This window comes from Balearica regulorum, chromosome 13 (assembly GCF_011004875.1).
Source record: "Balearica regulorum gibbericeps isolate bBalReg1 chromosome 13, bBalReg1.pri, whole genome shotgun sequence".
Taxonomy (NCBI): Eukaryota; Metazoa; Chordata; class Aves; order Gruiformes; family Gruidae; genus Balearica; species Balearica regulorum.
The window spans coordinates 3,846,491-3,902,116 of record NC_046196.1 but is presented as its reverse complement, the minus strand read 5'-3'; the positions used below and the strand labels follow the sequence as shown (position 1 = coordinate 3,902,116).

The 55,626-nt window shown below is 44.9% G+C and overlaps 1 protein-coding gene across 2 annotated transcripts; it reads left to right on the top strand.

Annotated features, from left to right (window-relative positions):
- The first annotated feature begins 3,570 nt into the window (after positions 1–3,570).
- Positions 3,571–36,010, top strand: CRISPLD2 (cysteine rich secretory protein LCCL domain containing 2). Of its 2 annotated transcripts, none has more exons than XM_075765383.1 (15): positions 3,571–3,678; positions 8,975–9,297; positions 14,721–14,839; positions 16,876–17,008; positions 17,133–17,248; positions 19,278–19,378; positions 20,859–20,999; positions 21,864–21,924; positions 22,528–22,594; positions 23,564–23,694; positions 23,845–23,888; positions 24,807–24,879; positions 25,562–25,637; positions 30,369–30,502; positions 32,560–36,010. In XM_075765383.1, exons 2-15 carry the CDS (start codon positions 9,055–9,057, stop codon positions 32,612–32,614), a joined length of 1,494 nt encoding a protein of 497 aa, XP_075621498.1. In that variant the 5' UTR covers positions 3,571–3,678; positions 8,975–9,054; the 3' UTR covers positions 32,615–36,010. The 2 variants fall into 2 exon arrangements, with proteins under 2 accessions (XP_075621498.1, XP_075621499.1); XM_075765384.1 differs by lacking the exon at positions 3,571–3,678 and adding an exon at positions 3,730–4,742.
- Positions 36,011–55,626: the final 19,616 nt, after the last annotated feature.

Here is a 55,626-nt window from a genome sequence, read left to right as displayed (position 1 = left end):
AGAAAAATCTTAAGCTATAAGCCAGGTCTGGGGGGGGGGGGGGATGATTTGATGGGGTGGGGGGAAAGATTATCAAAAGCCCAAGGTATCTGGGGGTGGGGGGGATGTTGTGTGGGTTTTAATTAAGAAACTGTTATGTTTTCCACCATATCCCCCCGAGGTGCGGCGAGGCGAGGCGGGAGGGCCCCGGGGCCGCGCTGCAGCAGAGGGCAGTGGTGGCACATCTGGCTTTCCTGGTGCTGCAGCTCCAACGCTGCTGCCAAAAATCACTGCCTGGACTTCGGGGAGCTCCCGGGCTGTCGGCAAGGGGTTTATCTTCATAAATCTGCTATAAATCTCTCTTGTTTTGAATATTACTGAAGAGTGTACCTTTGATGTGCCGTAGATGTTCCCAGGATGTTGGGGATTTGTAACTGTGGGGTTTATTCCAGGCTATTTCTAATGACCCAGAGGATTTTTTGAAAGAATTTGTATTAGCAAATAACCAGATGTAATGGCTCCAGATCTTGTGATTGCAATTCACCTTCTCCCTTTCGGGCTGAAATCTCCAAAGATGAATGTGTTGGGTTAATGTTTCTGAACTGTTTCAGTCTGCAGATCTGTACCCGTTACTTTATTATTTTAAAAATGTGTTTCAACATCTCACTGCAGATGTAAGCAGGAGATGTGGTGAGCTGCAGTAACAAGGTGAGGGGGTTTGTAGTTTTCAGTTCACGTTTCACTTATGCTTAGAGTGGTCAGCAGCGCCCCCAAAATTCAGCAATTAATTTCTGAAATTGCTGCTTGTGTGCTTATTTCCTTGTCTTACTGACCTCATTTTTTTTTTTTTTTTTTTTACCTGAGCACTGACAGAACAGCAGAGGCTTTGGGAAGTTATGTGGGGAGTTTTTTTCCTTGTATATCATCAGCAGATTAAATGCTTGGGGGAATGTTCTTTACTATGAGAAGGAGGAAAAGAAGCTGGACATGAACCCGGGTAGCTGCAGTCCGGGCTGCCCCATAACAGGAGAGTAGCGAGAAAGAATAAATAGGGGTTCACAATGCCAAATATTAGTTATATTTGGGAGTATATCTTACAAATGCCTGGCTTTCACTCCAGTGATTCAGGATCCTCATGCTGTTAATTCATCTGCTGGAGCAGCCTCCGGATAATGCCAAGTCAGCACCGTGCCGCAGGGTCAGGAGTCTGGAGCATCTTCAGCTCGTCCCCTGCGGGGGGGCAGGACGGCCACAGCAGGGTTTTTGGCCATCTCTACCCTACTGCATCATCCTCCAGTAGGGACAAAGCCCAGACAGGAGGGGAAATATTAGTAGACAGCGCAGCCGAGGATGCGGTTCCCCAAACACGAGCACGGCCGTGCCGCTGCCTGCGGTGCCCGTCGGGAGCAGCTCACGGGCTGCTGGTCTTCTCCGTGACGCTCTCGTCGTGTGTGATTACAGCCACGCTTCTGCACGTTTCCCGTTGCCACCGGGTTTGTTCATGCCCATTACTGCCCTGGTACTCCCTCTGCTCTGGAGCAGGAGCCAAAACCAGCCGGTAACAGGGGTGAGTACCACGACTCTGAGCCTCTCGCCCCTTCTTCCCTCTGCCCCCGCGCATACTCGGTGCTGTTACTACTGAGCTACTATTTGACTAGGAAATAAAGGGGAATTTAGTTGAAGCTGAAAATCAAGACATGCTGTCTGCATGTTCAATTAGGAGGGCATAGTGAAATCTGTGTTTCTTCCTATTCATTGGCTATTACATTAAAACCCTTCTCTCCTAATATATACTTACATATGCAGCCTGCTTTATGTGGCTTTTACCACATATGAAATGGAGACGTTATAATCAAGGCGGTAATAACGCTGAATGATTAAAAGTAACTTCTGATTGTTTTGGCTTTGGTCAAATGTATGACCTGAAACTGCTGACTCGAGACAAAATGAGGTGGATAAAGAGTCTCGTTCCGGGCTGTGCTCATCCCTAAGCACAACCGTGTGCCATGTATGACTGGTACAGTGAAACCATACTGGTGCATATTAACAAATACATAAAAAAATCAAATCTTTGTAAAGCAGCAGGGTTGATGGAGAAGTCAGACAGCCCTCACCACCCTGCAGGGATTAGTTTCCCATAGGAACATTTGCGGAGATTACAAAATACTGGATTTCTCTGAGATCTGGAAGTCATTTGTATGTCGGTATGTGAGATTTAAAATGAGTTAATGAGAACTTTCTGGTAACTGGAGCGAATAGCACCTTCTGCGGGCCGTGAGTCAGGGCTGTGGAGCTGCGTGGTTTCAGGGTGGCAGCCTGTGCGGGGGATTCACCGCTGTTGGCCCTCGTTATTTGGGGAAATTAGGAAACTGGGGGCTGCAGCATCTTTCAGTTGATGAAATAAGCCTTCTGCAAATACAGCAAACTCATCGATCCAGAGGGAATCAGAGGAGCAAGAGAAAAAGAGAGAAGGATACAGGGATTTTAAAGGAAACCCAGATCTGTGTGGTCTTTGAATTGCCCGTGTTGGTGGCAGCACCTGAGCTGTTTTGGGACTGAGCTGCCCAAATTGCACCGAATCACTCTTAGCAGGGTAGAAGTGCCAGGTCCAAATGATGGACCATATGTTGTCGGTTCACATACACAGTTTGTTTTGAAGTAAATAGAAACTCTTTGTAAATACAGCTGGGAGAATGTGGCCAGTGAGGAAGAGCAGCCAGAAAGGGTGTCGTGGCCGTACTGGGCTACAGGACTGGAACTGACTGGGGAGGACTGGCTCCCCCACGTCCCAGCAGCAACTTGGCTGCAGACCAGAAACAAAGCTGAAGATACACCCCAAAGTGATAAGAATCTGCTACTTCTCAAAAAATTGTCATGAAAATAGTGGAAGAGATTAAATCAGTAGATACGTCTTGGAGCTGGTTTCGGGGGTTTGTTTGCTCAGTGGCGTTGCTCCCTCGGCTGCCAATATTTGCCGCTTTGCTCACGCGCTGTTGAACAAGTTTGATAAATGTCATTCTGCTTTTTGAGCGCTGCTGGGGTTTAAACAAGCGGCTGAGTATCTTGTAAGCTTCCTTCTTGTAAACAGTAAATTAACTGGGTTGGTGTTTTGCTCAAAGAAATAAATATTGACTGTTTAGAAGAATGGAAGGATTATTCAAGAACTTGATTATACAAGAACTTTGGAGAGAGGACTAGACAGTGGACTTGGAAAAACTATAGCTGTTTCACCTGGATATGCCAAAGCCGGGAGATGGGTGCCCCTCTGCTTCTGTGCTGGTGCCCCCTCCGCAGGGGAACACCCCGGGGGGGGGGCTGGGTCACCCCAGGTGTGTGCCAGCAGATGTGCCGACCCATCAGTGCTGCCGGATGGGGACCCCAAGGGCCACCCGTGGGTGGTGATGCCTGGACCCGCTCACTCCGGGCGCTCGGGCACCGCAGCATCCCGCCGCGGGCTGGCACCGGGGCAGCAGAGGTGCTGTAATACATTCATGTTGTTACTTATGACACTGGTTTATTTTTTCCTGTTTACTTAAAAAATAAAGAAGGAACTCTCAGCTTGTCTTTTGCTCAATCGTTTCCTTTCACAGTGAATAAAATCGTGTTTCAGCAGTGCACGTAGAATTGCAAGCGCAGGCACGGAGCTCGATGTGAAAGCAGCGCTGGAGCTTTTTGGGCATCAGCCGCGCAGAGGAAGAGGTGAGCCTTGCCTAGATGTTTCACTAACTTTTTATTTCCCTTATTCTCTGTAATTCCCGCTGTCGCGCCGGAGCAGCAGGACTGAACCGCGGGTGTGCGTGGGGAATGTCAGCGCTGGGCGATTTTGGGAACATAAATCTCCCGTTTCCTAGCAAACGCCCAGCTCTGGAAAAAAAGGGGGGGGTGCCCTGGGGTTTGCCGGGGGCTGGCCGCCAGCTCGGCCCCCCCTGCCAGACCTGGGGACCCCGCTTTGCCGTGGGACCCAGCGGAGCTGGCTCAGCCCCGGAGCAGCGGGACCCGCGGTGGGATTTTCCCGTGGGAGCGGGAAGTGGCCATCCTGGCAGCCGAGAGGAGACAGCCGGCTTCGGTCCCTCGCACAAACCCCCCCTTGAATTCCCCCTCCCTCATCACCGGAGCGGTCCGTCCCCCCCCCCCCCCCGGCAGCAGGGAGGAGGATGCTCCCGGGAACCCGCCGGGCTGCGAGCTCTGCCGGAGAGCTGCCTGCGGGGCAAAGCACAGAAAACCCTTTTCTGTGACCGTCTGGCTGCACTCCTCCTCCTCCTCCTCCTCCTCCTCCTCCTCCTCCTCCTCCTCCTCCTGCTCCCCCCCCTCCCCCCGGGTGTTGTGTTACAGCCTGTCAGAGGATGGTCCTGACTCGCCGAGCCCCAAGGACTATCTGCAAACTGCTGAGATCCCAAGCGACACCCCTCTGCTGCTCCCTCCTGCCTCCTCTTCGTGGTTTTTCACCTCCCCTCTTTTTTTTTTTTTTTTTTTTCCCTTTTTTCCCCTCCTCCTTTTCGTTATTAGTACAGGCCCATTGCCAAACAGGATGATCCAGGGTTGTCCTCTTTGCCTGGAGAGCATAAATACCACTGGGAAGCTCTGGGAGACTGCAGTTGGTATGAGCTGCTGAGCTGCAAACCTTGCGTTCCTCACACCTCCTAAGGCTTACTTCATCCTTTTCCCCTTCCTCCTAGTTTATATAGTTCAGATCTATAATTTATTTTCCACAAGCAGGCTTGGAGGAGCTACAATTTCCTGGGCACTTGGAAGTACTCAGCGAGGTAAGTGTAAGCTTTGATCCCTGCTTCTGAAGTGTGGTTTGGGGATGTGCGTGTGTGTGTGCGAGAAATGTCTCTATTAAGAAGGCACAATTTTAGTAACTTCTCCAAAGAGTTGCCTGCATGGTATAAAATAACACAATTCTGTCTGAGCTGCCCTTATGTATGCCTTGCAGAGGTAATGAATGTTAATCTTGAATGAATGGGAGGAGTTTGCAAGTACAGGAGTGGATTTCTACACAAATGGAAAATACCTAAGGGATGCTGTAGCAGTCTCACAGCTGACTACCTATGAGCACATCTAGTCTGCTCCAGGAAGCCTGTGTTTATGCAACTCTGCTCTGAAGTCCTGTCTAAAAGGAATTTCACAGTGTTGCCACATGTTGTGTCTGTTAGCAGTGGGTTTTCCATGTGGTTTTGCATAGAAACTAACCCACTTCAGTTCTGTGGGAGTGGATTGTAATGGAAGATCCAGATGTTTTGGCCTGTGGCCTTGAAGATGCTGAATGCATAGTGTGTTCTGTGCAAGGCAATGTTACGTCCTGTGTCAAGGAATTTGTCATCCCGCTTTTCTTTTGAAGCCGACCCAATTCTTCAAAGCTCAAAATGCGTACATCTCGGTTAAATAGATGACCTGGGGTTTAATGTATTAAGTGTGTTGTGGCTTTATCACTGGATTTCTTTGTGCAGGTTAGAAGCTGATCCCAGGCTAACTCCCGTCTGCTTTGCTGTTTTAGCAGGGGATACCAGCAAAGCATCTAACTCTTGCATTTCCCTGCCTCGTCAGCTCATTCCATGTATAACTCCGCAGGTCCCGGGATGTTTTGGCTGTAAATGTCATCCATAACCAAGGAGTAGTAGAGACCCGCTCGTATACTTCACCAGTGAGGCAGTTAAAGATCAGTAGCTGCAAGGAATAAGGTGAAGCGAGGACATAATGAAGTACAGAAGTCAGCCTGCATGTGGCTTTAGTAGGCAGAGCTGCGTGCCAGGCTTCAAATGCTACCAAATCTTCTGCTTTCTGTGAAATGCAGACACTATCCATTAGCTGGGGAAATAGCTTTCTAAAAATAATCTTTTCCAAAGTCCGGTGCTGCTTTTTAACTTCCTCAGACCCCAGAAGAAGGCCTCCCCTTTGTCCCTAGTTTGGACAGGCTTTACAGCATATGAAGGAGTCGGTTTCTGCTGACTCACTCGTTTCTGATCGCTCCCAGATGTTTACCTGGCACCAGTATCAAGGGCCTGGTGTGTTTAAAGGGAGGCTGTGCTAATGCATCTCTTGAACCCTTGAAAACAACAGCAGAGACTTCCTCAGCTGACTGTCAGCTGATAATTTTCTCCAAATAATGTCAAATCCCAACTCAAAGGCAATATGATTTCAATCTTCCCTGATGAGGAGCTCCTGATGCAGCCCGGAGGCATTGCCCCAGCTCTGCAGGGCACTTGGGCGAGCTGAGCTTTAACGCATGGCCGAGGGTTTCGTCGCACCTGGGCACGAGGATATTAAGAGAGGCGGATGGATGGACATCTGACATCGATGAGAGCTTGCTGAAATGTGAGCATCTTTCTGCTGCTTTCCATTAATCTGGCCAGGGAGCAATTTGCTCCCTGTCCCTCTCTGATCACTTCATCCTTCCTTTGGATGCTCAGCGCTCCCACCTCAAACCAAAGCAGAGGAAAAGACCTGCACACCCCAAGTGAAAAAGAAGATAGTGCCAAAGTGACCTAATTTAAGAGAGGTGCTAGTATCCCCTTGCTTGCAAATAAGATACAGGGAAAAACATCCTGAGGAATAATGCACCATCTATTGCAAGGTTTTGGCTGGATCGCGAAACCAGACACGTTGGCTTCGTTGCGGAGCCGTGAGTGGGGCAGCTCCTCTGGGCTGTCAGATGTTACAGCTGATTTTTTTTATTTATTTTTTTTTTCAGGTTGCCCTTTCTGTAAATTCAGTGTTTGCCTTAAATGTGTGGTGGATACGGGCTCCTATTTAGCAAAGGGCACCCAGCCAAATGAGGGGGTACAACTGCAGCGTATATTAGCTGTCTGTTCCTGCCTGCGCTACCTACAGGGCAGGCTGCAGTTAAAATTGCTTGTGCTAAATGGCCGCATTGTAAACGGCTGTGGCAGAGCATCTATTTTTAAACTCTTAGGGAAGTGCCTCAAAGTAGGAATTGTTCCCTGAATTTGGGTCAGACAGTCTACAAAAGCAACAGCTCGTTTTGCCTCCCCTACCCCTCTGTAGCCAGGTTAGAAAGTTGGGCTCCTGCTTGAAGGGGGGGAAGCAAATGCCAACAAACAGGGCTGAGGTTAAAGCAATATTTGTCCCGACGCCACCGAATGTCCTGTCTTTCAGGTGTGCCTGGAGCGGGGGACAAGGCGTGTGTGTTCGACTTGCTCTGCAGAGCAGGAAATAATGAGAAGCCGTTACCTAAACCGAGCAAATTACATTCCTGCATTGTTCTACTGAGGCAAAGGCTTAATGCTCTGCCTGGAGAGAGACTGAGGGCAGCTGGTTTTCATCTGCCTTAATACACTACAAGGAAGAAGCCTTAAAAAGGGAATTCGTCTATTTTGTGTAGACAACCAACAAGTTTTCAGGGGTTCTCAATAGCCTTAGAGTTTTTTGGGGGGTTCCTACCTGTGCAAAGCACCTCTGTGCTTGCCACTGTCCTCCACAGATATGGTTGTACCTCTGGGGAACAGAAGTTTGGGACTTTGTCCTCAAGTGTCACTTTTCCAGCTGGAAGGCACTCCCCTGCCTTGGATGGTTTCCAACTCATCCCATCTCAGTGTGTCCAAATCCCATGAAACTGGGCTGAAACTTTTCAAATAATTCCTGCTAATCTGGGGTTTATTTCCTGATGTTGCGTAGGAACGCTTTCAATGTGTCTTTTACAAGTGCTGTCAAAACCAGGTCCTCAGCTAGTGTTGAAGACAGTAATCTTCTTCCCATCCCTGGAAGTGTTCAAGGCCAGGTTGGATGAGGCTTTGGGCAGCCTGGTCTGGTGGAGGGTGTCCCTGCCCATGGCAGGGGGGTGGGAACTAGATGGGCTTTGAGGTCCCTTCCAACCCAAACCATTCTGTGATTCTATGAATGGGGAAGCTTTCTTCCAAAATTTAGCCGTAAGGAGAGAGATGCTGTGCTTGCACCTTCTGTACAGATGTGTACTGCCCCAAAGGATTGATTCTGCGCTGGTGGCTCCTAGATCTCACCTAAAGAGCACTAGGTGCTACAGAGCCATGCAGCAGCACATATCTCCTTCCCCAAATAGCTCATCATCTAAATAAAACCAGATGAGATGCACAAGGCTCATTAGATGGACAAGTCAGGGCCGGGGGGGAGAGGAAGGGAGGAAGAGTTTGGAAATGGTGAGAGGAGTGGGAGCACAGTGGAGCAAGGGGTAGGATGGGGATTAAATGAAGCCATTTGAGCCTGGCAGTGACCAAACTGAGACCATCTCTTCAGGCCCTCAGTGCTCACTGTTACGGAGCATGCTTTGGAACACCTAATCTTCTGGCCAGGGGAGGACGGGTGCTCCGGCTTCTCTCCTAATCTGCCATAATTCATATTGTTGGCCGCGCTCCCACCCGACATGAAGCGACGCGTCAGCGAGAAGTCCCTGGTGCGTCATTTGCCAGCAGGGATTTTGGTTGTTCGATGTTACAGTGACATTTCACATAAACAGCCGCTTTCAGGGAGTCTGGCAGCTGCTCTGCTGGACTCTATTGGCAAAGTGGGACCTCTCCGAAATAACTCTTGCTGATGTCTGACCTCTGCGATCTGGCTTGCTGGGAATTTTACTTTCCCTTTTATTCATATCCGTTTTCCACTTTAACAGCTGCTCTTTGGGCAAATAGCTTCAAATGTCTCCCCTTCCTGCCTGTGAAGGGATGGAGCTGGGATTATTCGGAGCTGCTGGGCACTGCTGGGTGATGCCTGCACCCCTGGCATCGTTGGTGGAGAAGGCATCTGCTGCCGTGCCTGGGTGCTGCCTGGCTAGTGCTCGCTCCCAGCATGTCAGTGGATTTCCCCAACGTAATAAACCGAGTTCCCGTCACTTCTGGTGGTGTTCGGGTCTTCCTGTCACTGGGGTGAACGATAACTGCTCAGACTGTAGGCATCGCTCTTTTTCAAGCAAAAATCTGGGTTGCGTGTCTTCCTCGCTGGGGGTCGTGTGCACTGAGAGCTTCTCTGGCACTGCTCTGACTGACTGTTTCTCCCTAAAATTCAGATCTGTGCTGAGCCACCGGAGTCCCTGCAAGGAAATCTATCATCGTCTTCATCTCTGCTTCTGCTGGCTGCAGAGGAGGCATGAATCCTGCCCTGCCTTGGATCCTTCCTCTTGGATGTGTACTCCTCCTGACAAAGGCAGCCGAATGCTTTATCTTGCCCAACTCGAGTCACCTGGAGAGCATTTTGAGTAAATATCAGGATGGGGAAACTCACTCCAGATCCAAGAGAGCCATTTTATTCTCAGACAGACAGGAGATATTGATGCTCCACAATAAATTGAGAGGTCAAGTGTACCCAGTGGCCTCTAATATGGAATACATGGTGAGTCTAGTTCCTGATACCTAACTTTATTATTACTTTTTTTTAAAACTTTATTTTAATTTTCCTTATTACGGTGCAAGAGGTGTAGCAAATTTCCTTTAAAGTTTTTTCTCAAGAGGTTTCCTGGAGCAGTTTCATTCCAGAGTGAACGATGCTTTAGATCATGGACTGTTTTGGTTGGAAAGGGCCACAAACGGGTCATCGAGTCCATCCGCTGCATAGTTTCAGGACTGGTTCCATTATTCATAAACTAGCGTCTGGCCCAGCCCTGGATGCATCTCCAGTGATGGCAATTCCACAGCCTGCCTCAGCAGGTTCTTCCATTACCTTAATGTCATAAAAGCATCAAATTTTCCCTAGTGTTTAACCCACGTTCTCCCTGTGAAAGCTTTCAGACCATTATGACTGGTGTTTTGGGATGATACAGTCTGCTCAGAGAAACCTCTGATGGTCTTTGGGTTGCCATTGGCTACCGCCCAACACTGGAGGTAGCATCTACCCTTTTGTCATACACTGATCACCAGAGATTATCGATGTGAGCCAAGCAGCTACGATGCTGCTGGGAATCTGCTCAGTGCCTTAGAGAAACAAGGCTCGAGGAATGTGGTTCCATCTGCAAAGAAGTTCAGTCCCTGGAATTAGCTGCAAAAACTCTGGGAGTTCATGGACGGATGGGTCAATGCTATTGGCTTTTCGTAGTTCAAGAAACCAAAATAAAAGTTTGGTCAATGTATTCTCCCACTTCAGAGGGAGAACTTAAAAGTATGAATATGAAATATGCCTTTACCATCAACAATTCAGATGAATAGTTTTGCTTCACCTGATGCCAGAGATCCTACTTTGAGCTATTTTTGACATGCCATCAAAATATTGCGGGGCCAGAAAATGATGTAGGCAAATAATTTTTTTTTTTTTTTTGGTGCCTTTTCCCAATGTGCAAATATAGTTATGACCAAAACTAGCCTGACTTCAACTGCCTGCTCCTACTGACAGATTAAATGAGTAATGATTTGTTAAGACCATGTTTAAAAGGGTAAAAGAAATAGTACCACTAAATGTATATAAAATTGCTTGCCAGCAGTGCTGAAATGAGTGCTGCAAATGGAAAATCCTACCTTTTACGACTGTAGGGAAAAAGAAAAGAGAAGGGAGAGCAGAGGACAGTAAGGAAGGACAGCTGTCCATCAGCTGGTCCTTGTTAGCATTCGCACTGCTGGTCTTTCATCCCGGTTTTGTCAGAAATCTCATGCCTTTCTGAGAACCGGTGCTTTCCATCTCTCTTGCTCAGCGGGCTCTCGCGTTACAGTCCTGCAGGCTGACTCCAAGGTCCCGCCAGAGAAGAGGTGACCTGATTAATTCCCAGAAAGTAAACACAAAGCATGAGAAAGCCAAACGTGTTTTGGTTGGCGCTGAGGATCTGAGAGGGCTGCTGTTGCGGACTGTCCACTCGTCGACTGCTGTTTACGCTTGCAGCGTGGTTACGCTTTCATGTTTGCCTTTGCTCAGTGTGCTTTTCTAGTGGTTTTTATGGGCGACTGAGGGTAAATGAAAGGGCCTTATATGCTGTGAAGAAAGAAGCTGAGTATACGATGGTGCTACTTGGAAAGGCTATAATCAGTCTTTCATGTATTCGTGTTTACCCAATATTACTTGGAAATGCTGTGTATATTCTGAACGTGAATTTTACTTTAATCCTTTGTTCTGCATAGGACACTTCTCATTTGGACTCGTTTAAGAGGATGGTCTGTCTTTAGTACTGTAGATAAACTTTTCTCTTTCCCTTTGGTGCCGGTGCGGAGCATCACAGGCGACGTGTAGTGCTAATTTGTGGATAAGTAGGTAGAACTTGTTCTTACCCATCCACCTCCAAACGCTGCCCTGTGAAAGTCCTTTCTCCCAGCTCCGTATCTGACGTATTTAAGCGATCTGAAGTGGCAAGGGGAGCTAATGTATTCCAGGAAAGGGACATATTTATCTACTCCGGGATGAACTTTAGTCAGTGGAGGCCGTTAATAAGAAAGCATAGAATCGTTTAGGTTGGAAAAGACCTTTAAGATCATCAAGTCCAACCGTTAACCTAGCACTGCCAAGTCCGAGCAATAACACAGTCCCGTGACTTATCTGGAGATCAAAAGAATCATATACACGTGGGATAAAGGAAAAGGGGAGTGAAGAAATGCAGAAAGAAACCATTTTGCTGCTGGGTTTGTATAATTAATTGAAAGCTAGCACCGGTATTCAGCATTAATGGAAAATGAGTGAGCAGTGTACATCTTGGTCTGACAGTGAATGACTTTAACCCTATAATGGCTTTAGAATTGACCCTTCCACTGTGTGTTTGGACTTTATAATAGCAGTCGCGGAGGTGGATGGGCGCCAAGACCAAAACAAACTCCTTGTTAATGAACCCAGCGCAAAGAGGACGTAATAGTTCCTAAGACATCTTGACCTTTTAAGATGGCTTAGTCAGATGGCTTTCAGCGGTGATGAAAGGCAGAAATCTTTCCTCTTGCAGAAGCCTCAAAGACAGCTGGATAAAATGAAATTGTTCTCAGTACAGATTGCTGGAAGGAAAATAGTTTGTTTTCATGTATAACGTATCCATCCTTCCTCTGAACTGTAGGGTGGTGACTTTCCTTGTCAGGATGGGATAGTATTTCTGTTTGGGTTAGGGAAGCATGTCCAAACTTCTGCCAGTACATGTCAGCCCTGGACTCTTACGCCACTTTTAAAAGTAAATTGCCAATATTGCAAAAAGTCTAAGCTGGGGAGAAAAATGAGAGAGTAACCTGATTACTACAATTCGGGTGCCTAGGGTTAGGCTTACAAACTGGTTGGGCTGAATAAGTAGACTCCTTATGGGGTATATTCTTATTAAATCTGAACATACAAATTGTAGTATAGCGTATGTATGCCATGCAGGTATTTTACATATACAGTGTATACTGTACTTTGAAAGGCCATTACAGATTTGCAAGAGTAAAAAAAGAGAGTTCATTTGCTAAATTACGTGGAACCGCACATACCCAGAGGCTTCTCAACCTCTGCTTAAGAAGGAAACTGAGCGTAGATGTACGCGGCCCCTCTGGCTTCAGTAGTCTTCCTAGATCCTGCTTTGAGTTTTGGCATAAAAAATCCTTGCAAGCGTAGCTGGGAAAGTCTGAAATCTATTTTTTATTTTTTTAATATGTTTATTGCTCTGAAATAACTCCAGCCTCCTGACCGCATTCACATCTGAGAAGCAAGAGGCAAATAACTGCTCTAATTTAAATGGGAGGGCTTTGTAATCTGACGCCCGCAGAAATGAGCTTCTCTACTTATCAAGCACAAAGCCATGCAAAGATGTAGCTCGTTCCCAATTGCCCGTTGAGCGTCTTTTGTCCAAGCTCATTTATTTTATCCATAGGCATCAAAGGAAGATGTAACACGTACATTCACATCAATTTCCATTTAATGGCCTATTGCTCATAACGTCTCTGCATTAAATTAGGAGATTTGGAACGTCTCCGACTTTGAGGCTGCAGGGAATAATGCTCTGCTAGAAAGTCTGAAGTACTAGCAGCGTGTAACGTCTTGGGGAGAGTTTCTGTGGCTTATGTATTGGCTGGGAAGGTGGATTGTGGCTGGTCATTGCCTGGTGCAGAAAGTGGGAGACCACAAAAAGCTGTGTGTCTAGGCGCAATTGCAATAGTCTGCTTGAACAGAGGTTTGGAAATGTGCATGTGGTGGGTCAGATCCCATACACCTTCAAGGAGCTGGAGGGCTGAGACGGAAAACCGTTTCATTCCCTCTGTCAGAGCTGTGTCCGCATGGAGTTTTGCAGACTGACATGAATTTGCTTGGCCACTGGTCAGTTCAAAGCCAAGCTGATGAGCTCAGAGCAGCTCTGGGATGTTGTTGGAATTCGGGTTGCTGAGCATGCTTAATGATAAGCTGTTCTCAGAGGCCCGGGCCGGTAGCTCAGTCAGATGAGCTCATGTTTGCCTTACGAAGATAGTGTAGGCACACCAAGTTCCAGGAGACGCTGTGTTTTCCTGTTGTCTTAGCCAGAGACATGCGGTCCCTCCCCATCCCAGTTATAACTGCCCGAGACTGCGTTCAGATACTTACTCGGAATGAGCACTTGATGGTTTTTAAATGTGTTTGAGAGCCTAAATGCCCTCCAGTCCTCCAAACGGGCTCTGATGGGCCATTTGATATGTTTGAGATTCAGGAATTCCTTTTCTTCTGGAGATGACGGTATTTGGAAAGACCAGCTGGTTGTGATGGTAAATGTCCAAAGAGGACGTAATTTTGCGCTGGCACGTGAATGGGCTGGAGACAAACTACAAGACCTCTCTTCTCTTTGGTTTTATTAATAGGAATGTGCGGTAATATTTTAATCCCAACGAATTATCCTCTAAGGACTGTTCTGAATAGACCAGCTGTCAGTAATTACACAATGAATCCAGGGCACTGTCTGCTGGGTCCAGCAAGTCTGGCCTTTAAAACAATTCCACTCCTGGGCAGTGGAGCCAGTGAAGCCTGCTTTCCTATTTGCCTTTGTATTGTGTTTGAGTCTCGTTTGGCTTACAGCTGGTTGATATTCAATGAGGACTGATCTCACACCAACGTCCTTCCCTCAGTGGGAACATAAATGGGATTTGACACTTCTAACCTGGTGCCTGTTTCAGTGAGAGGGATTATTAGCTTAACAGCTCTGGGACTTTGCTACCTCTGATAAATTTGACTGGATCCGTCGGTGGACTCGGCAGTTATTCTGGAAGGAGAAGGAGAGATGGGACCGGGAGGCTCAGGCCCACACCCCTCGCACAAGATTTTGGGCCAAAAATCCCCACCTGTGTTGGTAGTGAAGGGCAAGAGTACATCCACTGTTGGAGTTCCCCTTGATGGGAAAGCCAGGAAATGTCCTGGTAGTAGGGACAATGGATGGAAAATCCTGCTGCAGCTACATCAGAACTGACTGCACGTTAGAAGTCTTGCAGATCTCAGAAACAGGTGTCACAAGGAAGCGCTGGGATCTCTGTCTGTGATGTTTTGGGCTGGTTTTTTAAACCAGATTAGAAAAACACCTGTCAAGAATGTCTTGCTATGTTTTAGGGTGGGTACTCTAGTTGGGTTCTTGAGGTCTGTTTTCTGCTAACTTATGCAAAGCATCTCCTAAGCAGCATGACATCAAGGAGGAAAAATAATAGACCCCTTAGTGCCCTGCACTTCTATGGCAGGGGCACGTCTTGAGAAACTTGCTTTGAGGTCAGGGTACATCATTAAAATGTGCTGGCTTCACAAGGACAGGCCAGACACCAGGGGCGAGCTGTAATTTAGTCTCTCTTTCTTCTCTAATTGCTGTGGGTTGAGTCTCTTGATCTAATAAGCTTAAGATGATAAATTGACTTGTTCTTTTCTCTCCCCACCCCCCGCAGACCTGGGATGATGAGCTGGAAAGATCAGCCCACGCTTGGGCTCAGCAGTGCATCTGGGACCATGGGCCTAGCACCCTCATCAGGTCAATTGGACAGAACTTGGCAGTTCACTGGGGCAGGTAAGAGTTGGGGTGCTACAAGCTCATTGCAAAGAGCAATTTATGGATCCTCCTTTAGAGCCAGTTGGAAACATTTGCCTTGTTGATACTTAGAGCATTGGGGAGACAGGAGAAAAGGTGAGGATCGATAATTGGTACTGCTGCAGCAAAATGATTGTAGCGATAACGTCTGCAGCCACCTTCAGCTGACTGTTCCCACCAAACCAACATTCATGTGGGTTAGTCCGTTTATCGGTATCTCCAGCTACTGCAGCTCGTACTCCTTAAAGAGAACAGCTACAGAAGCCATAACCCTTACTCCTAAATCTGCTGTTTCAGGGGAGTTGCTGGCACCATGCTGAGAACCAGCTGAAAGCTGAAGTTTCTCAGGAGCAATGTCTGAACTCAGCTACGAGTTGTTCAGAACTCATTGCTGTACACTTTTTAATTATATCTTGCTGTATTTCCCCTAAATATTTATCCAGTTCCTAATTTCTCTTTACTGAAACCACTTTGCAGATTTTTTTTTCCCCCCAACTTTCTGGGGAAGATTTTTAACCTAGAGTTGTTAACCTAGCTAGGAAAGCTGACGTTAAGGCTTCCAAATGGATTTGCCTCTCCATCTCATGGTGGAATTTGTTTGTTGTTAAGCCTGTTATAGGTTAAAGCTTGCTTTGTGCAGCAAACATTTTGTATGTGCTCGGGAGCCTTAATGGGTGGAAATGCTGTTACGCTTGTTGTAAATCAGGTAAAACTTGGTTGAAAGCAATGGAAATTTGCTGGTGTGAAATTGGCCCGATATATAAATCAGGCCCATTTTTGTTGGCAGAATTAAATAATGATTGGAAAGTAGAGTGGTTAATCCATTGGAAACAAAGTCAAAAGATTGGGCTGTTCTTGGCTCTCCTACAAGCGTTCAAGATGGCCACGGGTTACTGATGGAGGTAGATCCAATCTCCCTCCCTTTGCAGTCAGTGAGAGGAAAAAGAAATCAGATTTATCTCAGTTTTTTCAGGAACGGGCCATAACTTGATTGCCTCAATTTCCTCTCCTGTAAAATAGGATTCGGAAAGTATTCGCTTAATGACATCATGAGATTAATGTTTTTAAAATACTTCTAATGAATGATTTTTAATGAAGAGTTGGCTGAAAGAACAAACTCCAGTTGGTAATGATATCATTTGTGTTTCTGGCCGCTTGCTTCATGTGAGCTGTTGAAAGCAATAAAAAGTAGTGGGTTTGAAGTGCTGCTCCGCTTTGATACAGAGTTTGCAGGTTGCTCCGTTTGCTCACTGTGTACCTAGTGTGCAAAATGCACATGAGTTTCTATAGGCAGTTTTAACACCGTTTGCGTTCCCCCAAACAGCACAAGTCGCATCAGCGCTGCAAGGCCGCAATATCTTGCGCGAAGTTTGCACAAAGTACATGCAGCGTGCACGGGGGCTTCGTGCAGAGGGAAGTTGCTGCAATAAATGGTGGGGTAGGTGTAGTGCACCAACTAGTCTGCACTACTAACTGTTGGTGTGATGTGAGCGTGAAAAAGCTCACTCACTTTCAAAGGTCTTAGAGTATTAGCTGCTAGCGTACTTCCAGATTTAGCAAATTGCCTGGTGGTAAAATAGGTACTCGATAGCTTTCGGTTCAAGATCTTTGGCAAACCTTAACTTCTGTTTACTTTCAAAATACTGCTTTCCGCCAAACTAGAAGTTTTTTGTAGTTGTGTGGAAAAGTCAGGAGGACGTTTCAGGTCAGCGGGACTTGAAGAGCATGTCAAACCTATAAACAATACAGAAAGTCAGACTGGGCTGGGAATCTTGGGGAAAAAAATAATCTTTAACATATTCGATGAGATTTTTTTCCTGTTCATTAGAACATGCTACTGGGTTCTTTAAGCAACACCTTCTCAATAAATGGAACTTGCCTGAAGAAGCTTTTATATAAAAATTAGCAAAACTTGTGTTAAAAAATCTGAGCTTACAATATGGCAGGAGGCTACAGGTGTTGTTTGAAAACTTCTACCAGAACTTTGTGATTTTAAACCCTCTTTGCTCATACAGGTATCGGTCTCCAGCTTTCCATGTCCAGTCTTGGTATGATGAAGTTAAAGACTACACGTACCCGTATCCTCACGAGTGCAACCCGTGGTGCCCAGATAAATGCACTGGCTCTATGTGCACGCATTACACCCAGGTAAAGGAGACGAAGGGCTTTTGTACCTGTACTCTCTGCATCCCCCCGTGTCCCAGTTGTCACCGCGATGCGTGCCCACCGTGGGCTGGTTTGCTTATTTCCGATAACCGCGTTGCACTTGCAGATAGTCTGGGCCACGACGAACAAGATCGGCTGTGCCGTGAACGTCTGCAAGCAGATGAACGTCTGGGGAGAAATCTGGGAGAATGCTGTCTACCTGGTCTGCAACTACTCGCCGAAGTAAGGCGGATGAGCTGGGCTCTCTCCAGCTTTCCTAAAACTGGCATGTTGCTTAACTAGCCCGGGATCTGGGGAAGAGATTTCAGGCAGTCTAGACTGGTGGTTGTGGCTTTAAATTTTCTCTTTAGACGGCAGCACAGAGCTGGTTCAAGACTTCTGAGCATTGCCTGGAAAACTGAATGAGGGGCTGGGGCCAGGCTGGAGCTTTGATGTTCCTGCCATGGGAAGGAGGAGCAGGAGATGGCCGGGATGGAGCTGGTGTGTGCTGCCAAGCCAGGCTTGCTCGCGCTCTGCTGCTGGGAGGGGATGGGGTGGTGATTAACGCCGCTCCAGCAGCAGCCTCCGGACCCAGCCAGGTAGGCTGTGGTATCGTGACACATTTTTACCACCCCTCCTTGCAAAATCTGCTGGTTTAAAGACACCGCTGCTGCGGGCAAAGCCGGCCCTGCAGCGGTCGCTGGTGGAAGTGAAGCGAGCTGGGGCCCGCTGCAAGGAGCTGTGAAGAGAGAAATACCAGACCCGAGGAGCTGCCTGTGACTTGGAAAAAAAAAAAAGGAAAAAAAAAGAAAGAAAAAAAAAAGAGTGAAATAGCAAAATCTTGATTGATACCATTTACCCAATGGTTTGATTAAATTTCACAATGAAAATCACATTTCTTGACTACTACATCCAGGAGAAGTTTCCTCCGTGGCAATGGCAATTAATATTTTCTGTTTTAACAGCTAATAGGAGAATCATTCCCACTCCAAGTCCTTGGCGATCTAAATCTGAGCAACCAAATGAAATAGGGAAATCGCTGTATACAAACGGAGTGGCTTGGAGGGCATCTGACTTCTGGAGATCTTAAGGCAGAATAACGCAGTGAAATAAGATGTGCGGGTACGGAGCTGGCAGCTCATAGTGCGATCCAGGCAGAGCCTTATGGCTGGGTTGTCTAAGCCCCTCTCCCCACGCTGGCTACAGAGCACATCATGCTTTGTGGTTTGGTGGGATTTAATAACCCGCCCCTCGTACGGGATCGCACCGTCTCCCATGGAGCTCCCGCAGCAGGCTGGGCTATTCGCACATCATCCATTCAGGGCTGATGGATGGAAAAATACTCTATTTCTGCAGTTTCTGCTTAATCTTTTCTCTCTGGCATCAGTGCGCATTGTCCTCATCTAGCCTTATAGGTGGAGACAGCTGAAAGAGCAATAACCGAAGGGTTCGTAGCCGTGGGCTGAACTCCGGCTCCTTCAACCTTCTCAGCCCCTAAAGTCTGTAATACAGAGTGCCAAAAAGGGCTTTTTTTTTTTTTTTTTTCTCTGGGTAGTTTCTTGAGGAAAACGCAGTAATCCATTGATTTGTTTCTGTTTACATAAGATCGCAGTATTTATACTGGAGTTTAATGTAAAAGCGATATTGCACTCAATTTATTTAAGCAAAACCCTAAAAATGTCATCTTGGAGGTGAAATGAGGAGGAACGTTTTTCTTACAAGGCTTTCCTAGGCTGGTTGTTTAGTCTTTGCTTAGTTGCTCTGGACCAGGATGATGTTTCTGCCACCTCAGAGGCAAAACTGGGGACTTGAGGAGGTCAGGTTGGGTGAGGAGAGAGTGCAAAGTGCTGCTCTGCTTCCCAGATGATCTGGCGTGAGGGTCCGTGTATTTCTGGTGGTTTTCTGTTGGGAAATGGTTCCAGACGGGAAATGGAGCCGCTTTTAAATGGTAGGAGCTGCGCTCCAGCCTGTCCCGTGCAGCTGCCCCAGGGGTGTTCCAGAAAATGGTGGGAGATTTGTGGTTCTGATGAACAAGAGAGGTGAAGGCAAGTGTCAGGCAAACGGAGGCAGCAGGCAGGCAGCTGCCGAGCCATCGCTGGAGAACAACAGGCAGCACGGGGATGGCAAGAGTGGGGACAGGCCATCTTTTCACCATTTACAGCCCCCTATCTAAGGACGAGCACAGCAGAAACACCACTTTCCTCAGGTGGTTTCAGGGGCTTGGATGGGTATTTGGGTGTCTGACGGGTGTGCGTCGATCCTGCGCTTGCAGGGGCAACTGGATCGGAGAAGCCCCGTACAGGACTGGCCGGCCCTGCTCTGAGTGCCCGCCGAGCTATGGAGGAGGCTGCCAGAACAACCTCTGCTACAAAGGTACGTGGTGGGGGGCTTGGGGCACCCTCCGGGTTGGGGAAAAGGCCGGAGCAAACTTATGCCTGGAAACTTTTAATTAGAAGCAGCCGCAGCTTTATGCGCCTTTGAATTAGCCATCTTTAATATTTCAACATCATGACACGTGGTAAATCGGTGGCTGCTGCTGAAACCGAAAAGCCCTGAACTGCTTCAAACCTGGAGCTCGGACGAGGGGAAGCTGCTCTGAGCTTACATGGGTTTGGCTCGGGAGCTCCAGTGGGATTTTGAGCGCTGGCAGGAGCGATCCCGTCCTCGCAGGGTTTGTTTGGGAAGGGAATGTTCTCCGGTGCTTACCAGAGGCGATGTGGGTGGGCAAAGGCTGGCCGCCTGCCCCGCTCCTTCAGGGGCTGGGGACGGAGCGTTTCCCTCTCCTCCCCACTTTGGTTTTCACGGCGGCAAAATGAATATAGCGATTCGTGTCTCTTGGAGGAGAGGAGGGAAGCGTGGATGGTTTTTCCTGAAAAAAAAAAAAAAAAATCTAAAAAATATTCTTCACACTGAACTCTGCAGTGAAGCAGCGCTATCCCCACAGCACGCAGGATTTTCTGGAGTCATGCATTGAGGGCATTTTTCTTCTCCCATGTGTTTTGCTTCACAGAGAACTGGGGTCTTAGAAGCAGGCAGGTTCCCTGCAGACTTGCCCAAAGCAGAGGCTTATTTTGCTGCAATGTTGCATATGTCACATTTATCATTTTTTAGCCTGTGGGGTTTGGAGGAAGGTCCCTGGAGTGCAGGTGGGATGCAGCAGGGAGAGGTGAGGAGATGCCCGGGTGGTAGAAAGCTCCCTGGGAGCCACCATCCGTCATCCCTTAGTTTGCATCGTTCCTCTCCGCATTGCTGCTGACGAGAGCGGCGCAGGGTTTCGGGTAGGACCGGCCAAGCGGAATGAATTTTGCTGGCACCAAATCCCTTTGCCCGGCTGCAATAACAGGCGGCTGCTTCGCTGGCGGAGGCAAAGTGAGGAATAAACATGCCGCAGGTGCTAAAGCCAGGATCGCGCTGCAGCAGGACCCGTGCTTTACCAGAGCATCGGCTGAAGCCGTGCTTGTGGGCTGGTTTGAAGAAGCAAACCAGGTGGGAAAATACTAGGGCCCTCTTTTTTGCACGACTTGGAGCAAATTTGTGTTTTCCTCCAGAGAGAAAGAGCCGTATGGGAGACAGGAGAAGAAATATCAGCACTTTTTTCACTAATCGGTGGGGATCATTTCAAACCTTTATTGTAAGGTGCTCTAAATGCTGCTTTGTGTACAGATATCCCCTCCAGTGCTGTACCTGCCCTGGCAACAGCCCTGTGCTGCCTTTAAATGGCATTTTCGAGTTTCCAACCATTTAAAAGCAGATCTTCATCACACCGAACCACGTCCCTCAAAACACGAACCTGTCTGACTTCCCCTTCTACGCGAACACGCTGTAATTATTTTTAATCCCCTCTTCTAACAAGATTACCGTTACGAAGATCCCGTCATCTCTGAGGCAGACGAGACTAACGAAGTGGAGATTTCACAGGCCACGGACCAAAAGCCGATGTGGTTCTACCCTCCGGAAAGCAAGCCCAAGAAGACCATCCCAGACACCTACATGAGTAAGACAACCTCTTTCTTTTTCAGCTCCTATAAGTTTTAAAGTACCTTTATGGGAAAAGGTGTGGAAAGCGATAAGGATGCTCAGTAGAAAAATAACTGGGAGGATGTTTGAGTGGAGGAGGAGGTAATCTGTGTGAAAATTCTCTGTTAATTATAGCAGAAGCCTGGGAGAAGCGGGGAGCAAAGCTTTCAAAAGCCACTCGTGCCTTCTGCACGTCAGTCTGCAATAGTTATTTGTTCTTTTAAGCCATGTTAAGGAAGTATCAATGAACCAAATGTCCCCTGTCCACTAATCAATTTAGGAAATACCGGTTTTATTTCCCATTTAAAATGCTCCACACGCAGCAGTTACCTCCTTTGCAGCTTTTCTGGATTTTTTTCCTTTGTTTCCTTTTTATTTCTTGCTTGGGAAGATTTCTGAAGTTATTTGTGGAGCTGGTAGTACTTCCTCAGTTGTTTTCTAATCGCTGTTAATTAAAAGAGACTTATTGTGAAAGCAAGGTGAGGCAAGCCAATGCATCCTTTTCAAGTTTATCTGCCAGCATCTCAAGAGTCTGTAATTAAATGGAGAATGAGAGCTCTGGCTGCAGACCTCGGGCTGTAAATCAAAGCCTTCAACTGTCAGATGCTTCTTCCTTGCTAATATTTCCAAAGACACCTGTCTCAGGTGAACGGCTAAAGAGGCATGAACTTCTCCAGGCTGGGTTCATCTGAGATAAGATTTTATCTCGCTGAACCAAAGACCTCCAGGAAAGATGCATGGTGGTTGCTCATCTCTGTAGTTTGAGAGCAGGCTGTGGCAGTCTCTTTAATTTTTAAAATATTTATTTATTTTCTTTATTTTTTTTTTTTCTTCTCCCCAGCACAAGTCATTACCTGTGAAACCAAGATGAGAGACAAATGCAGAGGCTCAACATGCAACAGGTAGCGTTTTACTGATACCTCCTGGAGCACTGCGGGGAAAAAATGGCCTAAAAATTGTCCGGTTCTTGCAAATATAGGATAGGCTATAGTTTGTATTTTTTGTGACTATCTAGGTAGATCTCTTTTTTTTTAAAAAAACCTTAATTTCTCTTAAGACAAAGCCTTCAGCCAAGCCTAGCAATAAGGTCACTCAGTTTATTCTATTCAGCCATGATGACCCACAGTTTCAGGTGTCCAAAATCATTTAATAAATTTTGGCAGAGTCATATTTGAGCCTTTTTCCTGCATTCCACCACTGTCCAAGCCAGACCAATAATTCATGGCTTGTCCCCTCCCAGCCAGTCAAGAACTTCTGGTTAAGGTTTCTGCAAAGAATGGGACAGTTTATCACTTGGAGAAAACCCAAATCCACAGAATCTAAATATTGGTCAGGCTTTTAAGGAGGGTGGAGAAACTGTTTTAAAAACTAGCTATTTTGCAATCTTGTTTTTAAATGGAAGAGTTACGTGAAATGAATGGAATGACTATTAAATGAAATAGAGTCAAAGTCTGTTTTTCTTGAATTGTTTTTTTGCCACCCTCAAAGATATATATCTTCACTAGGTATTTGTGCCCAGCTGGCTGCTTGTACAGTAAGGGAAAGATCTTTGGAACATTTTATTATGAGAGTGTAAGTACCTTTTAATAGCTCATAGATGTAATTTGTGGGGAGTTAGCGGTAATAACAGAAATGGGAAAAGCCAACAATTCTAGTGTAATTTGGCTGTTGGTATTCTCCAGTTGTGGTGCTGTAAAATGGTGCTAATAAAGATTATCTGTATTTTCCTCATCTTAGTGATGAAAAAAGAAGCAGTCTGGAAAGGCAGAGTGATTCCAGACTTGATTTTGTCATGAATGCCCTAAATGTGCAATGAAACCCATGGAAAGTGAGGGATGGGGATCAACAGACAGTTCTTACAATGATCTCTTCTTTAGTGTGGGCAGCTGTCACGCTGAACAGAAACTTTATATGAAAACCGCTGTTCAATATTGTAACTAAATAATATTTTGGGCTGATTTTCTGAATCTTGAATTAGCAAGAGAGTCTGTAACTAAAGCGTGGCACAATTTTCCCATCAAAACTACTTTTGGGGTGAAGAAAGGTTGAAGATAAAAGGGGTTTTGTGTAAAACCATGTTTGCTTTCCCCGTTCTCACCGTTGGTGCGTGACTGCATCGCCCATGGTACGTTTTGCCCTGCAACTTCCGTGATTGCAGACAGCCGCCTCCTCCAAGTGGTTTCAGCAGAAGTATTTTGGGTTTGAATGTTTTGTTGAGAACTGGAAATATTTCATACTGGCCGTTGATTTCCAATGCTGCTTTTCTTCTAAATTGTATCTAAATGTATGGTCTTGTTATTTAAAAAAAGCTTGCCATTCAACCAGGCAGTGCTTAAAATAATAATAATAATAATAAAAGAATAAGGCTGTGTAAGAGTAAGATTTAACAACCAGATTCCAAAGGAGTGTACTCAGCTTATTTTCCATTTGGCGCTTTGGTGGTGGTTTCATTTCTCCTTCATTTTTTGCACAGCGGCTGGTCAGCGTCGCTCCGTGAATGAGATTTATTTCACATCCTATTTGTGTTTGTACTCTTGTCAGTCGTCAAGCATATGTCGTGCTGCAATTCATTACGGCATCCTGGACAACAAAGGAGGACTGGTTGATATCACGAGGAAGGGGAGGACACCGGCTTTTGTGAAGTCTACCAGGAATGGCGTGGAGTCTTTTAGGTGCTATTTTCATTAATAAGTTTTTGTATCTGTTATAAATATAAGCAGATGTTCAGTCATCTTTGTTACTCGTATGTAGACGTAGTGATTCAAGTAATTCTAGTATGCTTATCTTTTTTCAATAAATGTTTTTGTTTGCTTGTTTTGCAGGAAAAGTAAACCTTCAAATGCATTCATGGTTTCCAAAGTCACAAGTAAGTTTTAAAAGTTGAGAAGAAGCCGTTGTTGCTCATGTTTTATGGGATACTTGAAAACATCATTCCTTACAGTGGGCTTTTTCATTTTAAGTGGTCATGTCAAATGGTTCAGTACCACAACGACACCCTAGAGTGGTGATCCATCACCCACTACGGGCAATTCCACCATCAACCACCTCATTTTTCTGAGGGCTCTAAGAGGACGGTAGAGAAAAGGGTGATAACAGGCCATTTCCAGCAGCATCTCCCGGTGATGGATCATGGTCGGGTCCAAACATCAGGTGCAGTGTCACAAGGTGCTGACAGTAAAGTGATGGAAGATGAGCCATCCTTCTGTGAAAGTCTCAGTCTAGTGTGAAGGCTGTATAAAAGCTGAAAAAAGAATAGCACCTAATATAATAGCACAATAGTGTAATAAAACACATAGTACATACGAAATTAGTTTATAAGAGTGAGCCATCGTATTTCTGATAAACATATAAATAAATACTATGGAGTTCTACTTTTTAAACAATTCCCACTTTCTGAATATCTTTAAATAATTCCTCCCTCTCCATATAATCATCATTTTGATTAGATCCACTCGAGCCACTTTCAGGGAAAGCTACAGACGTCGGGTTATTTGGCCTCCACGTCTGGAGTTGTAGCAAAAATACACCATCTCGTGGGTCAGCCGCTTTTCTCTTTTGAAAGCTGTGACCTTTTTCAGGCCATTTTGTAGTATGGCAGCAGGATTTCTGCTGGGGAGCTGGTCAGCCCTCTCCTGGGTGCGTGCCGCTGGTAAAGGAGCGAGCAGCTTTCCTCCTGGTGCCTTCAGCTGGACGCGGCTCTCACCAGATGCCCTGCGTGACTGTGACTTGTGTTTTCTGCGGCTATTAGCTCTAGTAATTTGCCTTTCCATATTTATTTCCGCAGCACAGACGCTGGATTGCTATACTACAGTAGCTGAGCTGTGCCAGTTCAAAAAGCCGGCGACCCATTGCCCAAGGTAACGCAAGCCCAAGTACTTAGGTTCAGCTTAAACCCGCTCTGCTCTGAGGAGGAACAGCTCAGTGGAGGATGCTGAGATCCCCAGATCTGAGGGCTGGCGGGAATGAAGCTGGTTTTACCAGGTGAACTGGAGGGAAGGGGTTGGGAATGGTGTGTTTCCTCCTGCCACCACGCTGCTCTTGGCATCGCGATAGAAAATTCACGTTATTTTTCAGACCGTTTCAGTAATGTGCAAGTCAGGCTGTGCAATCCCATTTCAGCACACCCCTATGTATGAGTGTGCAACTTTGCACTCCGCCTTTATTCTCCTGCACTTGCTGGGTTCGGATGCAGCTTTCCTTTCCACCTTAACACACGGACGAAGGTTGTTCTAGAAAGCTGCTTTGTGCAGGTGCAGGGGGCACAAACACGTGCAAATAATTATGTGCACAGCATTGTGCAAAAATATAGGTACTCTGCTTTGAAAATGTCATAAAAGACTGATCCCTCTTTTAGTGGTATAAACCCCTCTATTTGCAGTTCTGCAGTAACTACCAAATGTCATCTGAGGGGAAGAAATAATTAAATTCACTGTTGCCACCTGCAGACCAGATGCAGGCACTTGAAATCTCCCAAGAATGCAGCTTGCTTTCCTGTTGAGCCTTGATATAGAGAATAAATATGAATAAATTGTTTTCTAGGATTTATTGTCCAGCCCACTGTAAAGACGAGCCATCGTACTGGGCACCGGTGTTTGGCACAAATGTTTATGCAGATGTGAGTACGCTCCTTTCCCCGATCACCCCGTGTATCGCGACGTCCGCGACGCGGAGCCTGGGTCGTACTCTGTGATTTAGGGAAGAGAGTCCAACTCTCCGTGATCGTTGCAATGTGGGGATGGGTAAATGGGGGTGAAGAAAGAAGGAAGAAGCAGCACCAACAGTTACGACACCGGGCTGGGGTCAAAATGGGTTTGGGGAGCCTTTCTGCTCTCCAGCACTGACTTATTCTTACGGACTTGGGCAGGTCACGTAACTGCCCCGTGCCGTACGGGCTGTGGCTGTGAAACCGTGGCAGTGCTTGTCCGCCTTTGCAAAGTGTTTTGGGATCTACGGAAAAGCACCAAAGGGCTTTGATTATGTACTATCACGCGATACAGCTGGCAAAAATCGGCCTTCTCCCCCCTCCCCGGTCACCCTCTTTCTGGAGCTGAGCAGTGTTTTTGAGCGCTTGGGATGCAGCGCAGAGCAGTGGAAAGAAAGCATGCGAGTTGGTTTTACTGGTTTGTTTTTCTAAACTCTGCTCATGGGGATAAGCAGAGACTTGATGCTAAAACTAGGCAAAGAGTCATTTTTTTGAAATCTCTTAATATTAGGCCTCTAAAAACTGGTTTTCAACATTTTTCCATTTGCGGGTACCTCTTTTTTTTCTTTTTTTCTTTTTTTTTTTTTTCCCCCTCTTGGAGGTTGTGTTTAGAGATGCCAGCTCACTGGCTGGTGTGCAGCCTGTAGGAACGTGCTTGCTGAAGGCCTGGGGGAAGCAGTCGGCAGGTTGTGGACCCCCAGCTTGGGGTCATGGAGGAGCTTTGCAGACTCCTGAGAAAAAAAAAAAATCCTTCAGAAATCATACAATAATTTGGGGCAAGCAATTGTGAAAGCAATTTAAAAAAATAAACAAAACAGACCTTTTTTTTTTTTTATTTTACTCCAGACCAATTTTTTTAAAGTCAGACCTGCACAAACAGGTTAGCCTGGACTAGCTCACATGCAAATTCATCGGGCAGCTGCCACCCCGCGGTACCTGCCTCTGTGCGTGCTCCAACCTGCAGGAAATGGGAAATAGTTTTCTTTTTTTACTGAGGACAAAACTACCTCAGATTACCCCCGAACGGGGCCTGCGATAACAAGGGTATTAGGCGAGGACCAGCATCCCGAGCTGGCATTGTTTCCTGATTTGTACTGACGCAAAAGGATTAGCGTGCTATAATGAATCTCAAGCTCCATTTCCTACCCTACCCCCTGGGTATTGTTTCATAAACGGGGGCATGGACTGTGATTTGGGAGGAAAATAAAATAGGGAGGGAAGAAAAAAGAGTATTTGGCCACTTCCTAGAGGGTTTGGTTAACCTTTGTCTGGGCTACTGTACTAGTAGCGTGATGCAGGCGTAATAAGGAAAGGATTTAGGGTTTACGACAGTGCGAGACTGGTAGCAAAGCAGGTGAAACCAGCTGGGAAAAAGGATTTGAGGCGGCTGTGGAACACGCTGCAAAGGGAGAGGTATTGATGCTGAGAAATGCTCTGGCTGGAGAGCCGACAAGAGAAACACGCTTGCCGTGCAGGGAGAGTTTGGGCAAAGGCTGTTCCCGGGGAGCATGGGCTGTGCAGGATGCTCTCCAGGAGGGGATGCTGTGATTTAACCCGACCCACGGCCCAGGAACGATTAAAGCAGGGAATAAACTGGATGAGACAAGTGCTAATCTTAAGGGAGGGCTCTTTGGCTTCACGTCTTCATGGCCCTGGAGGGACTTGTGCTCCAACTGTGTCTTCGTAAATAAGTTATCCAAAAGAAAAAGAAGCATCTTGCCCTGTTTCCAGTCTGTACACCCTGCAGAGTGCCCTCTGGCCTTTTAGCACCTTCTCCAAAACGTGGGTTTGCTCAGTGCTCTGGCAGATAAGGAGTCGATAGTCCAAGCTGTGATGACAAAAATACTTGGCTAGTCTGTGTAAGGACCTGATTCACGGTGCTTTTGGCCAGAGATAGCGTTCCCATTTGCACGATCCCAGGAAGGCATGTGAAAATTTGTTTTGCCATGAAGAACAAAGCTCTGCCATGAAGAATTGGCAGTTTTTATCAGATAAGTCTGATTTTTTTTTTCAAGGGTGATAGGCACCACTATCTCAGTTTGTGTTAAGCGATTTTTATCCACTTTCAATGCATTCTTTTTGGGTTTGTTTTTTTTTTTTACTCATCATTATAAAATTATCTTGGATTGCATGTTTATAAGATTATCTCCTGGGTACTCCTGGTGGCTTAAAGCATAAAGAGATATTGGCAGCTTTCGCTGTAAAAAGCAGCGCAGGAAATTGTTCATGGTGAAGGTAGTAAGACTGTGGAGCAGGGATGTAAAGGAGCCTTAAAATTTGGGGTAAATGAACAAAAAGCAAGAAAATATGCTACGGGGAAAGTTCATGCCCAAATCCCAGGTCTTCCCACTGAATAGCATTACTTCTTGGTGAGAACAGACTTGCTGCCTGCATGCAGGGTTTGCAGATTGCAGCAGGACGTGGAGGTGCGGGGGGATGTATCCAGCATCCTTCCAGCGCTGAAATCAGCAGTGAGCAGCAGCTGGCTGGGGAACAGAAAATTTGTTGCCTTTTTTCCCTGGTGGCACATTGCAGCAAAGTTCTTTACACTGCTGTGTGAATGGGGGGAGGAAACAAAAAAAAACCCCAATAATTCTATGAACACATGATTGTGCCTAGGAAATAAAACCCAGCTCTTGCTAACGCGGGCAGGACCGGTTCTGGGGTGATGCTGGAGCGGTGTGAACACCCGAGGGCTTTTATCAAGGCTCTAAAAGAGCTTTTAAGTTTCCTGAGACAATGTCATTTGTCACTCTGCCTGGCTCCTAGTGTGATGTAAGACTGCAAGGGAAACGCATCCCCATCCCTGCTTGGGAGCCCAGTCCAGCTAGGAGAGAAAACTGCTCTCTGCTCTTGAGATAAAGTCTTTTATCCACAGTTGTGTGGTAATTAGTTGGAGGAGGATAGATCACCTGCATAACGAGGCAGGGGTTTATCACCGGAGCAAACCAAGTTGGGTGGCTCAGCTCTCAGGAGACAGGAACTTAATGATTAAACCTAAGCTGGGCACACTAATGAGGAAATTATGGCTGATTTAAACTCATAGTCACGGAGCATTGCTAATAGTCCGCTATAAAAAGCATCGTCACGTGATGATGTATGTCTCAGAGTCCCCTTCGTCAGGAAACGCTCTCAGAGCATCCCAAGGGGGCATATGATGGAAAGCCGGTGCGTTGTCCATAGAGCTGTTGTACGTCTGAATCTGAGGGGAAGGCCTTAGTCTTGTAACGTCTCATCTTCCGAAAGCTCTGCAATCAGTTCATCAAAGCAGAGCCTGGCCTGGGATATGAGAGGGCTGTGATCCAACAGAGTGATAAGGGGAGGTTTGGGGTAAGGCAATAAAAAGCCTGTTGGTCAAAGCTTTGAGTAAGCATCAGAACAGCAAGTCCTGGAAAAAAAACAGGAATGCCTTGAAAAGAACATCGTTTAGGATGTGTCCCAGTGGAGACTGTTGCAAATTGATTCAGGAAAGTTTAATTTTACGAGCCAATTTTAGATTTACAGATTTCCCACCGCATACTAGGGTGAATTCACAGCATATCTTCCAAGCACAGCATTCTCTTGCTCCCTTGACCATTTATAGAAGCAAAATACCAAACTGGCACTCAAAAGTCAGAGAGCTGCCAAGAGATAGGCCATCCAAAGTGATAAATATATAGGGGACAAGGCAAACCTGCCTTTTATGGCTGTGAGAACGAAACAGCACGATCCGTATCGTACGTCCGTGACGGGAACGTTTGTCCTTGGCACCGGTTTTGTGATCAGGGAGTTTATGGGGTTGGGATTTTCACCTGCTGCCGTTCCCTGTGCAAAGCTGGTTTTTGCTTTTTGTTATTCCGGCTCACTGTATGTAAATCCTCTAGAGGGTTGATGGCCAAGTTTATGCTGTGCCTAAGCCTTCTTTGCTTTTACTCTCTTTTCTGGATGCTTGGGGAGCTTAGTCATCAGTTGGTAGTGTTTTGTCTTCCTCCAGCTCTTCTGACTCTGCACATCTCGGAGAGCAGGGGAACGGCGCGATGTGCAGTAGAGAAGCTTTAGTCTTTTCAGGAGTGTTAATCTCCCTCCGCACTTGGTGTTGTCTTATGGGGTAACGCCTGTCCAAAAACTACACTGCTTAATGGGTGCAGCCCTTCCGTTTTTCCTAGAAAGAAGGATTATTGGTGGTCATTTACCTTAATTCAGGAAAAGCTCCTGCTTTTCAAGCAACTGGGTGAATAAACTTTGCTGAGGTGGCTGGTCACTAGCAAAGTGTTTCGCCGCAGCGGTTTCTCTGGTGCAGACCCAAGAGGTACTGGCTGGAAAGTTGTCCTTGATTCAGCTTTGGCCCTGGATAATCTCCCAGGCGCAGCTCCACCGCAGGAGGGAGTGGTGGAAAGGCTGCTTGTTCTCCGCGGTGGTGGTGGATCTTCTTACAGCCGGGGCTTATGACATACCTGCAAGATCTGGTCCATGACATCTTTTATCCCTAGTCTGTCCATAAGACAGACAGAATTGTTTCAAAGAATTTTCACTCCACTCTTCCTTTTTTCTTTTTTTTTTTTTCTTATTATTCCCTGGTTTTCCTTGTTGCTAATGGAGACAGTATATCTCCAGGTATAAAATACATAGGCAGTTTGTAAGTAAAAATAATTAAATATGTTTCAGAGCTCCAGTATCTGCAAAAGTGCAGTGCACGCAGGAGTCATTCCAGATGAAAGAGGTGGTTTTGTGGACGTGATGCCTGTAGAAAAGAAGAAAAGTTATGTTGGGTCCCTAAAGAATGGAGTCCAGTCTGAGAGGTGGGCTTTTTTTCTTTGTTCTTTCCTCTTATTCTCGATTGTGTGTTCAGTGGTATGTCAAAGTCAGCAGGTATCAGCCAGAAAGGCTGGTGGATTGGAAATATGTGACTTAACAGTGTCACTGTGAATTCTGAGACCCAAACAAATAGAGCGTGTTGTCCTGCTCTTACCTTCCACAAGCGAGTAGCTGCTTTCAGATTGGTGTGAAAGGTACGAACAGTGTTAAGCCTTGTTTTATTTTTATTACAGTACGACCCATATGAATACATTTTGTTGCGTGTGTTTAACACATTAGAAGATAAGCGTTGGGTATTTCTGCAGCTTCCAGCCTGGGTCCTGCTTCGAGGCTTAGAATTGGGATTTACATTCAGTTCTGGCGTGTGGGATGCATTTTTATTTGTTAACTAATTTCCTCTGTTCTCTCTGAAAGAGCATGAGTAAATTAACCTCTTGAGAGATGGTGAAACAGTTTTTGAAGATGGCTTTGCCACTCTTGTAATTTTTTTGTAGTTTCTTTTGGTCCAACCTTGCTGGTTTCAGGGTACAGTTGCAAACCAGTGCTTCCAAAATCCTGCACCTCGGGATGACTGCAATGATAGAGTGGCAGCTCATTCACTCCTTTCTAATTTGAAACTCCTGTTTCATTCTGTGATGTATTTTTTGAGATATTGGTGCAATGGTACAGATTTCTCAGAGCTATCTTTGCAAACATAGAATTTCCCACCGTTGTGGGGGGTTTTGGTCACTACTCACATGGTTCTGTCTGCTCTATGTAGATCCTCTTCTATAATTATCATAAGAAATCCAAACAAGTTTGCTATTTTTATTCTAATATTGGGTATCCCAGAATGCTGTAGAGCATCTCAGAAAAGAAACTAAGACGGGAAAGCTCCCGGCATTAAATACGGGGTTCTTTAGTACAGATCCATCATGGTCAGCATTCTGCAGTTGTGTGATTTTCAATTCGGTAGATTGGATTTAGGTGACAAACCTCCTGTTCGTATGAGTTTTCTTCTATCTCTGTCTTGCTTTCACTTACCTCTTATGCTACCAGACAGCTTTTTACTTGGATGGCAAACTCTGTCCTAGCTAAGAATAAACTTTACTGCTAGCAGTGACATGCAATATGAGTGCCAGGTGCTGATCTAGGAGGTGAGGGAAACCAAAGACGTTCTCACAGCAGGGATGAGCATGAAGGTTCGGAAAGTGTTATTTACACTCAGCAATAAGGAGCACCTTCGTGCTGTGACATCCACTGGACGCTGAAATAGCTTTGCAAAGATCAAGGTGAAAACCTTACCCTTGAGGACACTGGAAATAACCTTTGGTAAAGGCACATACCCAAACAGGTACGGGAAAAGGTTGCCTTTAGGATTTACTGAGTCTTTACCCTTGTTGGAATGTGTTATTTTGCGGGAATATGAAATTTTGCCTTTTTCCTGGGGTTCTGCAGCCCAGCAGTGCTGAAGAAATGAGGGCTGGGAACAGAAACAACCCCTTACCCCCACGCACAGAGCCACGTCCAGCAGCTCGGAGCCGGAGCTGTTTGGGGCACCTCTGCAGATTGAAAATGAATATCCCTATTTATTGTCATTTAACGTGAGCTGATCTGGCTGCTCCCATTGCCAGCACCAGGAGATGGGCCAGAGAGGCCCTGGGAACCTGCCAGCCTATTTGACAACTGTTTTTAGGAAAACACGTTCCTCTCTATGCCTGAATCCCTGCACAAGGGAGCACAGTGTTCCTTGGATAAAAGCTAGCACTGTAAGAGAGGCTTTTGCTTCCCAGCTTCTTTTGTTGGCATTAGCACTGTAGATTTGGATTGAAAGCATAAAATAAAGGTGAAGTTGTGGATTTGTGCTTCTTCTTTTTCTTTCTTTATCTTTCTTCCTGCTCCTGGTAGGACCATATCAGCACAGAGCCAGCGTGCTGCAGCAGTGCACCCCAAAGAAATTCAGAGTTGCCTGTAGGTCTATCACGCCAGGGGTCCTGCAGTGCCTGCATTTGGTTCATTACATGTTTTTTTTCTTTTTTTTTTGTTTTGTTTTTCTCTCCAGCTTGAAGAATCCTTCAGATGGAAACGCTTTCCGAATTTTTGCTGTGAAGCAGTAAATTCCCAGGGAAGGTGCAGGTTTCTTTGGGAGAACGCTCTGTTGATCTCCAGAGACAGGAAGGCTCCTCTGACGACATCAGCTCTGACCGTACCCTCCTTGCCAATCTCTTTCAGGGAATTAAAAAAAAGGAAAAAAAAAAAAAAAAAAAAAAACACCAGGTTCCGACTCAGCTGTTTGCATCTCATCGCACCGGTTCAGCATTGTATCTTTTCGTTTCGTGTTTTTGTTTCTCTAGGGGCATTCAGCAATGATAAACTGTTCTAACTTTCAAATTACGAGAGAGGTGTGCTACACAGAATGGCGGTGGCTCAATGTACAGCAGATGTGGGGATCTCGGCCTGGCCCTGAATGGCATTTTTAAGGTGTGAAGCATCTTCTGCGATGGGTGTGAGGACGTGCACTGCCGAGCGGACTCAGAATTGAGCGACTGTCCAGGCGCTGGACCCTTTGAAACGAGAAACTGTTTTAAAAGTTGCATCTTTTGGGGAGAGGCTGGGCTTTGGTAGAGTGTCTTTGTGTATGTTTGATGTTTTCTGTGCAAAAGAAGAGAAAATTTGGTATTTTTCCCAACAAGGTGGCATGCATCAGCACTGCTGTGTAAGGCTGCTGGAGCATCGCACTAGGCTAAGTTGTACGATGGTGTCACGTTTGGGGAGAGGACGTTCTTGTCGGCTGGACATCAAGGTTTTTTGGGGACTGGAGTAGGGCGTGAAACGGTGGCAGAGATCCTCGCTGCAGAAAATGAGGCCACCAGATAATCAAAACAGCAGGTTTGGTGTTTGCTGGTCAAACATTTGCAGGTATTTTGCAAGTCTGGCGACCTAAGAGAAGTCAGTGAATCGGGGCTCCTGTGCTGGCACATCTCATCCTATACTACCCGCCATTTCAAATAAAATTTCAGTTAAATGCAGCATATTGTTTTATACAGCAGTGCTGGTTGTTTTATCTGTAGTAGTTAAGTAGTGATAAAGTTAATCTTATTTCTGCTAGGAATGGTTGCATACGTAGGAAGCATGTTCACCTTCGTGAAGCTCTTTGTGGTATGTGCAGTTCTGAGACTTTAAAGATACAGCATAGATTGGGGTAGATGAATTTTTCCTGTTCGATTTGTGACACCAAGAGATCCCCACTTTCAGTGTAAATGCTGTACCCGTGAGCATTTGATATCCAGGACAGTATGTTTTGCAAAACCCATAAGTGTTGTAATGATGTTGTTTAATATTTTTTTATTTATGTCTCAACATGCATCCAAATGCATTTCAAAGCCAAGAGAAGAGCCTAGCATGACCAGCTCTTTAAGGCAGGAGAATACTGTCTGCTTTATTTCGGAAGTAAATTTTTAGAATTGGTCTAAAACACAAATCCGTTTGTCTTTTGATGCACACACATCCAGTAACCTCATTACTCATGAGAAGGCAATGTAAACTTTAGTTCTTCAGCTCTTGTAAATGCATAGTCCTTCTGCTCATTAGCTTGGTTGTAATACTGTACAACAGATGGGGAAATATTTCCCTCTATTTGGCAGATGTCTCATAGCTGCTCTTACGCTGAGGCTGTTTGGTTTAATCTAGACGGATATAAAAGCCATCTCTTCAAGCTGTTTCAAAACACACACCAAAAATGTTTATATGATTAAGCACTTCTTTAATTCTGTAAACACCATGAAATCAGCAAGGAAATTACTTTTATCACTCAGTTTGTCTCACTGATGGGGTTTCTTTCTCTGTGAAATCTGAATTTGGTGAGACCTTTTGTAAAACAGGAGCTGCTTTGCAGGGTCTCTGAAAGTGCTGCACAGCAAACCTACCTTTGGGGTGGATAGAGAGAAATGACTCTACGTGTCGTCATTGTTTATATAGTATTGTCTTCCAAGGTGTACAGTATTTGCTTTAGATAGGAAAAATGATTTTTTTTTTTTTTCTTACTGGGTAAATTGATGTTAAAAACAGCTGGAACAAATCTTAGAAAAGCTGCTGGTTGGAAGCATTTGAGATCTTGGCAGTGAGATAAGGCTTCCCTGTTTCTGCCCACTGTGAATAATTATGCTATACATGGTCTGGTTCAAGCCCATTAAATACTGCAGCATGAATCTATGACCATCATGGGCCAAATAGTAGCCACAGTGGTATTTATTGAATTGGAAAGTGTAAGAGATGCAATCAGGTACGGGGACTGCAAGAGCACATAAATCGCCTCGATGCTAACGTAGGATCCCACCTCTAATATGCTGTCCGTGATAATTACGTTTGCTGTAAAATGATGGAAAGAAATGCGAGGGCTCTTGAAAAGTTCTGGGGATTATGGTGAGCACGTAAAAATCCAAACAGCTTGGGATGTATCTACCTGACAAAAAAAGGGGGCGAGGGAAGAATTATTATTCCAACAGAAATATCCTAAAATGCTTAATTCAAGTTACAATTGCGTATTTTTGTCTTCAGCCAACTGGTTTGGATTTTTAGAAACCGATGTTAATTTAAGACTGTATCTGTTTATTTTTATATTTGTTGTACAAAAGAGAAATTGTGACTTTACTACACAAATATTATTCGAGGTCCTGGGTGCTATTAATTTAAACATACCTCCACCAGATTTAGGGGCGATCAGGTCCTCCAAGGCGGTCATGATATATCAATTACTTGCAATCGTGTGTGCTAGCTATTCATATATAGGTGGGACAGTACCAGTTTTTAGCCAAATATTTCCTGATTTTATTTCTGATACCAAAACATTTCTCAGCCTAATATATTTCAATGCAGCTTAAAGATGCAGCGTATCTTTACATCACCAGATACGTTCCTCCTCAGACCCCAGCTCAGCAGATTAGTAAGCACGTGCCAACTTGAAGCACCCGGGTGTACCCTTACTGGACCATCTGGTTAAAGCCCTGGCAAAGCCGATGCTGCCTGGTTGTTCTTTTCCAAAAAATTTAGTTTTGAAACCAAAACTGCCAGTGCAGACACTGCCATTGCAAAGCATCCGGCTCAGCATCGCCAAATCTCCAGAAAACGCAACTGGAGCGAAAGCCGAAGCACGGCGTTTCCCCAGCTGCTGGTGTGCTGTCAGGTCCGTGGGCTCCGTTCATGTCTTCATCTTAAGATGTTCAGCCAACAGCTGACTGTGGAGTCTCCCGTTGGTCGGTTGTGCAGTCTAAATATTTAGGGCCAGTTCATAGAGTTGCTTTTTTTTTTTTCTATGAAAAATGATGTATTTTACTTCCTATGTATAAAAGTTTCTTGTAAATGTTTGGTGTGCCTTTGCATGTTTTTCAAGGGGCCACGTGTTTGTTTATAAACTGCAATTTTTTTCTAAATACAGAATTGTAAAATATCTTCCTCCCCCCTTCCCTCCCCCAGTTTAATTTCTGAATTATTTGTGAAATAAAACCTTCCCAGAATGAATGCTTCCCTTGTCTTTAATGCTCAGCCAGAGCTGGGGTTGTATTTAGAAGAGCTATTTGGGATAACTCTTGGGGACTAGAGTATCCCCTGGAGAGCCCGAGCAAGATCGGGATGTGCAGAGTCTGTTCCACAAACAAATAAATAAAATGGCCCAGTACCCAGGCATTAAAAGTCAACCTCTATCCCACCAAGAATAAGAGGTATCCTTTCCTGAAACATCCCGAGAATACGGGAAAAATCAGTGTCTACGTCCCTGCAGTATGAGGGATGAGGTAGATTAACAGGTTGGGAAAAGCATTTAATGAAGAAGTGCTGCAAATTACAACTGAGATTAACTCCTCCCCACCTGACCAGGTTGTTGTTAAATGTACCTTTATTTTTGGAAGGGAAAAATAGAGAGATTTTATTTTTTTCTTTTTAATTCCTCTTGAAACTTTCTCCAAGCTCATACTTGCTGACAGCACCACAAATCAAACCAAATTGTTTCATGGTAATTCAATACTGTTTTGGTTAAAGGAGCAACATGACAGGGAGGTTTCTGACTCAGACTCCAGGCAATGAGCACCATATGGCTTTTGACCAAAAATGTGGACTGAGCCATGGGAGGGAGTCCTGATTGACAAGGCGGCCATGAAATTTTATGTTTTCCATTACATATACAAGAAGATAAACGTAAAATACAGAGATGTTTGCATTACTTCAAGGCTGGCCTGCTGCAGTTACGGTTGAACCCACAGCAAGGACTGACAAGATAACATTGTTATTGGGCTGCCAATGATTTCTGGAGGGAAAGTTTCGTGGCTACTGGGTGCTCTGCAATTACAGACTGCCCATTTGGACTTGCTCATGCCCAATTTGTGCCCACTCTCCCCCATTCTCACTGCTGCAAAAATATTTCCCTTGCTGAAAATACTGGGGAAGATTTTCACGAGCGGAGTTTAAAAGTAAGCAGAGAAGGGTATTCAGACTAATTCTCATGGTCACTCTGAGTCTGTTCAGACCATCCTATTGATTGCAACAGTTATTTGTTTTCCTATTTGCTAGTGCTACCAAACGCTCCAAAATGCTATTGCAAAATTCAGGTCCTGCTTGGTCTAGGGAGAAAAACAGTGTAACCCTCAAAATTTAAGGCTCATACTCCCATTCTTTATGTTAGCTTCCATTCCTTTGGCGTTGTCTCTGGTTTTGCTAGCGGATTTCTCCTGCTCCAGCCGTTTGCTTTGTCCCATGCTTGCCAACAAACAAACGGTGTTACCATGAGCGCTGTGTGTAAGCAATGCTGCTGAAAAAGCTGTGTCCCCTCTGTGCAACGGCTGTGCAAATCAGGTAAGTGAAGACTTTGAGCAAAACACAAAGAGGTAAGAGCAAATTTTAATTTTATTTTTTCTTCCCCCCAGCTGGGAGTGGGATTCAGGTTCATGTTTTAGTGGAGAGGACATAAAAACTGGAAAGTTGGATGAAAGTAGACGGTAAATGAAAGAGAAACCCATGTGGACCTGGGTAAGGGTACCAGTCTACAAAAGGAGCGGATCCGATAACCCTGTTGTCCCACGTTGCTGGTAGTCCTCTGGGATCAGCAAGATGCAGGGCTCTTCCTGCTCACCGTTTCAGGAGAAATGTCTTGTTGCCTGTTGCTCTGCCTTCTGCTGCCTGCTCCTCACCCCGTGCTGAGCTCATCAGAGGCTATGTATAGCATGGGCATACCTTGGGATGGGTGTTCTTCCAAAAACCCGTATTCATTTATAGGATGCACCCGGGTGATGTTTTCAAAGTCATTTTGCAAACGACGGGGTTGGTTCTCATTTATACTAAGGACCTACTTTAAGGCACTTAGAAGACATTTCTGCCACTTTAGGGTGTGGACAGAACAGCGTAAAGAAGCCTCAGTGTAAATAGAAACCACCCTTATATCTTGTTGACAGTGGTTAAAATAGGGTTATGGAGTAAAATCAACAGACAAGGTCTCCCTTGTGCAGCACTCTGCTGTGTTTGCTCCTCGCCATGTGAGCAGGCCAGGGCTATATGCAGTTTCCCTCATCGTCCGCTGCATAGCCGAGCACATCGTAGCACTATTAAGTGTCAAATTGAATATAAGGCTATTTATAGGGGGCTAAAAGTCAGGAGGCTCAGGTGGAATGTTATAGCTGAAAGCTGAGGGAGATGGGAGCACAGGCTTGTAAAATACATTCAGTGTTTAAGAACGCCTTACAAGTAAGTGCTGCTTCTCACAGGCTTGGGGCTCCTCTGGGTTGGGGGTTGTGGGCAACCATGACCCTGAGAGAGGACCTGCCAACACATACGCTGTCCTGAGAAGTGTTTGACACTGATCCACAAGTTTTTATTCCAGTAGCTGCTTCAAGGCTTGTTTCTGCACGTCTGTCTTTTACGCTCGTGGAAGCTAAGAAAATACCATCTATGAACTATGCCAAGGCGCCAGAGGACAAGTTTGTCAGAAACAAATCTTAAAAGCAGCCTAATTTCCTTCTCTGCCAGCTTACCAAGCCTTGTGAGTAGGGGGAAAAAAAAAAAAAAAAAAGAAAAAAGAATAAAACCTGATACAGATTGACTATAGGAGGGTTTTTTTATACCTTCTCACTTGACATGCTTGTAATCAAAATATCATTTAGATGAATGCAAGGGGGGGTCCAAAACTGGATCAGTAACTGTGTCCATCTGGAGAGTAACTCTCAATGGTTCACAACTAATATCTGTTTTGTTTCATCTGTTTAATAATTTCATTAATAATCTATGTGGTGGAATAAAGAACATGCTTATGAAATCTGCACAGGGATGGATGGCACAGAGCACTCTAAAAGTTGGAGAAACAGGCTGCAAAAATAAGCCAGCACTCAGAAGAGAGGAATACAAGGAATAATAAAATATGGAGGCCAACTGAGAGAAAAAAAGTCAAAAGCATCACATTATTGCCAAGGAGATAAATGTCATCTCAGATGTGCAAAGAAGGGACGCAGTCTGCAAGATGCGCGAGAAACCTTTCAGCCTTGCTTCCTGCTGTTAAGGTCTCTAGTGCAGTATGATGTCTGGGTTTGTACAATACAGCCCCAAAAGTATGCAACCGACTGTGGGAAGCCCAGGAGGAAGCAAAGAGAGTGACCCGAGACCTAAAACAATCCTGGAGAAAGGAGGATTGCAGAGGATAACAAAGGAGAGGGAGAGAACGCTTGAAGTGCATAAAAGGACCGTAAGGGGAGAGAGGGCATTTGTTCTTCGTGCCCAAAGGGGCCCCACTGAGACATAAATGGGTTTAAAATGTAGTAGGAGACATTGAGGCTGGGCGTTAGGAAAGGCTCTGGCTGGAAAAGATACTCAACACGGTCTTTTCAGGCCATCATTCAAGTTTTAAGAAAATGCTGGATGGCAGCTACTAAGGATGAGATAGCCACTGCTAATCCTGCTTTGAGTGGAGAATGGACTAGAAAATGTCCTGATGGCCCTCCCAATTTCTATAATTTTCAAGGCTAAAAGAAACTTTAAATCATATAGGAAGAGTTATCATCTATTTGGTCCAGGATGGTGCAAAATCATGGACTGGTATTGTCCCATGGGTGATACAGATGACGACTTTCTAGTGGAAGTGACCTAGGTAAAGGTATGCTCAGCATGATGCCAGTATGGATTGAGATAACAAAAACTAGTCACTGCTCTCCTGTTGTTCAGATTTTATTTTTTTTTTCCCTGTAGGTCTTTTGGGAGACAAAGGAGTCTTGTGGGGTCCTGAGGTGGGTTTGCAGATGGACCCATGGACCTCGTGCTATGTCTGAGGTAAAGTACGAGGGACCAACCTAGAAAAATGCTGATGTGAGATGCTGACAAGGGGCGATTTAGGGCATCCCTGTAGGGATGTCATTGAGCAGAGTAATACAAACTGAGTGTTGGCTGTCAGAGAGCGGCATGGACTGCTGAAATGCAGAGGCGGCATCTCGTACCAGTGCCAGGCATGTAGCACCATCTGAGGACAGGCTTTTGGTGGGAAGATGGAGACCATGGAAATTTTGTCATCTGCAGAGTCATGAAAGAATCTCAGGCGTCTGAGGGCAGCCGGCCAGCTCAGCAGGCTGTGTTCGCCTTTCCAAATACAAAAAGTATTTGGAAAAAAAAGTGAACTCAAGCTGTCTTAAACCATTACAGCAAAATAGATGCATGGAGCTAAGTAGCTCCATGGTCAATGCTTTTCTGCGGAACAGCTTCTTTATCAGAAAACAATGATTTTTTATAAATCCAAAGCATAAAATTGGAATTTGTTTCGATATCAACCATTTTTAACAAGAGCAATAAAATTATGAGAACACTAGAGTTTTGGTGAGCTCAAAACTCTCTAGGCTAGACCAAGAAAAGGACTTTTAAAAGCTAACTCTAGTTGATATTGTGGACAGCTCAGGATGCAGTTCCAGAAAATGCCTGTGATCCTCTTTTGAGGAGAGTTATTGGAAAAGTGGTCAAGCCCTGGTCCCTCGGCCACGTTCACACCACGGCACAACGGTGAGGGCTTGGTGTGGAGGGGGTCCCCGGGCCCCCCCTCGGGTGTCCTGCGCTGACGCAGGAGAAACTTGCGTGAGGTCTCTGCTCTTCTCTTATAAAATCCATGACTTCAGATAAAATTAAGGCCAAGTACCCAAAAAAGGGATTGTGTGTGCTCTCTTGCAGCCTCTTCCCGTAATCTGAACACAGCGTTCGACTGTGACAGTTTTGCCAGTAAAAGAGAGGTTTTTCCTTTGCCTTGAGATCCAGATTTAAAATTAGCTGCGCCTCAGCAGAGCCATCGGCAGAGATCCCTGCCAGCCTCAGTGCTCGGCGTTAGAGGTTCAGGGCCATAAAAGAGCCCAGCAACCCAGTTTAAACAGTGACCAGAAAAGTTTGTTCAGGGAGGGCTCCCTGGCCGTTAACAACAGGAGCCTCCATTAGCTCCTATGTCAAGAAAACCAGTCAAACTTTATAAAAATACTTCCTAAAGTAAATATTAGTGAGTCACAGATACTAAATATTAATAATTCATACATTGGGAACAGAAATATTAGTAGGGTCTGTAAGGCAAGTCTTTTTTATGTACAATATTACAGAATTGGCTAAGTGTTCTTCTCTTTTTTTTTTTTGTTTTCCTTGCGTGTGCCAACCTTTCACGTCTGAGATGCAGGCTTGGAGCTGCTCCGAGATCTTGGGTCAGCGAACATGGTTGGTGTCTGAGTCTCACGAGGGGAGAAGCTTGCCTGGAAGGGACCCAAGCAGGGAGGGCGTTGAGCCAGGGGGTCAGTAGTGGGGCACTTCTGGGGAATCGAAGGGTTTGACTCCACACTTACACATTGTAGATAAATGAAGGGTTTTGATTTTTTTTTTTTTTTTTTTAAAAACGTTGCCAGACTGACCTCTGGAAAAAAAACACAACCCCAAACCAACCGCATTTATGCAAAGTTTGTGCAACCACCCAATCCCCCAAAGCACTTTTGTCGCATTAAGGAGTAAAACGGAGTGAGAACCACCCCTCGTTTTTCTAGTGAGGTAGTTTCAAGTGAAAAGTGGTTTTGTTGATCAAAATTTAAAAAAAAAAATTAAAAAAATTTCAGAGTTTTAAAAAGGGCAATTGCAGTTATTTCAGTCATTTCTTTTCATGTTTGAAAGCATGACTTCTTAAAAGTTTGTTGGCACTGAAAAAAATTAATGGAAATTTTTAATTAGGTTTTGTTTGTTTGTTTATTTGTTTGGTTGGTTTTTTGTTTGGTTTTTTTTTTAGTTTCCCATGGTGTATAACTGGTATTTTCTGACTCATGGTAGAGACTGAGGTGTCTGGGTGAAGGGGGGAGCAATTTTTTTTGTTGAAATTGAAAAGGACTGTCAAGTAAAAAAGAAACCCAAAACAAAAAAACGAGATTCCAGGCAGAACTGCAAAGGAGAGAGGCTTTTCTTGGAGGAATGGAACAAAAGGAGGAGTGAAGAGCAAGGGGCTATGATGAAGACTTAAACTGAAGTCTAAGACCTTATTTTTCGTCAGATCTGAGGGCATTTTTGCCTTAGACGTTGAACGAAAGCCAGTCCCCAAAAACCAGAGGGGTGAGTGGAAGTCTGGACGCGAGGTGATCCCGATGCCTTGAACCACCACAAACACATTTTCCTCTTCCTCCCCAAAAGAGAAGTGTTTTATTCTGCCAGTTATGAAAGACTTGGTTTCATCATCAGTGCCTAATTTCACGACGCTCTGCCCTGGCTCTGCAGCCCATCCCACCAACACTGGTCCAGCACGGCGGTGGGGAGCCTGCTGCCACTTAGGTGGTCCCAAATTACTTCTTGCTTCTTGTTCCTCAGCTCCTCTAAGCCAAACCCCAGCTTTGCAAGGACTCGTTGAGAGCTTTTCACTTTGAGCAGTTGATTCGTTAATTAGCTTGAAGGTGTGCACCTCTCAGTGCTAGATATTTGGTCCTGTGTGGCAGTGCAGGTGTAGGTCATTTTCTGGGAATGGGGAATGGATGTTCATCTTCAGATTTTGCTTTTTTGAGCCTGGATCTGCTTTGATGCAAAGAGGAAAAGCACACTGTGGCTCTAGGGAAAATACTTGTTACTGAGCTGAGGGCTGTATTGGCATGGAGATGACAGCAAATACACACTGAGCTAGTTTTTTCTCTTTCCTCTTAGCCTGAGGGCGTCAGGGATGTTGGACATAAGTCTCTGTCTTCCAAACCTGCTCCAGATGGTTTCTAATGAAAGGTAGATGCTGAAATTGTCCAAAAATGCTGAGGAGATGTTTCACCCAAGCGTGTGGAAGAGTACCACTGTCAGCTCTGCCTTCTTCCAGGAAAACCATCTTCCATGAGATACTAGACCATGCTACTCTTCACTTCATCTAAATGCAATATAAAGGAAATTTTTCATGAGGAAAGGACAGCCACAAGCAGCCTAGCTTTTCCTGAGCTAATGTTTGGGCTTTTTTGGAAATTAGCAGACAATTTTCCAGCCTGGTGGGTGGGCAGACAACACAGCCATTGTTTCTACCTCTTCATTTTGATGGCTTCCCAACGGCCTTTCCTCAGAGAAAATGAAGCGGAACAGCTAACTCAGCTGGTCAGGTAGCACTGAGAGACATGCAACCAGGAAAACTGCTGAGGATTACAAGCCCGGACAAAACCCCAACTTCTGCTGTTCCAGCAATGACAGATATCTTTAGTTTTGTGCTTCATCACTGACAAGCGGATGGTCCTGTGTAACGACCCCGATTATAGACCTGGTTTAAACACCCATGTGTTGAGGCACGCTGGTCTGCTCCCTTGCTGGGGTGCTTTGTCTCTTCATAAGCTGCATCCCATCCACGGGAGCATCTCAGTTTTTGTAGATGGGAAAAAGGGTCATTCCTACAGCTGGGGCCATGCAAAACAGAGGGAAATCCTATTCCCACCAACACCTTTTACCTACCAGCCCTCTGGGCACAGTCGTTTTGGCAGATGTGAATTTCTCATCAAAGCTCCACTTTGTGCTGAGCTCTCCCGTCCCTTCTTATTACCGCCTGCCGGCCAGTCTAGTCTTCTGTGATCTCCACCTTTAATTAAAAGCAGACCGGACACCCCTGGGACTTGCACACCTCCCCTCTTCACATCGCCTCTCCCTTCATCGGGTTGCAGAGAGGGGCAGGCAGGGCTGTGCTGAGCATGGGGGGCAGCACAGGCAGCAAGTCACACATTCACAGTGAGGGAAGTTTTTCCTGGGAGAGCAGGGTGGTAAAGAAACTATTAGAAGAGGAAGTAAAAATGAACCACTGATTCATTTTTAATGAGTGTACTGAAAATTACTGTAGATTTCAACATCTCTTTTGACTGGGACAGGAACCCAGTATTGCAGGGTGCAAAGACATGGATCCTCATTCTAAAAGAATGCCTCACAAAATGCTGTCAGGATCTCATTTATGGAACCATTAAGCCAGGGTCTAAGCTAGTCATTGCACCTCTGCCCTGAATTTGCCTGCTCAGGATTTGCACATGAACCCCAGTTCTGTACAAATTAGAGGTTCTAAACCAGCCAGGCAGGAAAATGAAGATTTTCTGGAGTGGTGGCATCTTGGTGAGGGTATCTTTGCAGGACAAATGATTTCCACCATGGAAGAAGCAGGATAAGAGATGACATCAAACTATGCCTCTGGTTGTTGATGACTACACTATTACAGCTGGTATTAAGAAAAAGGTATGGGCAACGTCTCCTGTGGATATCCACAGGGCTGTGGGATGGAGCCTGTAACACAGGCTCACCAATGAATTTTCTAATTAAAGGGTCTGAGTGGTCCTCTCAATTTGTTGGAGGATATTGCATGGCAAAAAAAGAAGCAATCAGGCGCCATAGGAAGCCCACAGATTCGAACCGCAGCTGCGTAAGTCCTAGCCTGCAAACTGCACCGCTCTGACTCATGTATACGTGATGCATGTTTGGTAACAGCCACTTACTAAATTGCAACTGTCTTGATGCTCATTTCCTCATTTATTTTATTGAGGTCTGCTTTAGGGCCATTGTTAAAATAGCTGCAGTGTTGGTGGGCTGATGTGGAGCAATGTGTGTGTGGGGGGGACCGTTGTGTCATTTGATATTTGAATGGAGTCTCTTGCACAGGCGATACCCTCTGGGCACGGTAGTACCTCTTCCTGAACATAATCACCCCTCGTTAAGCCCCATTAGTCTGCTGGCGGTTTTGTGACTTGGATGCCATCCTCTCGCAAGTGAGTCAGCAGATGATGAGATGGCGTCATGCCTTACGCTGCAACCCCAGTGCATGGTGCAACATGAGCTTTTGGTGTCTTAACCTTGTTCATGGCAAGCACAGGAGTTATGGGATGGGAAAGGTGTTCACTACTCCAAATTCAGAATCAAGGTGTTGTGAGAGATGACCTGTGATGCATAGCAAAAGCAAGAAGGATCTTTCTAAGTGTGTCTTGACTTCAGGGAACAGGATAGTTTGGTCTAGTGGAGGGTGTCCCTGCCTACAGCAGGGGGGTTGGAACTGGATGGTCTTTAAGGTCCCTTCCAACCCAAACCATTCTGTTATTCTCTGATTCTATGATATGACTGTGATGGGTCTGACAACTGGATGCACCCTCTTAGATGTTCAGTCAGTCTTCTCCCTCATATCAGCTGGGACACTTGTCCACAAACTCATCATTGTAGCAGGGCTTAGAGTTAGTGCTCTAGGGGCATGGGTATAGTTTACTTTCTATTGGGTAGCTAATAAGATAGGAAGGAATAAAATGAACTTTTACAAAGAGAGACTATGTTTTGATGAAATATATATGAAAAAAGCAAGAAAGTCTCAAGAGAGTGTGGCATAGCTATTGTAGTTCTCAATTATATCAAGAGCAGACATGGAGGTCTTCATGATGTGCCATGGGAAATGGGCCAAGAGGTGAAATCAGTCTCTGACTACTGGCTGTCAGCAGGAGCCCATATCGCTCTGGGTCAGTGAGATATGGATTCTGGACAGGAGGGCCGGGAACAAGAAAGGTTGCTTGTCTCGTCATTAATGAGGCCAGTTATTCCCTTCCAGAAATAGGGAAGGCAGATGTAAAACATCTTTCCAATAACGTCACGGATGTTATTACATTGTTTGTAGCCCTATTTGGCTGATTCAAGGTTTCCAGTGTTTGTGCCTCATCACAATAAAAGCAAGAGCTGCTCAGATCCTTGTTCACCCAGAGGAACCAATCTTAACCATGAGCTTTTGAGCCAAAGAAACTAAAGCCATGTCCTGAGACATAGGAAAGGCAGCCACATTTTGAAGCTTACTGGATTTTCCTTCACTGTGTGTTTTACTCATGTTGGATCCCTGTACACAGCCTGAGTCATGGCTTCGGGAAGGAGAGAAATAGGTATTGCCTGCTCAGAAAGCCAACTGCTAGCAACTACACCCAAACCACTGTGCTGGACTCTCAAGTTCCTTGTGTGGATGATTTCCAACTAAAACTTCCCATTAGTAGTCATCAAAGGATACAAACAACAAACAGTTCCATATTGCACATTTCAGTCCACCAGTCTTGCACTCTCCCTTACCCCTATCTTGTCCTCTTTGGCACAATGTCCACTAGTATCAATCTGAGATTTATTTTTGGAATGAAGATAAGATTGCCTGATACGTCTCCAAAAAAACTTGTTAGCTCAGGACACTCTTTTGATCACAGAGCACATAAACATAACTCTGCGCTCTCCTTTGTGAATTATTTGCCCTGAGAATGCAACCGGGTTTTTGTCAATGGACTGCAGAGCATGCAGTAGCTCTTTGTATAGCACGGAGCTGAGATGCAAAAGTTATTTGGAGAGCTTTGGTGCCTGCTTTAGCAATGTTGGTCTAAGGCGTGACCATTTTCTGATCAAAACTTTTTTGGTGGGAAAGTTGAACTTCTGACATCTGAATTTTGTGGCATTTTCAGTAAGACATTGACTTTTTCTCTGGAAAATTTTAGTTCTCTCATGGGAAGATGGGAACACGCCCAATCTAAATACTAAATAAAGTCACATATTGCTTGAAAACACTTCTTCCGTGCTCTGGGAAGCTGGTGGACATTTACCTGGTGTTGCTCTTTTGCTTTACACAAAACCCCTCCAACCTCTCCTGTAGGTGCATCACCCTGGCTTCTGACATTGCATGGTATAGATTTGGACAGTAGGGGAGAGAGGTCGTGCATTGTGCTCTGACAGTTACTATATTGGGGTACTCCTTATTTTGATAGAAAAATGTCCTTAGACACAATTTTTCTGCCTTGTGATAAATCTTTTGATCTGTTTTGATATCTTGGAGAATCTGTATAACTGGTCCCAGGTATCTGGGCAATACAATTTGTAATCCTGCTTCAACTTCTTTGCCAAAAGAATGAGAATCTTGAAGGAAAGGTTGATCTCAGAAATTCCTTTTCCATAATGAAAGAAAACTGGTATTCTGCTTTGGATTTTCAGCACTTGAATATGTGGCTCAGACTGTGTTCTTGGCTGTAAGTTATCCATGAGACTAAAACTGTAAATGACTTGTTCAGGGTTTGAATGGGACACTCAGTCTTTCAAGGCACAGTAAACTCTCATCAGCAGTGTCTGCGGTGGTGTAAATTGGCACAACCTCACTGCAGTTGATGGACCTACTTCACATTTTGGCTGCAGGTGTTTACAGCCTAAAAAGCCCACATGTTTTACATAACACATACATGCTAAATAATACATAATGCCATGCATGCTAAACCCAACCCCATATTCTGAGGCAGTTAGACTAAAAGCAATCTCATCACTGGTTAAGGTTCAGAACATGACCTGGTGGGGCTTGCAAGTCTTAGCCATGAATTATGCCATTGCTGACGGTGGTTTCCTGTTACGGTTGGAAAGGCTGGATGGATTGAAGCAGAGCTGCCCTCTCCCAGGGAATCACATGGGCTTGGAAACAGAAATAAACTTCACATGGCATTTCTTCTGACTGGTTGCTCCTCTGAGGTATAGGGTGTATCAAGAGACTAGCATTAGCAAATGCATCACTCTTCACTTACTATAATGTTATTTCTAGACCCTTGCTTGGTTTACAAAGAACAGAAATCTGATAAAATGGTTGGATGAAGCACAGGATAAATTCAGCTGTTCCACAGATGTGAAATGATAGAAAGCCATTTGGTTCTGTCTCTTTTTAAAACAAACCAGCTCCTTTACTTCTTCAGCATGCAGTCTCTTAAGCAGTGTCACAGCCTCTCCATCCCAGTAGAAAGAACAAATATCCTCCCCGTGCTTTCACGGTTGGAAACCCATCTGCAAGAAATGTGGTTTAGGCTTTGTACGTGAATATATTTTTCATAGTCTCAGGGCTTTTTGTGGATAAAATGGTGCAAGTAGAGCAATTACAATGAGCATAATGGCTGTGAAGAAAATGGGAAACCATTTCTAGTTCTAATTTTAATTTTTCATTTTAATTTGTTTAATAACAATAATTTAATAGTGACTTTATTGTTACTAATCTGTTTTCTTGAGCTGATTTCTGTGAAGAGGTTGTCAAAGAAGCTCAAGGATTTCCTATGTGCTTTTGTCCATTGGATGAAGACAACTCTTCTCTTGGCCTTCAAGTTTCTTCACTTCTCCTGATGTGCCCTACTGGAATTGCAGGTAGATGTCCTGAGAGACTCTGTCCACCTTTCCTAATGGAAAATTGATACCTGTCTCATGATTTCTCTGCATATAAAACTAAACACATTGCTGCCACGCAATTGTCCTTTACCTTTTTTTTTCCTATTGCAAGGCTTCTTGGAAACATACACTATTTTCTCTTCTGCTCTCTACATGGTGATATGCAGGAAGATATTAAACAAAAAAACAGCAAAGAGAATATGGTTTATATTATTTTGTTTATAAGAACACTCTTGACTGGTAAATAGTTACACCCTTCATAAGTGTTTTCAATTTTCTCTTTGAAATACGAAAATGCTTTCAACAAGCAGCTCTTCTTTGTCAAGTATTTTTCTTGGTTTAAGATACCCAAATAGTTTGAAAATCAAAATGTTTCCAGAAAACATGTTTTGGGCACACTTTTTTTTTTATTAAAGCCATGCGAAGTTCAAGCTGTGACTATAAAGACATGACTTTTCATGATGCTGAATGCTTCATGCTGAGTAGAATATCTTTCAGTATGGGAACCAATGTGTGATTTGTAAAAAGACACAGCAAACTTATAAAGCCACTTGCATGAGAGACTTCACTTGGTTTCTTTCTTATTAAATTCAGCAAAAAGCATCTTGTATAAGAAACCAATACCTTGAGATGTATAGGGAAGAATGGTACCTTCAGACACATGTCAGTGGCCTGGAGTAAGATATTCTTGTGATGATCATTTCTCAGAAACGAACTACCGGACCGTGGCATTTCAGTGTCCCTGCTATGTTGCTCCCAGTAGCATGAAATGATCACAAAAACCTCTTATTTACCAGCCCACGCCTTTTTCCTGGGAGAATTTCTGGGTGCATGCCTGACACTTGGTCCCTTTTTTGCCAAGTGGGGCACAGAAGTGGGATTCTCCTTGACTTGAAAAGTGAGAGAACTTGAAAAATTAGGTCTGAAAGTGAGGTGGCCCAGACCCAGCTTATTCTAGGTTAGCCTTACATCCTCATGAAAGGCTTTTTGGTCTTGCTGGGATGGTTTCCTCTAAATGTGCTGCACTGTATTGTTCTGCACTTCCAGAAAGGGTTATTTCAGTCCAGTTTAAGATCACCTTGAGAGTGGCTGGGCTTGGCACTGCTGATTTCTGAGCCCAGGACTTGCTGCTGATCTGAAGTTGTTGTCTGATTACACAAAACAGTTTGTAGATTAAGTCTGAATAAACCCTTCAATTAAGATAACAGTAAATAAGATTCTAAGGTTAAAGCACTTTATGGCAAAACAGGCTCTTGGGAACTAGTTACATTAAGAATAATGATTTGATTAGAGAATGAGAAACAGGACTGGGAGGACAGGAACCTGACCTGAGCAATAATATGCGCATACTTCCTTTTTTTTTTTTTTTTCCCCTTGGAAACTGGTGTGCAAAGGTACAATTATACAACATGGCCAACATTTCAGCAGGCCAATGCAAATGATTTGTGCTTTTCCTGACTCCGGCCATCTGCAAAGTTTTGCTTTGCTTTAAACTTTTGGGCCAAACCCTCTTGCTAGCATGCAGCACAAAGAGGTTGCAACGTGAGGGCTGAGGCTGGTGCTGGATCCTCCACTGGCTGGAAGTGGTGGAGGTGCCTGTGGAGGTAAACTGATCATGCCAAGCTGCAGGGGTGTTTGGCTCCTCCAACTCAGAATAAGCTTTTGGATATTACTAATCAATAAGAGTCGAATTTAAGGATATCTGCAAGCAGAATGTTATTTGGAAGAGCAAACAGGGCAGATAGCCTGGGTCGCATTGCTGGAGTTAGCTGAAACTGGAGTTGGAGAGAGGCTGAGGGGGGGGATACAGAAGCAGCCAAACACCCACACGACCCCAGCGCCAATTTTTACTGCCTTTGCAATATTTGATTTGTTATTTCCTTAGAAAACCAGGCTAAACGCCCACAGCAGATCATTTTCAAACTCTCAGCATCTGAGTTAGAAAGGAAAGGCTGTATCCCAAAAGTGGGTAATTCCAGTATAGCTGGAAGTGCTGAGTGGTGTTTGCATTCTTGTTATTCTTTCTTCTTATCTTCCTGCAGGATGAAGCCTGTCCTGGGAGCAGGGCTTGTACACTTGGATCCTACTGTTGAAGTGTTAATGAGGTGTCTTCTGGTTTGATCGTGGGGATGCAGGATGCAGCCAAGAGGGCTGGGAATCAAAGGGATAGACATGGAGAGGATGCATCAGTGTGGACTGCAGCTCTGTGCCTGGTGGGAGCCTTCCATGTCTGCATGGAGGTCCTGAGGGCAGTACCGAAGGAAAAAGCAGCCTAACCCCACTTGACCCATGCTAAGGATTTTCTCATCTTGTCCCCTTTGGTAGGATGCAAGCGCAGAGGGGCAGATAGTGCAGTGGAAGGTGATAAGAGAAACTATCAGACAGGATTCACTGATGTATGGCCTGTTATCTTTATCCTGGCAGCTACCCCATTTAATTTTAGTGAGATTCATATAGGGCTGCCATCAGCCCTACAGCAGGAGAGGGAGATGGTGCCTCTGCCACCCAGCCCTTGTGTGAGTAACCCCCTTCTCTTCCAGTCCGCATAACCAAGGGAAGAGCATAGCCCAAATAAAGTGTCTTTGAGGGCAATGTCTGCAGATGAGGCACTGTGGTGGGACGGATGAGTCTGTTCTTGTTTGCACTTCGACAGTTGGCTTTGGCAGCCTCAAAGCCATTGCAGCCCATGAGCATCAAAGGGTTCCTGTTTGGATATGGGCGGAGCAGACTTTCCCAAAGGAAAAAGCAGGACCGCATTATTCAAAGTAGTTGTGTGTAATTGAATAAAGAAGCTCGGCGCCTTGCAGGGGAGGTATGGCCACCATTTCATGTCTCACCATTTCACATAGAAGTTGCAGAAGACCTAGGTCATGGGAAGGCCTCCCAGAATAAATACTCATCAAAAACAAATTTGCAGTAGCATTTAAAAATCTGGTGAGAAATAATTTATTACATTAACTGTGTCATTATGCATAAGGCCACCAATGCTTTAATCACAAAGAGGGGTGGAGATACTGTGTGTACACACTGCAAGAGACCCCTTCTTCTCCAAAAAACTGCCAGAAGATGGGCTGTAAGGAAGGCAGAGTATTCCTGTGTGCCTGTATCTCAAGCACTGTAGTATAGAGTTTGCCACTTGTCCACTTCGTTCCTGGTCTAATGAAACCACAATGTCTCCCCACAAACCTGACTCCATTTACCTCCTCAGAGGTCTTTAAAGGCTCTTGAATCCCTGTGTCTGTCACGTTTCATGTGAGGCAGGTGTCAACATTAGAGATAGTCGTTAGAAAAAAAGCCAACAAAACAACATGAAAGATCAAGCACGACAAATTAGACATGTCTGTCAGGGTTGATTGTTGCTCATTGGGAAATAGATCACAGGGCTGCAATGGTTGTGTTTCTGGTAGTGATTTGAGGGACTGCAAAGCCAGGAGAAGCTGCACATGCAGATAACGTGCGTGTTCTTCTGGACATCCGTGCAAGACCCTGTCTTTCAGCAGCATTTTGAGCTCCTCCAAGCAGCAACATTTCAGGGGTAGCTGAGCTGCCATTCATAAAGCAGTACAAGGCAAAACCCATCCTCTAAGACTACTTTATGTTCTAATGAGTGTTTCTCCAAAAGCCTTGAGATGCAGAAAGGAACATAGCTTTCTGCTAGCTGGAAGAGTAACGGTAACAGTGAGTAACACAAAATATTCTTTGTGTGGACAAGGTAAACAAACTGGATAATGTTAGAAGCTATTTAGCTGAGTTTGGATGTTCTGTTCTAAAGTATAGTTGTGATTCCACCAATTCATTTGATGAGGCTGCAAGAAAAGATCTACTGAGTCAGCAAACATTTCTGTTTCCTTTACTCAACTTCTTCATTGAAGTATTGAAGCACTACATTGAAGCCCAATGTAATACAAGTTGAGGAGATTTAGACAGAATTTAAGAGTGTTGTTTTGGTTTTTTTTTTTTTTTTTTTTTAATATATCACTGGCAAACACTGAGTAATAATTCCACTGGCCTCAGTAGAAATGTCCTAGTCTGAACACAGCATTTTTCAGGTCCAAATCAGCTTGTGTTTGTGGAAGATTTATGCCATTTTGCAAAGTTTATTTTCTCAAATGAGAAAGAAACATCCAGAAATATCATGACTTCTACAGAAAACAAGTTGGAGTAGGCCAAATAAAACGACAGTGTCCATTTGGCAGGGAGAGGAGATGATGCAATTAGCTGATTTTTTATTAAGAAATGAGTAGAAAAGTATGAATTTGATATATAGCCTTTTTCTGGCCAGAAATACCATGGTGTACAGAGCAGAAAAGATAAACAGCTAAATGCTTTAGCAAAAATGACCTGTGTCTATGTCTACAGTCAGATAATGCTCAATTATAAGACTTAAGAGATAAAAAAATAGACTACAAATAAATCTTCTTAATTTATTTTCCTTCTCTGTTCTACCACTTTCAAGTTTCCTTCAAATCTCTCCCATTTACTGAATTTCTCTCTGGCAGAAATCTGGCGTGGTCTTTTGCAAAACTAGACCAAAAGGGATACTTTCAAAAATTACAAACTGATAGTTTTCTCTTTGTTCTTTTCCTGAAGATATTGGAAAACACAAGCTCTTTGTGAAAAATCTCTGCTACTGTGAAAATGTATAAAGCCATCATGTTATACACCAGAAGAACCAGAGCTGATATGTAAAACTCAGAACAAGTAAAAGTAAGTAAAAAACCTACTGAGGTTTTGAGAAAACCCTGTGTCTCTACATATACCTCTGGGGGTTGGTTTTGGTTTTTTCTTTCTCCATTTTTATCATCTAAATAGGTACTGAAATACAGAGGAGAAATAAAAAGAGATAGTTGTGCTTGGGTCAAATGGAGAAGCATGAAGCTTGCTTTTATGCTTGACCATATTATACCACCACTAAGCACTAGCCAACACCATGATAATTTCCACTGGTTTCTGTGGATTATTGTCAGTTGTTCCCTGGTGAAATAAGGGATCTAAAATCTGGCAGCTGTCACCCATTCAAGCTTTCGCAGACACAAAGTTTTAGACAGCAGCTCAAACTTCAGGAGTTTCACTGAACCACCAAACCTTTCAAAAAAATGCCTATTAACAGAGAGAAGAGCATAGTGTGGTGACTTTCCTCCCTGAGGCAAACTCAATAGCAGAAGCATTTATAACCAAAGACTCCAGGACAGTGTGGTAATTGGGCTTGCTATGGCGTGGTGGCCTGGATGGGGATCCATGAGGTCAAACATACCTTCTAGCACCTAATGAGAGTCAAATGGTCTATGCTGAGCATCTGAGCTGCCTCTGCATCCCTGGAGAAAGACAAATATCGCTGGGGACCCCAAGAGTCTTCTATTGATGGCTGAGAGACTGGAGAAGGAGCACAGCTCGTTACCTTAGATGGGACATCTCATTTTTTACAAACGACCTGAAGACTTGTTCTAAAGAGGTCAGCTTTTAATTGAGGCAAGGAACGTCTGTGCTATGGGAAGAACAAGGAGGCTGAGCCAGTTTAAACTGGTGTTTAGGGCAGCCACCAGTGAGGTTATGTTATTGGAGTTGGCTGTGTGAGAAGCACCAAGGGAGATGTAAGGTTTGTGGCGATCCCGCAAACCCCTCCCAGTCCTGTCATCCCATCTGAAAAGTGGGATTTGATATCTCCAGGTGTCATCGTTGCTGCTCTCTCCCAGTAACCAAATTCAATAGCTGTCCTGCCTTTATTATAGATGTATGGGTTTAAGTATGTGTCTTTATGAAAATTTTTCAGAGCCGTGGTTGACGAATCATCGTGTGTGGCTGACCCAGCAAAGCTAACATCTGTCCAAAACTGTATTTTCATGAATGTGAGTACATCTGTTCTTGGTGCTACATCTATTTTTGAAGGTGTATCAACAGACACATTCTGGTTTTGACCTCATAGAAGGTAAATGGTGTAGTAGTCATCTCTTTCATTAATCAACATTACGTCATTTGCTTGATTTAGTAACAGTTTTGTTTTGTTCTTTTTCTCTCTTTCATTGGTGAGTTGCTGAAGTAATGTTTGCAAAATGTTTGGGTTATATGTGGCAAAGTGTGAAATGTAGCTCCGGGTGAAGCCCAAACTGGCAATGGTTTGCTGCGTCAGAGATCTTTGGAGTATAGTCCTTTGCATGACATCTGCAAATGAAAACCAGAGTTGTCTGAGGTCACGTCACCAGAGCTGACCCTGAGTGTTACCTTATGCTAAGAGGCAGCTTCTTCCTTTAATTTATTTTTCTGAGGTTGTTCTTGGGACTGTTTGTGGTGGCACTGCATTGAAGTCTTCTCAGAGTAGAGGTGCTTTGCAGCGCTGGACGCCGGAGCCGGCTCTGGCAGCACTGGTGAAGCTGGGTGTGTGGCTGAAGAGCTGTGCTGACAGACAGGAAGATTTTTGACAGTTTGCTTCAAAGTGTTTTTTCACGTTTGGCAGCTGGACAAAGCAAGCGGACACAAACCATCATTCTCTTGAACGTTATAGCGGGTCCATGCACCAGAGGCAGTTAGAAATGAGAATAAGCCCATTGTCCCGACTGTTTCTCCTGTATTAAGCCTGGAGAACTGATATAATTTATTTCCCATATCATTTCTTGACCAAACTGTACTCTGCACAAGATCTTATCATTTCCTCATACAATAATAACCAAATCTTTTCAATTATATTACATTCCTTTATCAGTGGAACCGACATCCTGTTTGCCTTCCACGCTGCAGCTGCACATGGAGTTGAAAGCTTCAGGAATATTTTCTACAATCTCCTAAATCTCTGGTATAATTTGCTAGCTGCAGCCCTTGTCAGCTTTTACAGCACCTTCCATCTGGATTGGAGGATAGATTGCTTCAGGAAACATTGCCCAACGTGATCATACAGTCAAACCTTGATTATTTGCCTCCTATTTATGCAAACTGAGCTTTTCCTATGCTGGGAGCTCGGCGTGTCCCCTGAGGTTTGCCTGGCGCTGCAGCAGCGCAGGTGGTGCAAGAATTTTGCTTCTGCAAAGCACAGGCACAGCAATGGACAAAAATCAGCATTTTGGGGTGAGATGTACCTTGTGCAAAGGAAGCTTTGGAGGTTGTTGAGGTTACCAGTGGGGCTTCAGGGGAGTTTCAACTCTTGCCTCAGTGATGTATAGCAAGGGTGCAAATGTCACCCTAATGTCACTGCGCTCCTCAAGTGCATTAACAGGACATGCTGCAGGGTATTGCGTGACGGAAAGGCAGTGTCCACCATTGCTTGGGACAGTCACTTGGCTCTTCCACCTAGCATTGCTGCTCACACTCTTCCCATTGTGTGCTGCAGGGCTGTCACATTGTCTTTTAGCATTTGTTGCAGCAAATGTGGCTGCTAGCTGTGTATACTTTTAAAAAAATAAAGAACTCTTTCCAGACTGGATCACGCAGTCACAGCTGAATCACAAACCCTGAAGCTTCTTCACGCATCAGCAGGAAAGACAAACGCAAGTTT

Coding starts and splice junctions, on each gene's coding strand:
- CRISPLD2 (XM_075765383.1), top strand. CDS start 9,055: ATGAATCCTGCCCTGCCTTGGATCCTTCCTCTTGGATGTGTACTCCTC. Junction 9,298..14,720: donor CCTCTAATATGGAATACATG/GTGAGTCTAGTT, acceptor CACCCCCCGCAG/ACCTGGGATGATGAGCTGGA. Junction 14,840..16,875: donor TTGGCAGTTCACTGGGGCAG/GTAAGAGTTGGG, acceptor TTGCTCATACAG/GTATCGGTCTCCAGCTTTCC.